A 72,089-nucleotide genomic window follows, 5' to 3' on the forward strand; every position below is an offset into this window, starting at 1 on the left:
AGATTTACTTCTTCAAATTAGTATGTTACCCAGGCGATGGCATTTCTTTTGAGAAATGAAATCGTGGCTCAAGGAGGCATTCTAATGTGGTATGAGGACCACAAATGAAATGAACTGTGGCTCCAGAAAGAACAAAGCATCTCACTTGTGCAAGCAGGGAATATGTGTTTTGAAAGAGTCATTATCAATTCAGAAAGTTGGATTTTCTACTTGAGCTCATCCCTTTCAAACGCCCAGTCGGGCGAGCAAAAGCAAAAGTACCACAAAGGATATCATAAGCATAAGAATCAATGGCAAAAACAACCACTTCAGACACAGGCAAAATCTAAGGGGAAGGAAGAAGCATGAATATTTCCAACTCAGGACTCCACACTTATTTTAATTTTCTTCCCTCAGAATGTCCACCAGAGCTTGCAACAGCCGGTCATCTCTGTGCTTATAAGGTTTCGTGTTATAGAAAACATCAACATAGTCGTTATATAGACTGTCCTCGGACTCTTTAAGCTGGGAAGGCTTGTTCAACTTTTCCAGGGCTTCATAGAAAGTTTCATAAGGGATGTTGAGCTTTGCACTTGGAGGCTTCTTTGGTGATTGCTTTGGGGGTGAGTTTTTGTTGAAAGCACTTTGAAGGAGTCTCAGCATCGCCTCGGATGGGGCTGCCTCTGCCAGCTCATTCCTCCTGTCCCCTGTACTGTCGCCACTAGGGCTCTTTGACACGACAGGGTTCTTTTTCGGGTTCTCTTGTGTGGGCTGCTCCTAAAACATAGAACGCCACCGACAAAAGGAAGAAGATTCATTATTTAGAACCTGGCAAGCCAGCTGCAACACATGTCCACTGCACACTTTTTAAGAAACCCTTTGAGAAGCAGAGACAGCATGAGGCTTAGAGACATACTAACTTGGGCTTCAGTCCTCATTTTTGCATTTACTCATGTTCTCCTGGCACCTGTTTAATTTCCCTGAACTTCACTTGTAAAATGAGAACAAGAGTCTTTCATTTCTGGTGGTTCTGAAGACTGAATGGGATCATGTGTATGTATTCATACCTTATTGGCCTGCTGTACTTGTCAGCCTTCTATAGTAGAATTCATTTTAGGGAATTTAATAATTTTGAATTCCTTAATTTTAATTTTAATTCTAATGAAAGAAAATATTTTTTCAATAATACAGTTTCATCCTATGGAAAGTAAACAGTTTACCATTCCCACTGTCTTTCCTCCCTGTGCATGTTTTGGGAAGAAATTGATATTAAAATATTTGATAACTCATACAGAAGACACCAGCAATGCTTCGTGTGAATGAAGTTTACTGGAGGCCCCTTGTTCTGTCATCAGCTACCCTTTCAGCCACTGAGTTTGTTTTGTTTTGTTCTGTTTTATTTCATTTAATTTTATTTCATTTTTTATTTTTTTTATTTTGAGGGGGGTGGTTACAGAGAGAGAGGGAGTGAGAGAATCCCAAGCAGGTTCCAAGGTGTTAGCACAGAGTCCAACGCAGGGCTCTATCCTACGAACCTTGGATCATGACCTGAGTGGAAAGCAAGAGTTGGATGGGCGGCTCAGTTTGTTACCCCATGTGACCCTCAGCCCCTGAGTTTTATAAAGGGGTCTTGGGAGAGACCAGGGTGATAAGCCACGTGGGGTGGAACTGGAGATATCAGAGAAGCAGCTCTTTGTCAACCAGTGTGGAAGTAACTCAACTTTTAACAACTGTAGGGTCTGATTCATACCCCTTAAGGAATCTTGGAGGGAGAAATACCCATAAAGTCAACTTGCCTCTGGGACTGTGAAGAAAAGGCCTCTGGGGTGGGGGCCCCCAGGGGGTGGGGGTAAGCTGCTTTGCAGAATGTAAATGGAACCAGAATCTGAGCTGAGGACTTCATACAACTAGTTTATAAGTTTCTTAAATAATTACATTTTTATATCTCCCAAAATACCCATCACTGAGCCAGACTTCATGAAAGGACATTCTGGAAATTCTGATTACCTACCTACTACATCTGAGGCACTGTGCTAGATGCTGGGGGATTAAGAGATAAACAAAATGTGGTGTCTGCCCACTGTCTGATAAGAGAGAAGCCAGCAGCCTCAGTAGGCTGAGTCTCAGTAGGAACAGGAATGACTGACTAGCTATCCTATGAAATTTTCTCAGAGAAATTGAGACTGGGATTCAGTGGCTTCCCTTAGAGCTGCCAAAAGTGTCAGTTAAGGAATTAGTAAAGAGAAGCCTACAGGATTTGGTCACTTGAGCCTTGGTTTTCTTTCTGGAAAATGGACATGTTAAATGTCTGTCTTCTCTAGGTTACAGGGATTATTGGTTAAATGAGACAATGTAAAAAATACTTGTAAAGTATGTGTGATACAGACATTAGGCATATGTGATCATGCATAAAGATAGCTCTTTTTTTAGGGGTGCCTAGGTGGCTCATTCAGTTAAGCGTCCAACATTGGCTCAAATCATGATCTTGCAGTTCGTGGGTTCCAGCCCTGCGTTGGGCTTTGTGCTGACAGCTCAGAGACTGGATCCTGCTTTGGATTCTGTGTCTCCCTCTATCTCTGCCCCTCCCCTGTTCATACTCACTCACTCAATGACTCTCTCTCTCTCTCTATCAAAAATAAATAAGCTTTAATTTTTTTTAATTTTTAAAAAGATAGCTCTCTTTATAATTTGATATGTCATACATTTTGATACATGTAAGTTGATATGTTATAAATTCTCACGTTAGAGAATTTCATACCTTTGAATTCATCAACTTTAATCTCTAAATTCTAGACAAAAGAATAAACTTAAATAATATGAGGGTTTTATTTAATGGCAAACAGTTTGGCACTCTCACTCCCTTTTCTCCCCACTCATGTTTGACTTTCTCTCTGTCTGAAAATTAGATATAGCTCTACTCACTACATTGTCTACTACAGTTCAAAGAAAGATGTGCCAAGAATGCTCAAGAGAACAGAGCCACACAGACCTCCCCCGGATCCACCATCTTCTCCACCCCTCTTCTGTCATTCTGAACGGTGTTGTAGGATGTGTACACACGAGGCTGTTTCATGTGTTCTGGATGAGAAGAGGTCCCATGAAAAATCAACTTCCAGTTGACAATTCTTCCTTCATTTTGCATTCTTCCAGACTACGGATAAGCATACACATAAGTTTAGGGTGTATTCTGAGAAATTTCAAACTCCTTAAAAGTATCTGTAAAATCTATTAAAAATTCTGTACATGCCATGTGTAGAGCACTATGTACAAAGAAGTAAATCATTGGATTCACTGTTGTCATGAAAATGGACAGTGTATAGGTTCGAGGATTTAAAGACTGATTATTTGCTTCATTTAATTAAAAAAGCAAAACTCTTTACATGAATGTTCTTTTCTATTCTGTTCTTGGAAAGTTGACTGTACTTTCCATAAATAGAATTATATTTAGTAATTATCAGCTTGTAGAAACATTCCAATGGAGAAAAAGCCTCTTTGGAGTATTATAAATAGACTTCAGTATTAATCAGCACTTAAAAACTGTAGATTTATGGGAAGAGTAATAATTTTCAGAGGCTCAACAGTTATGCCAAAAATAATGTGCTGAAATCTAAAAATATCTAAAAAGAATATGAAAGTGTAGGCTCAGATTTTACAGACTTGATATAAAATAGTCTTATCTTGGTAAACAGATTTTTCTTAGTTTTTTAAAGATGAAATTGAGTTAAAGAACAGAGGACAAGTTCAAGAATAGAACTACTTCCTAAGAACATTTTCTTGCTCTCCCTATGAGAGCAGGAATTTTTACAGATTCTGGTTCTAAATCATAATTTTTGCAGTCTGTAGGGGAAAGCTATTTTCAGAGAGAAAAATGTAACAATGACTATAGAATTTGTATTAATTTAATGGAAATCTTTAGGAATTTAAAATAATTTCTTTTAAAAGAGTTATCTAGACTTTGAAATCCAATGCTGCTGAACAGTTCTATCTTGGGAGAACTCAGACCTGAAACACTGTTTGTATATGTGCTCAACCTGTAGAAAATGCTGGAGAAATGATGCAACAGTAGATAATTCAGCTGTATTTAGCTTTTTGCTCAGACACTCCTTACTCTATTTTTGTTATCATGAGTTACAATTTTAGAAAGATATCAAAGAGTGTTAGTAAACAGAGTGAAAGAGAAGTGAGAAATGCTTTTCAGTTTGTTTCATAACTGAAGCAAAACAAAAAAAAAAATCATATTAAATAAGATTTCTTGTGTAACAAGTCAATAGCCACTATAGTAAGAAGTGGTAATAGTTTCTTCATGTGACCCCAGCAGAATGTCATAGCAAGGCTGGTATAGCATTTAACTGTCTTTGTAAATAGGGTAATTCTGGTGTCTGAGTAGGTCATATGGCTGGCGGCATTCTGACATTGGAACACTTGGATTTGGCACGTAGTCTGTAACATTATTAATACATCTTTTTTTTCTTTATTATGGTATGGCTTATTTAATTATTTATTTAGTCAGTCAGTCTGTAAAGCCAAGTGGGCAGGGATTGAAACATTACACCTTTTCCTTACTTTTACTAGAGAGTGACCTGAATGCCTTAGGACCTTGATTAATGATGATACCAATCTTAAAAGTACTTGAAAATGTTTAAAAGTGAGCCTTTTTTTCTATATCTTTTCATTCATACTTACCATATCCGTAATTCGCAAGGTCCAGGTGCCTATGGGATTCTCTCCCCATGTGTGAACAGACATGAAGTCCCAATTCTTGAAACCATTAGGAGATGTATCCCGTTCTCTTTCAGCCAACAGTACAGTGCTGGTGCCTATTTTCAAGAGACAAATACAAATTAATGAATGTTCTAAATGTACTGAGAGTAGGATACACTTTAGCAACTAATAAATGAAAATGAAAACTGGGAGAGAGTTGCCCTCCTAATTTTCCCTTTTTTGTATAAGATCAGGATAGAAACATTATAAAAAAAATGTTTTTACCCATAGAAATTAGCATATTGCCTGGCATATAATAAGTTCTCAGTAAATATTTTGGTAAAATAAAAATGAGTATATTGATTAAGTTTTTTTTTTTTTTTTGAATAAGGAGAACTCATAGAACTACATTTACAAACTATGGCTTCAGAGACCTAAAATACATTTTAGTGGAATTTTATTTTGAAATTTAAGAGGAAGTCTTGAAAATTTATTTGGTGCCTGTACCTATAATCTAGTGTAGGCATAAAAAAATAAAGCTATATTAATTTCATAATGTCTTGTCATCTAAAAACTAGTAGTGGGATTTAACTCTAAAATTTCAAATCCAAGTTCTCTGTAGATCTAGATGAAAGGCTCAAGTGATCTGTAGGGCCATCAATGAGAAAGCATTCCACTCATATTCAGGCCAACTCCAAGATAGCTAGAAAGCATGACTCCAAATCAACAGTGTCTATAGTCCAAACCTCTAAGAAGTTTATATCCTGGAAGGAGATGACAGAGGGAGCTCATCTTTCCTCATAACTCACCTATAGAAATTGAATTTAGTCTAGTGAATCCTACTAAAAAATGAAAGAGTATTAGGATAGCATTTCCTGGTTGGATTAAAGTTTATGGTTTACAACCTCTTCCCTATCCATGATCTCATCTGAGTTAGTACTTTCTCAGGAAAGGGCAATTGCCTATACATTCTATCATATGGCCTTTGCAATGCCATCATGGAATATTTCTTAGTCTTCTCAATATTCTGTCATGGGTCACAAGTCCTAGTTTTTTGGTTGATTCCTTATATGTGTCTGATATATTTGTCAGCTTTATTAATTATCAGAGTAACTTTCACTAATATGTTGCCTAAGAGAAATGAATGATAGATCAGTGACCTGGGAAAATGAGCACAGTTTGAAAATGTGTAACTCCATAAAGTTTTATTAATTGGTATTATTTGAATAGACCTCATTCTCTGCTTATCTAAGAACCAGTAGGAATGAGTTGGCAGAGTTCTGATGCCAAAAAAATTAAAAAATAAGCATATTTTCTTAAGTCCTGAAAACATCTATTGGGAAACTCAGCCCTATAAAAAATCATTGATTTAAAATCATTCAATATACTCTTTAAAATTTAACTAAATGATTTAGAATAAATTTTTGAAGTTTTTAAAAAGTTTACCAGCAGCAGAAGTGAGTGTAACATGAAGGTCTCCTCTTCGGGAATATTCAATAGTTGCTTCAAATTGCACATGTTCCAGGGACTTGATGGCATTTTCTTGTTCTTCACAAGCTCTTGTTGGAATTTCAATGATAACTTCTCCATTACCTTTCAGGGCTCTAAATACATTTTGAACAAAATCACTGGATAAAGTACATCTCTTCTTCTTTGTATTTTATGCAAATACATACACATCAGTCTTGACTAGATACTCAGCTAAGCTTGTTGTCTCTCCCTGTTATGAGTAGAACAAAATTCAGGAGTAGCTAGAAATAATGTGTAGAAAATGGTAAGGTTTTTACAGAAATGTAAAAAAATTCTACAATTTTTATGCATCATAAAAGACCACAAATAGCTAAAGTAACCCTGAGAAAGAACAAAGCTGAAGGCATTCCACTTCCTCATTTCAAAATATATTTCAAAACTATGGTAATTAAAATAGTATGGTACTGGCATAAAGACAGACATATAGACCAGTATAACAGAATAGAGAACTTAGAAATAAACCCAAGATTATATGGTCAACTGATCTTCAACAAGGATGCCAAGAATAGTCAATGGGGAAAGAGCAGTCTGTTCAGCAAAGTGTGCTGGGAGAACTGGATATCCATAGGCAAAGTAATAAAATTGGACCCATATCTAACATCATACACAAAAATCAACTCTAAATGGAGTAAACACCATAAGACGTAAGTCTGGAAGAAAACATAGGAAGAAACTTCATGACATTGGTCTTGGCAGTGATTTAATGGTTATGACAACTAAAGCACAGGCAACCAAAACAAAAGTAAGCAAGTGGGAATACATCAAGCTAAAAATCTTCCGCATAGCAAAGGGAACCATCAACGAAATGAAAATACAACCTAAAAAATGGGAGAAAATATTGCAAACCGTATATCTGATAAAGGGTTAACCTATAAAAATATAAGGAAACTCCTACAGCTCAATAACAAAAAAAATAATAATAATTAATAACCTGATTAAAAAGTGAGCCAAGTATTTATATAGATATTTTTCTAAAAAGACCTATAAATGACCAGCAGGCATATGAAAAAAATTTCACCTTTGCTAATCATCAGGAAAATGCAAATCCAGACACCTGTCAGGATGGCTGTTAACAAAAAAGCAAAAGACAACAAGTATTGAAGAAGGTGTAGGAGAAATGTGAACCCTTGCATAATTGGTGGGAATACAAATGGTGCAGTCACTATGGAAAACAGCATAAAGTTTTCTCAAAACATTAAAAATAGAACTATCAAATGATCCAGCAATCCCACTTCTGGATATTTATCCAAAATAACTGAAAACAGGATCTTGAAGAGATCTCATGTTCTTTTTAGCACTATTCCTAATAACCAAGATGTGGAAACAACCTAGATGTCTATCAACAGATGGAAGGTTAAATAAAATGTGGCAAAACACATATAATCTTTAAAAAGAAAAGATATTCTGCTATATGCAACAATATGGATAAGAACTGAAGATATTATGGTAAGCAAAATAAACAAGTCACAGAGAAATAAATACTGCATAAAATTCTACTTAAATGAAGTATCTAAAATAGTCAAATTCATAGATTCAAAAAGTGGAATTGTGGTTGCCTGGGGCTAGGGGAAAATGGAGTTGGTAATCAATGGGCATGTAAGTTACACAAGATGCCTAAGTTCTAGAGATCAGTTGTGCAACAATTGTACTTAGAATCAACAATAATGTATTGTATACTTAAAAGTTAAAGGGGGTAGGTCTCATGGTAAGAGTTCTTACTACAATAAAACAAAATAGAAAAGAAAAGAAAAAATTTGGTGAGGAACAGAGATACAAGAATATAGTGCTATTTGCTGTGGAATAGAATTTAGGCAGGTTTGCCTTGGACCCATCAAAAAGTGGTCCATTACTGAAATGGGCCCTCTTAAGAAATGATATTATCTCCATAATGAATGTTCCCCAAGGCTCGCACTCTCAGATTTTTTTCTGTGAGTGGGTCTTTTTTTTTTTTTTTTAGTTTTGAAATGTATGATTTACTTATTTTTTTAAGTTTATTTTTGAGAGAGAGAGCACGAGTGAGTGAAGGGCAGAGAGAGAGGGAAAGAGAGAGAATCCCACACAGGCTACACGGAGCCTGAAGCAGGGCTCAAGCTCACCCAGAAGTGGGGCTAGAACTCACCTGGTGTGGGACTCGAACTCACAGCCGGTGAGATCATGATCTGGGCTCAAGTCAGATGCTTAACTGACTGAGCTACCAAGCCACCCCAATGAGCAAATCTTTAATATAATCATGGTTTCCTTGAAAGAATCAACAAAATAGTTATACCAGATTCTGCTTCTCTGGCCAGAGCTGGTAGGCTGGATGTGTTCTTATGTAAAAGCAGCATGGTAAACGATCATTCATGGAAAAAAAAAATCATGAATCACATAGGACTATAGCGTGAAGAGAGGCTCTTCTGGAAATGGGTTTTGGATAATATTGGTTGGTAAGTATTACATATAATCAATTCTAAGATACATTTTTAAAAAATACTTTAACATCTTTGCCTTTGGGATTAATCTTAAAACTAATAGCTAGTAATAGTTTAATTGGCAATGAGTTTTCTTAGTGATATATAAAACAATGAATATAGATAGGCTAGGAAAGGAAAATGGAAATATGCTAAATTGACTTGCAGATTTCCGATCTTTCGATGATTCCCATGGGCCCACAGGGAACTATGGCAAATGCTCTCTCCATCTACTTCAGAGGGTAGGTGAGAAAAAAATTAGGCAGAGTGACAAACATCATAATTAAATAGTGCCATGGGCACACATTTGTTTAAAATTCCTGCAGATACTTACCTGGGCTCAAATTCATTGTCCTTTACAACACACTCTTTCTTCTCAGGCACACTGGTCCAGGTCCTGGGATCAGCTAAATCCACCAGAGCTTTGGCATTTAGCAACCCAAATCCAAATCGACTATTCACCATCAAGCCTGCTCCATTCTTTTTCCATCCAGGGTTATTGGCCAGTGGGTCATACTCAGAGGTCCAGACAACCAAGTGCTGCATGTCTCGCCATGTAAGATTTGGACTGGAGGGGAAATGACCCAAAATATTTTTCAGGGACAAAAAATGATGTATCCTTGAAAAAGTAAAACAAGTATCTTCTTGTTTTACTTGTAAGTAAAACAAGTAAAAAAAGTAAAAACAAGCATCTTCTATTTATAGATAATGAAGTCCTTTTTGCAACTATACTTTTATTGGTGTATTTCTTTTGGTGTATCTTTTCATTTGGAATTTAAAATACAGTACTGAAAGTTTCTCTCCATACCATATAAATTAAGCTCCTATTATAAGTAAAAATTGGGTTTCAATATGGTAGAAATATGTAATTTTGTCCCCGATTTTTACTGGAACAAAAATTTTAAATGACAAAACTTCCTTTGTGTCTCTGTTTTCTGCTGTCTATTCACAGCTTTGGCACTTTCCACATTATGCACTCACAGATGAGGCTTTGACTTCCTTCTTAGGAAGACTCAGATTTTAAAGACATAGCTTGGCTCCATAGTCTTAAATATCTTGCCTCTTTTCTTTATGTATCAATGTTAAGAATACACTTATCTTGATGAGCACTGAGTCGAATATGGGTTTGTTGATTCACTATATTTTACACCTGGAACTCATCTAACACTGTATGTTAACTACACTGGAATTAAAATTTAAAACAAATTGTCAAACTCTTAGCTACTTGACATCACTCTTGCAAGACACTATGCTGAATACTGTGGAGATATCAAAGGAGGTGATTCTTATCTTTACACAATCCAGCAAAAGAACAAAGCTTTTCTATAACTGTAATGTACCTGTTGAATACTTTATTCATGGCATCATATGTTATAGGAATTTAGAGAAGGAAGAGCTCTGGGGATGGAAAGATCTAGGAAAGCTTTGCTAGGAGGAAATATTTTATCTGAACTTTGAAGTTTGGGTAGAATGTCAAGAAGTGAAGAGATAGAAAAGGGATGAGGCAACAGAACAAAACCTACAAGGGTGAAAGTATAGGATGTGACCAGAATACAGTGAGGTGTTGGTTTTCTGGAGCAGGGAAGAGGTGATAGGGTACTGAGCTGGATGGTGAGGACCTTGGATGCCAGGAAAAGGAGCTTATGCTTTATCCCTTGGCAACCGGGAATCAAGGATTTTTGAGCAAGGAAACGGCATAATTAGAAGTCTTGATAAGATTAATTTATCAGCAATATAAAGTTACATCAGAGATACTTGGGATTTTTGGATCTATTATAATAAAGATGCAGCCTTCCCAGATCTTTCTATTTAAAATTTCAATTCTCCTCACATGCTCCTGAACTCCCTTATCCTTCTCTCCCCCCCCCCACAGTACTCTTCTAACATACTGTGTAATTCATTTGTTTTGTATATTATTAATGTCTGTCTCCCCTGCTATAGCTATGTAGGAAGGGTTGATATTTTTGTCTATCTAGTTCTCTGATGTATACCATTCAGAAGAATGCCAGGCACAGGCAATATTCTGAGTTAAATATTTGTTGGTTGGATGACTGAATGTGCCTAAGTATTAAGTAGCCCTAATAATTTTTAACCTTGTGGCATTTTGTCATTAGATTCTTTTAGGATCTGAAGCTTTTCCTTAGCTTTGAGACCTGCATTGTTTCTATCAAGCCAATCAAGCATTATTTAATAAATAAATACCCAAGAGTTTTGTCCTCAAGTTTTATATCTTAGCACTAGGTTCTGAAACAACCATCAAGGGAATCTGGCTTAATTTGCTCTTTTTCCTCAGAGCCCAAAATGTACTGGTTAAACAGTCCCCTGGTGACAAGAAAGAGGCAACACACATCCTTAAACACTGAAGAGTCTGGTTCTTGGTTAAAATTCCACATGTGATTTTCAGGTTTCTTTAGAGGCATGACAAAGGCTCTACCTGGCAGGCTCTATGAAGAAACTTCCCTCCCCACACCAGCCTAGATGTGGTCTCTAAAAGGAGTTGCCATCAAGGACTCAGGCCCCTACCTGGTTAGGTATATTTACTTTACCACCCCTTTTGCCTTCATTCATAGGTCTCCTTATCTGAGGCCAAGGATAGAGGTCTTCTTCAGACCTCTGGACTCTACCCAAGGCCTCCTTATGGGGAGAAAGGAGGACACCTTAAGATACTTCTGCCCATTCTGACTCAGTACCCAGTACCATACTCTCAGCCTTCATTCCTGCCCCACCTCCACCCCAGTCAATAAAACCAGCAGGGCCTTATGTTTGGGCTCCCTCAACAGTGACATGACTCCCCATGTCTGTGCTACTTTACCTGCCATTCAACTGGCACACTTTTCCATGGAGGAAAATGGAATAGGAGGAGTTAGCATTTTTTTTTTCTGATTTTAGACTCTTGTTTAAAACATTGTAGTAAGGAGTTAAAGGCTTAACTCTTTCATCTTGTATTTATTGCTTTAATCTGCTATTCTGACACCTGGCAGCTTAGTTCTCTCTCTCATCTCAGCTCCTGACAAACATAACACCTAACTCTAGTGAGTGACTGATGGAGTGCTTAGAAAGACTCCAGTTCATTGATTCTTATGGGCCCCAGACTGCTTGCATCATAGTTACCTGTTACACTTGTGAATAGTGAAAATTCCTGAATTCCACCTAAACCTATTGAATCAAAATATATGAGGGTAGGACATGATTTTGATATTTATATTTCAAAAAACTGTCTAGTTAATTCTATGTCATAGCTAAAATAATAGGAACTGGAAGAAAGCATACAAGCATATAACCAATTAAGACAATTGAAAGTCTTTTCAAATCATGGGGTTGGAATAGGGAGTAATAGAAAGCACATCAAACGATATTTTATACCAAAAAGACCTGTGCTGTCTCAAGCAAGTCACCTCATTTCCCTGAGCCTGAGGTGACTCATCTGTAAGATGAGAGGGTTGAGTATGATAATCTCCAGAATTCTTTCCTATTCATACCTCCTATCTGCCCAGTATCATAAATACCTTATTTAGGTAGTGTTTCCAAATTGGCCAACCCGCACTAAGGAATATTAATTGACTAATTAACTAATAAAAATTAATTATCTTAGCAGAAATGGCTATTTTCTCAGTATAGGAACCAATTCCGTTCTATTAAGCATTTTATTGAAATTCTTTCTTCCTTCCAGTTTTTTTTAAGCTTATATATTTATTTTGAGACAGAGAAACAGATAGACCAGGAGAGGGGCAGAGAGAGAGAGAGAGGAAGAAAATCCCAAACAGGCTCTGCATTGTCAGTGCAGAGCCAGACTCAGGGCTTGATCTCACAAACCATGAGATCATGACCTGAGCTGATATCAGAGTTGGATGCCCAACTGACTGAGACATCCAAGCACCCTCCTTCCAGTTTTTGAAAGGAAGTTTTAGGTAAAAGCTTCTAATCTTTGTGGTCAGTGGGAAACACATCAATTTCTCATTTGGACCATCAGTGCGAGCAGGTGTGTATATGGATGTTGGGGTGAGGAAGTCTACTAAGGAGATATAAGGCAGGGTTATGAAATCAAACATAAAGCATAGACTTTCTGTAGCAGATAATTTATTTTCTATTTAGGTGCAGGCTTTATTTTTAAAAAATTTTTAACCTAATCTTTGCAAAAGATTCAGGGGAACTTCACTGTCATGCAGTTAGGAAAATTAAGCTTGTTTTCCTAAAGGGTTATTCTCCATTTATGTGATCGCATTTCATAAATGAAAAGAAACTGCTAACAATAGTGCATCTCATTCCTGACAGCCTTCCTTTGTTAATTAGTGCTCAACAGCATCCATAATAATTAAATTTTTAAAAACTGGATTAGGTTGCTAATCAAGGATATGTTTATAGAAAATAAGGAGTATGGAATTAAACATTGAAATTAAGCATTGCTTCTAATTAGTGTAGGTAAAGTAATCTAGAGACAAAATTCTAAAGTGAAAAATCTTACAGGCTACTTGGTTCAGCCTTTAATCACATGTAAGTAAACCTAGATATTAAAGATTTTCTAACCTGGACACTTTCCAACATTTCACAACCCACTGAGTCAAGGATTTCTTTGATGTGTTTTAACCAAAAGTTCCATTGCAGCATCGAAATCGAATCCTATTTCCCTTTCTCTAGCCTTTAATGAAAACAGATTAGTTCATCTGGATGTTTAATACCTCCACAGGTATAAAGGGAGTCAGTGTTTTACTTCAGAATTTTTGTTCTTTATTAAAAATTATTCTGATTCCTCTGCTCTCTCCTCAGAATAACTGAGGCTATGCCAATTAAGTACCCTATTGAGCATCTTTACAACCATACCTAGATGAGATTGTAGGAAAATGCAATTGTAAAGTAACTCTTTACAGAAGTTGTTTCTTGAAATTTAGTTAAGGTACTCCCAGCACTAACACTAGCTGGGATCCTTGTTAAAAATGGGGATTCCCAGGCCAAATACCAGATATTTTTGAATCTGAGCACTGGCATTAGGACTTGGAAATCTGCCTATTAAATAAAGCCCAAAGGATTATGCTGCTGTTCAAGAAACACTCTTCTAGGAAAGAAAAATATTCCTCTACACATATTTGAGCCAATACCTATTCTTTCTCCTCCGTTCTCCTCTTCCCATTCCCTGGCATTCCAGCTATGTCATGTTTAATGTTTAATGTAGTATAATAGGTAATCCTCTTGTGACAAGGAGTCTTTTATGATAAACTCATGAGCACATGAGTTATGACAGTCCTTTATCAGCATCAATCTTCTTAACACCTCTTTCTTTGAGGGTCTGATGGACTGCCATCCAACATTTCCTTTCTCTTGCAGGCCTGTGGGAGGCAGTGTAGTATGTAGTAGCAGATAGCACAGGATTTGTGGTCAGACAGATCTGAATTTGAATCTGCTTTTGGGATCTTGGTTACATTTCTCAACCTCATTAAGCCTCAAGTTCTTCTTTTATAAAATGCAAGTAATAATTTCTTTTTCAGAAGGCTGTTGTAAGGGCTAGAATTAGTATTGTATACAAAGAGGTTAGCTCAGTGTCCAGCTCATAGTAAGAACCTGACAAATACTGAAGGTTATTATTCTTGATAAATTTAGCCCACAGTTGTTCTCCATAGTTGTTCTTTGAGGAGTGACCCTTGGTTAAATGATTTATCCCAATCTTGATTGTCTAGAGGCACTTTTAGAAATTCTGCCATTTAACAAAAACAGACACATAGACCAATGGAATAGAATAGAAACCCCAGAACTAGACCCACAAAAGTATGGCCACCTAATCTTTGACAAAGCAGGAAAGAACATCCAATGGAAAAAAGACAGTCTCTTTAACAAATGGTGCGGGGAGAACTGGACAGCAACATGCAGAAGGATGAAACTAGACCACTTTCTTACAGCATTCACAAAAACAAACTCAAAATGGATAAAGGACCTGAATGTGAGACAGGAAACCATCAAAACCCTAGAGGAGAAAGCAAGAGAGAAAGACCTCTCTGACCTCAGCCACAGCAATTTCTTACTCGACACATCTCCAAAGGCAAGGGAATTAAAAGCAAAAATGAACTATTGGGACCTCATGAAGATAAAAAGCTTCTGCACAGCAAAGGAAACAACCAACAAAACTAAAAGGCAACCAATGGAATGGGAAAAGATATTTGCAAATGACATATCAGTCAAAGGGCTAGTATCCAAAATCTATAAAGAGCTCAACAAACTCCACACCCGAGAAACAAATAATCCAGTGAAGAAATGGGCAGAAAACATGAATAGACACTTCTCTAAAGAAGACATCCAGATGGCCAACATGCACATGAAAAGATGCTCAATGTCACTTCTCATCAGGGTAATACAAATCAAAACCACACTCAGATACTACATCACGCAGGTCAGAGTGGCCAAAATGAACAAATCAGGAGACTATAGATGCTGGAGGGGATGTGGAGAAACGGGAACCCTCTTGCACTGTTGGTGGGAATGCAAACTGGTGCAGCCGCTCTGGAAAACAGTGTGGAGGTTCCTCAAAAAGTAAAAATAGGCATACCCTCTAACCCAGCAGTAGCACTGCTAGGAATTTACCCAAGGGATACGGGAGTACTGATGCATAGGGGCACTTGTACCCCAATGTTCATAGCAGCACTCTCAACAATAGCTAAATTATGGAAAGAGCCTAAATGTCCATCAACTGACGAATGGATAAAGAAATTGTGGTTTATATATACAATGGAATAGTACGTGGCAATGAGAAACAATGAAATATGGCCTTTTGTAGCAACGTGGATGGAACTGGAGAGTGTTATGCTAAGTGAAATAAGTCATACAGAGAAGGACAGATTCCATATGTTTTCACTCCTATGTGGATCCTGAGAAACTTAGCGGAAGGCCATAGGGGAGGGGAAGGAAAAAAAATGGTTAGAGAGGGAGGGAGCCAAAACATAAGAGACTCCTAAAAACTGAGAACAAACTGAGGGTTTATGGGGGGTGGGAGGGGTGGGTGGGTGATGGGTATTGAGGAGGGCACCTGTTGGGATGAGCACTGGGTGTTGTATGGAAACCAATTTGACAATAAATTTCATATTTAAAAAAAAAGAAATTCTGCCATTCAGAGTTTCTGAAATAATCATCTTGGTGTAGACAATTGAATAGAGTTCAGAAACCTGTCTATTTGAGAACAGATGTCTCACTAATTTCCATGTACTTTGTCAGGACGTATATAAAATGTAAGCTACAGTATGTCTATCTTATTGACGATTGAATCAAAATGAAAGGAATTAAATTCTTATTATATGCACCATGGATTCCTCGTATCTCTAATATTATGAATGGTGTGAGAAGCTCATGGAACCCACAAACCATTCCTTCAGAAAAGTGCCATACACATACTCATAAGCAATTCTGCATCTAGTTTCAATGAAGTTCATGAACTGCTGGTAACTCATTTATGTTATTTCATAGCAACCCATGAAGCTCCTGCTTTAAAAATATTCTATTAAAAATTAACTGAAGTTAATGAGGCTAGATCATTCTTAGATCATTTTCTTCTTGCACAGAAAAAAGTTTGAAATTTTAGAAATCAGAGGTTATAATTTTAATTTTCAGTTCTTACATGAAGTTAATATTACATCTGTTCATTGAGATAGGTGTTTCTACTATACTGGTCACTAGAGAAGGATGGGTTAGGCCTGGATACTTCTATTTACATGCATCTGATAAGTGTTGGGTAGAAAAGAATTAAAATTTTAAGGATAATTTTTTTATAGCTTCCTGGAACTAACATCTTACATTCTCAAATCACAACTATCATCAGCCTATTTCACCATCTGTGTGAAACAGCTTGCTTTCATTTGACCTTATTTTCTTCGACTCTGGATGTTCCACCACCAACTTCAGTAATTCATGTTAGATGATACCTTCAATTTTCAAAAAGGAAGAAATTTGGAAAAAAAAAAAAAGATCTAACCCTTCCCTTTTAGAGCTAGTAAATTGAACCCTCAACTGGAGATTAACTTGCCTAAGGTAGGGATATGCCTAGAACTTGAAGTCATGTGTTCCTTGAACTTTTGAGTGCTTAGATTATTTTTCCTTGAATTTGGGTTGGATCTGCTGATGCGAGTCTGACCTTGTGTTCATAGACTCTGCCTTCTGTCCATTCCTCTCCTGTTACAAGTGAACTCAGATTCTCAATGCAGCTCTTCTGCTGGGCCCCAGAGCTTCAAGTTTCCCTGTTTCTGACTGAGCCCCTAGATTTTCTCTTCCCTTACCAGACATCATCCCAGTCCCTCCAACTAGGTAAATTCTTGTGCAAAACTTCCTAGGCCTGTCTTGCTTAGCCACTGTGGCCATCTCATTGCTGAGATACCACGACGAAACCACAACTTCACAGGTGGCCCCAGGGCTCCTGGATCTACATTGGACTTTCCAGAACAAATACTTAGCAACTTCAGAGTTTTTCCAGCCATGGCACAGACCAAGGTGTTCTATTTTTCTGCTATTATGAACCTCATCTACTGAATATGATGTGAGGGGAATGCTTTGTTCTTTCTCTAGAGAATACAGATGTTCTTCTATGATAACCTTCTTATTAGGAAGGACAACAGTAACTTGCAAATTTAACCACCTCCTCTATCATGCAACCAGAGCACCTGACTTGATATTGAAAGTTTTCTAGCCACTAGAAAGCAGAAACAAGGACAGATAAAAAGCTGTAGATACACAGTGTGCAACAGTTAGATTTTTTCCTCTGTATTAAGAGTTGTACTATTGGGTAACCAATATGAGGAAAAAAATAATGCCAAAACCTTTTTTAACATCATACACTAAAATTCCAGGGGAATTTAGAATTTAGATATGGCAAAGGAATCATAATAAAAGACATATAAATAAATGTTAATCTAATTTGAGGTCGTAAATATTTTTCTGAACATGAAAGCAAAGGAAAAAGTCTTAAAGATACTGACAAATATAGGTGTATATATACTCATTTCATTGCAATAAAAATTACATATAAGTAAAATTAAAAGGTAAATGTCAAGCTAACCAAGCATTAATAGCTTTTCTAAACTAAGGTCATAAAACAAAATCAAGGTCATAAACAAGCAATCACAGGTGATAAATGGCCAAAGAATATAAGATATTGAGCTTCATCACTAGTGAAATAAAAGCATATAAAGTTGAGATACCATTTTGCCCTATTAAAATAGCAAACATTTTAAAAGATAATAAAAGTAACTTTGGTAAGGAAACTCGCACTTGGACACAGTATTGATGGTAATGTAAAATGATATGGTCTTTCTAGATAGTAACTTGTCAGTATGTAGCCAAATCATTAAAACACGCATGCCCTTTGACCCAGAAATTCCAATCAGGGGTGTTTATCCTGAGGAAATTATCAGAGATAACAACCAATATTTATGGACAAGAGTGTGTATCTAAACATGATTAGATGACTTTAATATAATTCGCATTTATATAATGGGATACTACAAACAGATAATTCTGTTTTTAATTTTCATGTTTCCTGATATGTTAGATCAGCTCTAGGATTGGTTTATATAATCTGAAAAAAGAGGGATGTTTTATAAGCTTATTGTTCCTAATACTGCCCACAGGAAATTATCTGGACAAAGTCTTTCCTGGTGGGGACAAACAGAAGTGAGAAGGCCTTGCAGCTAAGTGGGAGAAAAATTGGGAGGAAAGCATGAATTTTTAAAGGTCAAAGAACATTTATTTAGTCATGAGAAAGTGCTCTTAATATATTATAGGGTAGGGGCGCCTGGGTGGCTCAGTCGGTTAGGCGTCCGACTTCAGCTAAGGCCACGATCTCTCGGTCTGTGAGTTCGAGCCCCGCGTCGGGCTCTGGGCTGATGGCTCAGAGCCTGGAGCCTGCTTCCGATTCTGTGTCTCCCTCTCTCTCTGTCCCTCCCCCATTCATGCTCTGTGTCTCTCTGTCTCAAAAATAAATAAACGTTAAAAAAAATTAAAAAAAAATATAGGGTAGATTTTAAAAATTACAAAATTACGTGTATACTAAGTTCCCAATTTTGTAAGATAAGTGTGTGTGTGTGTTAAATCTACATGGAGATGTTAACAGGAAGAGGACTTATATTTTAATAGTTTTCTAAGTTTCCTACTGTAAGCATAATTGAGAAAGCAATATATGTTATTAAAAAGAAGGAGAGGCAATAAAGGTGATTAGAAGTTTTCTGGGCCTTACTTGGCTTCCAGCGCCAGAGCGAAGATGCCAGCAGCCAGGGGTGCTGAGGCTGAGGTGCCCGTGTGGGTCTCTGTGCAGTCATTGTGCAGGTCGGCACTGGTCTGGGTGGCATCCAGAAGGGAAGAAATGCAGGAGAGCATGTGAGTAGTGTTCTCCATCCCTGGGGGTTAACCATACCTAAGGCTGCATCTGCTACGATCAGGAAACTCAGCTGATTCGATTCCCTACTTCCTCTGTTAAACCATAGGCGGATGTTTGCCATCTGCTGATATTTTAGTTCACTCTCCTCTATATACAACTTGTGTATAATTCTGGCATCAAGATGCCTTTTCTGGGGATGAAGTACTCCCACTATGAATATTTTCTGAGATTCCCAAACGAAATACTGTCTGTAAAGAAGGGACAGTTTCAAAATCACTGTGAATCATGCTGGCCCATTAATCATGAGGTCCATTGTGTTTAGTCTGGCATATTTAGAAATTCTGCTTCATGCAAAATTCCCATTTGCCTTCAAATTGACATCTGACTGTCTCTTCAGCACGAGGATGTAGAGCCATTCTGATTTTGGCCACTTGAACTACTTGCACAAATTTGCTTAGTATGTATGTAGTGTGCACTCACTGTTGATATCATCTGATGGCCATGAGTTAGTGTCCATATTTGCACTATGATGAAAATGGTGTTTTTCAAATAAATGAAAGGTGTGTCAGATTCTGATCTGGTTACAAATTGTAAAACTGCTACTCAGTAGATGTGTCCCATGGGCACATGGTTTCCCCATCTGTAGAATGAGGTTGACATTTCCTGACTCATATTCTGAGGATGAAATGAGATCCTGTCTGTGAAAGCATTCTTACACAATATTACTGCACGTAAGGAATTACCCAGGCTAATTTTATCTTAATGAAGAGGTTGCCAAGACTGAAGGGAAGAAACCAAAAAGACTTCCAATCAGTCTGCCTTAAGGACCATAGCATTGCTGGTTTAGCAAGTAGTCGGGCCAAAGGATTACTAACAAGACACCCACCCAGGCTCCTGCACTATCGTTTTTAGCTAGAGATTTCAATGTGTGGGAGGGAGGTGTAAAAAAATAATTTGTTCTATTATCACCTCCTTTGGCTTCCCACTTTGAGTCGCTGAATTTCTCAAGTTATGGTGGCTCTGCTCCTTAGAGGGCTGCGGAAGCAAGGTTGTCCTTTTTCCCTATTGACGCAAGTAAGCCCCCAGAGATGACTGTGCTGAGGAAAAGGTTTGCGTAAGACAAAGGCTATGTTATTGCAACCATCTCAAATAGAATCCACCAGCTGTCTCTCCTATGGCAGATTTACCTAAGGAGAGAACTTTACAAAGATGGAAACTCTTCCTCCTACTTCACAGCATAATAGCTCAGATGAGGGACAGTCTATGAAATGGTGACTGAAATGTGTAACAGGCCACTTTCTGAAAAGCAACTTTAGATACCCCTAGGGACAACAATAGTCAGGGACTCTGAATATAAGTGGGATACATGTCTGCTATGCCTCTTTCAAAGGCTATGAAATATACCTGTCATAAAGATTTTCTGGGTAGAATATCACCATCTATTATTTGAGTAATTGAATATAAGGGCACGAGAGGGAGGCCAATGTTTCAAGTTGAGGCTAGAGGTTTACTGTCTAAACTAGAGTAAGTTGCAGAAGCAGGCAGAGTTCCAGAATAGTGATCCTGTATGGAAAAGAGAACTAGCAATTTTTTTTTACACCATTAATATGAATCTTACACACATTCCAGTGTCTAATTATCATGGGGTTCACCTACAATCTAATTGAATCATGACCTATTATTTCATAGAGATTAGAATTTAGATACTTTAGCTAGATGGTTCTTTCTGTATCAGGAGTTAAAACTTGGGACCATACAGTTTAAAATTAAAAGTACTTCCCTTTGTTTGCAAAGCCCCCGAATGGCCCTTCATCACTGTGCCCTTGAAGGGAAATCCAATAATTGTCCTTGGCAGTCTGACTCATGGAAGTGAAGGCACAGCCAAGTGTGGGCTGGAGATGCTCTCTGAGCATATAACCTTCCTGAGCTGTTTATTCAGATGCTGAGAAGTTCATCTCGGGGGAAATTTAGACCGTTATTTTCCTGCAGGTTATCCATTCATAGGAAACATAGCTATTGTATGTTCTGTATTTTTATCATCTGCTAAAGGGCATGTTAGACCATATCCCTGCTATTAAAGGATCAATAAGTACAAGGGTGGTGAAGCCCCTACAACCCTGTAATCTCCTTTAAGGCTGTTCTCAGGGAGGCATCACACAAGCAGAATAGATATTTTGATTCTTGGCTGTATGTAATGACAACTTAGTGGCTTCCCAGGGCTGGGTTTAAAGATGACAGAGAGGCAACATCATCTTGGCAGAGGCATCATTATCCTTGAGAGAGAAAACTCCCCAATAGATGCCAGCCTTTCAGGTGAGCAAAGTGTGAATCTCCCCAGCTGAGTCATCAAGCTTAAGCCAAGCAATTTTACCAAAGGTACTGACCAAAGGATCTTGTTGAATGCAAGCCCTGCTCCCCTACCTAAGCAGAGGAGTTAGACAAAAGCAACATACGATTCGCTGGTCGGTGTAATCGCCACTGCTGTATGAGGTGGCCAGGGTGGAGGAGCACTTCTCAGCATACCAGGGAGACAGGCCTTGCTGGGAGGCGCTGCTGATGGAGATGGTGTAGATGCTGTCTGTGTAGCCGTCACAATCACAGTTATCTCCCTGACGTCCCCCGTTCCCAGAAGCCCAGACGAAGATGGAGCCCTTTCCTTGTCTTCCCTAAAAGAAAAGGCAGACTATATCACATCTATCATCTGTTGGGATCACTGTCACATCCCCATAAAATCCCCAACAAATACATGCATGAAGTTCCCAGAGACATTTATTTGGAGTCTGTTTCAATGCCAGGTGCTCCAGCGTCCGTGCTGGAAATCTCACAAGACTTCATATTACAAGCCACTGGGCCATGGCTCTGCTAGTCCTCCTTCATCTGGGCCCTCTCTGGGATGAGTCAGTGAGTGCTTTTCTTTCTTTCTTTCTTTCTTTCTTTCTTTCTTTCTTTCTTTCTTTCTTTCTTTCTTTTCCTCATTGTAAGGATTCACAATCTGGCCTTTAGCACTCGCTTGTATTCTCTCACTCTTTCCTTGGCTTATGTTGCTGCGTTTGAATCTTTGAACTTCCTCTCTTTCTGCTTAAATCTTCTGGCTGACTGATAGAATGACAAAATCAGACATTATTCAGATCTGTTTTGCAGCTGCATTAAAAGGGACTCTTCAGTTGAAAGAAACTCGTCAAGGCTACTCTTTCTATGACTTCTCAATTTGTGCTCTCCAAAGTTTCTACTTTTGTTTTATCCTGTGCAGAACAAGGCCTTAGAATCCTGGTAAGAATGCGGTAAATGGAGCAACACAATCAAGGCACAAGTATGTACCAGGCACATACAAAAGAGGAAGTAGCATGTAGCTATATTTAAGGATGTGTCTCTAGAGATTTGAAAGAAGTCTGGGTAGTAGTTTACCTAGTGTAAAAATCTTAAAGCAGCAGAAAAATGAGAAAGGACATATTCATAGTATTTTTTAAGTAAATGCTCTAAGAGTAATGAATCTCTGTTGAATGTCAGACCCAATTAGGGAAAACTCCCTTAACCCTTAAGTTCCATCCCTCTGAAGAATGATTTGGCTCTCTAAATGCATTTCAAATTGTAAGCAACAATAAGAAATTCAAAGCCATTTCTTTTGATATAAACTAAGTGTTCTTCCCTTTCCTTCATATACAAATGGCCAGGTTTCATTTCAGGAGATCTATATTAAGTATCTCACCTGCTTAACACCAAATTCAAAAGCCTTCTGGGCTAGTCGGCCAGGCCCTTCCACAGTTTTCCCATCATCATTAGGGCCCCAACTGGCACTGTAAATATCCACATGTCCGGGATTGAATCCAATTGAACTGGCTTCAATAGCGTCAGTCACAATGCCATCCAGCATTCTTATGCCTAAACAGAAAGTCAAACAAAAAACACATAAGTGGATGTCAGCATGAACATGTAGAATGGCATAGTGATCTTAATATTCATTTTATAAAAGACTCGCAAAAGAGTTTAAAAGAAGGTAACCACTGCATGTCTCAGGTGCCCATGACCAGTCTGCTATGAGCACAGAAGGAAGATACAAGTCACAGTGTCCATAAACTTTGTTATCTTCCCTTTGGAAATAACTATATGCACTAAGCAGTGGCCATGATTGTTATTGATTACAAAATACCTCCCCTCCATTCACTACCTCAATAACCTGAAAATGACAGGATAGTTTTCAGAAGGAGCCAACAAACAGCCCTACCTTGACATATCTGTTCATGACTATACCACAAATAACTGTTGCCCATCCTGTGCTGTATGAAGGATTTTGTATGGAACCCTGTGCAGCTTGAAAAGATCTACCCACAATAGGAAACTAACAAATAGGGAAACAACTCTTGTTTCTAAGCACTGATTAAAAATAACCCAGAGGCCATTCTTTTATATGTTTGCTAAGAAATATTTTCAAGGAACATGCTTCCTTTTCTTCTAAATAATCTCAAGGATTAAATCATTGCCATGGATTTTGCTCCTAAGGGGGAATCATTTTTCATCAGGAGAAGGCAGACATGGTAGTTCTTTGTGCTTTCTAACAGGCTGTCACGCATTATCAGACTCATGTATTCAAGAGCCAGGAAGGCAAAAGCAATTGAGACAAATACGAGCAGCTACCTGGTTATTCCTGGCTTCAGGCTGATAATGTAGTTAACTGCACAGCCTTAGATTTGTACCCCATTATTCACTATGGAGCATAGGTAAAAGAATATGTAATTAACATAATTAGCTAAAGTCACATTGATTAAAACAAAGTTATTTGAAAATTTATTTTGGAAAAAGAAAAATCCCAGCTGTACTTACTAGCTTTGTGATCTTGTGCAAGCCACTCAACTTCTTGTGCCTCAGTTGTTTTTTTTTTTCAGTTTTAAAATGGGGATGATAACAGATAGCAGCTTACATGCACTGAGGATGTACTATACGCAGCTAACATTCTACAGGCCTTGAACATATGGACTCTCTTCTATCCTTTTGACAACCATTTAAGGTAGATGCTATAATTTTCCCAATTTTATAGGTTGACTGTAAGAGGCACAATGGCTTGCTCAGGATCATACAACTTGATATTGGGGAGCTGAGACCTGAATCCCAGAAATTTGGCACCTAAAATCAACCTGTTAACTAACAGAATATACAACCTACAATGTATTATAGGATCAGTGATGGACATACAGTAAGTCCCTAATAAATGAAAAGTATTATTAAAAAATGCATTTGGGACTAGATCACCAAAGGGTGGAATAACGAAAAAAAATCTCAGTAGACTTGCAATCGGAAGTCTTGTGTTATGGTTCTACACTGCCACAAATAGCTGTTACCTTGAGAAACTTGTTTCTGATTACTCCTCAATAAAATGAAGGGATCAGAAAATTCTCTCACAAACTATAGCTAGATAGTACATCATCTTAAAAAATGAATTCTTTCTCTAAGTGATTACCTAATTTGTGCCCCTGTCTTCATTTTCTTTAAATTAACATGGCACTTAAAAAGGAAAAAAAAATCCCATGGCATTTGACTATGCTAGTATCAAAGAAATCAGGAATGACACAAAGTTTAATAGTATGCTGTATTAGTGATTCATTATCCATGCCAGGATGTGTATTTATTTGATTTCTAAACAGGAAATCATAATCAAATTCAAGGCATCCTCAGGTCGAGTTTAAAGCAGTTTTACTATCATTGGCATGTTCTACAGTTGATCTTTTTTTTATAGCAGTTTTAGAAAACAAACTAAACTCTGGGGCGCCTGGGTGGCGCAGTCGGTTAAGCGTCCGACTTCAGCCAGGTCACGATCTCACGGTCCGGGAGTTCGAGCCCCGCGTCGGGCTCTGGGCTGATGGCTCAGAGCCTGGAGCCTGTTTCCGATTCTGTGTCTCCCTCTCTCTCTGCCCCTCCCCCGTTCATGCTCTGTCTCTCTCTGTCCCAAAAATAAAAATAAACATTGAAAAATAAATTTAAAAAAAAAAAGAAAACAAACTAAACTCAAAGTTTGTAACCTGCGAAAGACCAAGGTAAGGACAGTGAAAAGAGGAGAGAGAATGTGAGCCAGTGTAGGTCTACTGTCCACCCTTCTTCACAGGGATATGGACCTCACCAATGAGTTCTCTTGCCTTCTCACTGGGTTCAACCAACAGGCAGGAGAATGGGGGGTGGGAAGAGAATGGCAACTCATTCCCTGGGACACTCCTTGCCTAGAAGAAGCTCTGTTGTAACTCAGGGCTACAGCTCCTGTACAGTGGTTCTCTCCTATGGCCACAGCTTTCTCTCTACAGTTGCCACTGACCTCTCCTTTCCCATGCTCCTTTAGGCCCAAAGGTCATCACATCTGCTCTCATTTATTAGCCCTTGTTGGCTTCCCTTATCTCTTTTTTTTCAAGTTTTTATTTTAATTCCTATTAGTTATATTGTATAATATACACAATATAATATAATGTATATTGTAATATACAATATATTATTGTATATTAAGTGTATAATATAATAATGGCTTCCTTTAAGTCTTACAAATAATTCCTTTATTAAACTGCCCCGATGGAACTTACTGTATATTTCCCAATAGAGGCACTGACTGAAACAGCTAGGGACTCTAAATCCGTGCTGTCAAAGATAACCTTTGGCTTCTTCATAAAACAAGCACGTATTCATTTATGTTTTTAAGACTGTTATTTGCTATGAAATGAAGAACTACAGAATTGAGAGGCAGGGAAAGTCTTTTCCTAAATTTACCTCCTCCTTCTGTTCCTTTAGCACGTACTCAATAACAAACCCTTGTAAATTAGCACACAGAGAAAATTAGATTTGGTTCAAAAGCTTTTCAACATTTCCATTTTTCTCCCCACAAAGATGTACAGGCTGTATTCGGCTATCATTTTTTAGGAATCCAGATCCATTGATTTGTTTGCAAATCCTGCAGCACATTCTACATGGAATTCACTTCTTCTGGTTGTTGAAAGCCCCCCTTCCCACCTCATTTACACCAAGTGATGCAAGAGTCAAATTGAAGTGCAGAACTGTAGGAGCAACCCTCTGCTTTACCTCCGACTTTGGAATTGTATGCAACTCCGACCCCACACTTGTGATTATTTGCTTGCATGGCAATTTCTCCTGCACATCTGGTCCCATGTCTGAAGATTAAAAAATAGATATTATAAAACATAAGTGAGGGCAAACTGTTGTTTGCACACAAATCCATGGTACATGGTCATATTAACTTTTTTGTCAACATTTGTTGCTGGTCTCCTTCCCATCAGTATTTGTTGAAGTGCAGGTATCAGATGAAAGGGTACTGGAGTTGAAGTATGTGATTCAAATTCCAGCTTCTGCCACTGACTAGTGGTGTGACCTTAGGTAAGTCAATTGTCCTCAAGAGTATTGTTGCAAACATGTGAGATATTGCATGTATAGCACTTAGAATAGTGGCTGGTATAATATAAGAATTCAGGAAGTGTTAGCTATGGATACTATCGTGAGCAATTCTGACACTTTTAGAAATCATGGTTTCTATTCCATACTTTTTGGTGAAGTAGCTCCTCACTCCATCCCTAGTGACCTCCTTGGATTAGGTTATTCTGACCAGTCCTAGTAGGGTAAGTAGAACAGAATTCTCTTCTTAAGCCCTCTTCCCTTCCTCTAACCATATACTACCAAACTAAAGCAACTGAGGGTTTTCTGGTACCAAGAGGAGTTTGAGATTTTAATAGGACACTCCAGGCTAATTGGGAAACCAGGGTTCTCCTGTAACTCTGATTGGGGCTGGAAGCCTGAAGAAGACTGGTTTTGTAATCAGGCAAAGAGGGTAATTTATGATTTCAGAGTACTTGGAGGGAAATGTCAATCTCTAAAACAGAGCAGATTCTAGCATTAAAACATCAATTCTGAAAATGTGGGGATAATAATCGTCCTTTCCCACCATGACCCTGACCTCAGGAGGGTCAATAAGTCAAGAGAACTTTAATGTGAATTTATTTCACGACGTTACTGCATTTTGGAAGCAGTGTAAAGGCTGTTGATACTTTGGAGGAGCTAACAGAAAAGAGGGGAAAAGTTAGCTCTGAGTAACTCTGTCAACCAGCTACTTTTAGACACTATTATAGTAGACATCTATTTTGCTCAGCATGGAATATAAAAATTTGAAATTGACTATCCAAAATAATTTTCTTTCATGTATCTTTTATTCTAAAGTACCAAAGATCATTTCTTGGTCTCCTTTTACTAAATGATATTTCTGCTTCTTCATGTTAATACTGGATAGGAATCCTAAGTCAGAACAATATAATTATCTTTTTTTTTTTAATTTATTTATTTTTGAGACAGAGAGAGACAGAATGTGAGGTGGGAAGGCGCAGAGAGAGGGAGACGAGAGGTAGACACTGAATATAAAGCAAGCTCTAGGCTCTGAGCTGTCAGCACAGAGCCCAACTTGGGGCTCAAACTCACAAACTGTGAGATCATGACCTGAGCCAAAGTCCCACACTTAACCGACTGAGCCACCCCGGTGCCCCTGTAGTTATCTTTAATTCGAGGTCTTTCCTAATGTAGCAGATATCTGCCACTTTTTTTTTTTTTTCCTAGCATTTTGTCCTTTTTGGGAATGAGCTCTCCCTCACTCCTTTTGATTCTCTCATGAGGCTCCTCTTCCCAGACAGCTTTCAAGGATTGTTGTACATTCCAGGGAAGAGAATTCTAGTCTTTCTCTAAATTCTTCAGCTTTAAGTTCCATGTGAGCCATGTGGAGCTTGCCACCAGGCAAGATTTCTTTTACTTTTTGAGAATGAAGCTAATTGGAGGCAAGAGACTAAGAGATGGAGACAGTGATTGAAGTCCTGACAGCATATTATTTGAGCTCCCAGATCTTGGAATGCCTGAAGCTAGACCATCCCTTGAGTAATTTTTCTTTTAAATGTCCATTTTACTTAATCTTTGAGTTAAGATTCCCTCACTTGCAACTGAAAGTGTCCTGACCAACCACCCATGCTCTGAGAAATGTGTGCACACTGAACACATAAAAGGAAGCTTATGCTTTGATGGATTAACCCTCTTTGCTTTTGTAGGAGGAGAAACTGAGTTGTCACCTTCTGACAAGTGTGTTCCTAGAAGTCCACCACCTGTGTTTCCATTTACACAGAATGGGAACTAAGGCCAGGATAGCAAAGTCTCTCGCCTGAGCCAATAGAATCCAATTGTTGGCAAATATTCCCAGCACAGCACCTCTGTCCTAAAAATGATACACTGTGACACCACCTATTATTTCTCTCTCCTTGTGTACTGAACATTATTTTCTTGAAAGGTCCAGTAGGATCATGGTACAAAAAAGGGTAGATGTTTTTCCCTCCTCTTGCCCTCACTTCCCACCTCCACACTTTTAGAAAAAGGGAAGGCTTTATCAAAGTGGTACTATGTCATTCTTTGTAGACCTGCAGCTTTTTTTCTTTCCTTAAATTAGGCTCTGAGATAAAAGAACCCTTTATTATCTTAGAACAATGGTAGTAACTGGCATTTAAACAAATTGATTTTTAAAAAATTATTCCACAAGATAGTTTAAAGACTAATATTATACTGGTTAAAACATCCTTGTCACACATGTTATTTAACTAGAAAAATAATCTGTAATTGGTATTGAAATTTTGAATATAGATTCATGGCAGCTTAATAGTAAGAGTTACCTGTACTTTTGGGATTTTATTATTTAGTGATTCCTCTTTTGATTTGCAGAGGAGAATTCAAATGCAGCTTCTATTAATCTCATTTACATAGTAATAAAGAAGAGCAGCAACACAGATAGTTTAGAGAGATAATGCCCTTGGAATTGGGAGATAATAGGTCTCTAAATGATATAAAGTCCAAGGCAAAATGGAGCCATTCATTTTCTAAACCTAAGGGATTTATTTCTGACAACATGCTAGAAGGGTAACTCTATTTTTTATTATACCTCTTGATAAATGATAGGAATGCTACCTTTTTGGTTGATAGTCAAGAGGACCCTGAGAGATAGTTACTTATTGTGTCATTTTCAAAGAGCAGATCCTGAATTGGGTCAGAAAATTGACTTGTCTCTGCTTCTGCTCCTCTTGGATATTATTCTTGTCATGCTGATTTCTTACTGGAAGGGGGTCTTAGTTTCTAAATGAGAAAACTTCATCGTCATCATCATCATCAAAACAAACACAACTTTTTCTATGTACCAGATATTATACAAGCCAATTACCTATATAAACCCATTTAAACACCATAATAACCCAACAAAGTAGATACTATTATTATCCCTTTTTAATAGATGATAAAACTGAGGCACAAAAGAAGTTAAGTAATTTGTTCAAGGCCATCCAACTACTAAGTGGCAGATCTAATATTTAATCTAAATCCAGCTGCAAAGCCTATGCTCTTAACTGTTTGGCTATGTCACACTAACTCTGTGCTGTGTGGGAGGTCCATGGAGGCTATGCTCTAGAAACTCACAGGTTTTTAGGCATAAAATAATTACCATCATATGGGCAACTTCTTTGAAGGCTTTGGACCTCCATGAATTAGGGGAAATGTGGCTATTATAAATGCTGGATATGAGACTCCTCCTTTGTAGGGGAGGGGAAAGGGCAATCTGAGTCCCTCTTCTCATGAGTAGAGAAACTCTAGAGAATATCATTTCACCAAGTATTCAGCTATCATGCAGCCACTACACAATTTATCATCCATATTGGATCATGGGGCCAGACCTAGAGTATGCTGCCTAGGAAGAAGGCTGACACTTCCAGCTAACAGTCTCCTCAGCTGCACCCATATGGCTGAGAGAAGATTTCTCTTTTGGTCTTGACCAAGGGGGTGGAAGGAGAGTTGTCATTTTTACTTCATTCTAAGAAGGGTGCCCCTTTCTTCCAAGAAGCTATTGTTCATTTCCTCAGGAAGTTCCTTTCAGGAGAGTGGAGAGCAAGTGCATTATCACCCATTTGGGGAGATAAAAGTGCAAAATAGAGGCAGAGAGAGGTAAGTGATTTCCTAAAGGTCACTTTCTATACTGATAATTGGCAAAGCAATGACCACCAGCCAGGCTAATATTACAAGATCATGCTCCAAAAGAGCACATATTTCTCCTGGCCCTGTACTGTCCTGGCTCAGAAATATAGCTCCAAGTTTGTCTGGGGTCCCTGCCATAAGTTCCTGAGATATCTCACTTTCTTCCGAGGGCACCCATTGTGGTTCCTGTTGTATTGAGATGGGAATATTTTAACTTTTCAGCATTATTTGCAGTTAGCACCTTTAAGAAATAAACCCTGGAAGTAAATGGTACTGAAAGAAGCAATATCTTGGAACCTTCCCCAAGTTTCCCCTTTTCTCCAAGGAGGAAATATACACCCAGAAGTTGAGGCCAAGTCCATGAGCCTCAGCTCTCTTCCTGGTGTTTGTTGAACTTCTGGAAAGGGGATATAGTCCGAATAGTCCGAAAGAAAGAAAGCCATACAGAGAGAAAAAAGAACCACTTTATGTAGCATCTTTCCATCCCATTTGTAGCAACAAGCCCTGATTTTGCCTTGGCTTTGATCTATTTTGGTGCAAGTCTCTTCTCCGTGGAGCAAATGAAGAAGAAAGTGTGAAAGTTTTCCTGAAGTTATGAAGATAACATGTGCAAAGATGAGTTCTCACATGGCCATGGACATTTGAGGCCACGTGGCTAGAGGGTGTGGTTTTTTTGTAGCTAGGAAAGAAGGTTAGAAAGTCTCCTGGCTCTGGGTTTTATCTGGCCTCTTGCTTTGGCAGGTCTGGCTCTTGGACTCCCTCATCACATTGTGACTGCTACAGAGAATTATTTTAGGAGTAAGAAGGTAATTGTCTTTCTCTTCCCTTTAGCTTTAGAATCTGCAGCAGAAACTCTGGGAAAGGTTACTGACTAGTCCAATGCCCCAGAAAACATGTTGGATTTGAGAGCCAGGCCTCAGAGTGTATTTCTGTTGTCTGATATCTGGCTTTTGTTGTCTGATATGCTTTTCTGAAGGAACTGACGAGCATGGCTGTGGCCACTAAAAGAAGTCATGGGGAATTTTTATCTTTGTCTTCTATTTTTATTTTCACAACTAACATCAAACATGTTGCAAATAGTAAAGCATTCATTGATGGGGTTAGGGAGGGTAGGCTGGAGGATTTTACTCTTTATGACCCAAACATTCTTTCTAAAGCCATAACTATTCAGTGCCATTTGAGGGGAGCATTTTGCAACATAAGAAGAAAGTTTAATTGAACTATGGTCCTGTAAGCCAAAAGAAATATAAAAATAGAAGCATTGGTTTCTGTTTTAAAAGGAACAAAATATTATGATATGGATTGGTATGCATGAAAACTTTTCTGAGAGCTGAAATATGGTTCATATTTATTGTATAATTTTCTCAAATGAGATAAAAGCATTTTAAAGTACTTTTTCCCCCCTCTACCCCCCCCTCCCCCCGATCCACATTTACTCACTTGTTCTCATTTGTGGGATCATAACGGGGAAATGGATCATGGTCATTATCGTTAAAATCATAGCTAGCCTCTGGATCCTAAAGAGAATAAAAAATAATCCTGTAGCATCATTAAAAAAAGTTAACACCTCCCAAGCCCTCTACCCCTTCCACCCTGGCTGATAGCTCAAATTCTGCATTTCAGAATTTCTGACCCAGTTTCTGATCATTCATTATACCCATAAACTAGGCAGAGATGATATACACAGAAGAGTGAGCAAGCATACAATTAGCACTGAATGTCACCAAACCTGTAGCTCATTAAGCTCATAGTATATTACAACCGGAAGGAATCAGAGTTAACTTATTTCAACTGCCTCATTTTTTAAGTGAGAACACTGAGACCCAGAGAAGTTGAATGACAACTAAGCTATAGAGCTAGTTAGCAACACTTGGATACTCATCTTTCTTATGATTACAGGTACAAATAGGTGACCGTGGGGTGGAGCTCAGGTCCACAGTGATCTCTTCAGCCTTCCCAATTACACTAAGCATCTAACTTAAATAAAGTGTGCTTGAAATTTAAGGCATGCTTCTAGGTCCCACCTCCTTTTCCAATCAGATTGCTACACTTAAACTTCTCCCATATAGGAATTCTACCACTATAGCCTCTTCTCTACACTTTCCATATCTTTTAATAATTCCTACTTTCTAATATTTTTCTTCCTTTCTTTTCCTTTAATTTTCCTTTGCTCTTTAGCTGGAGAATTTTGAATGAATGGAAAGGGTGAGAGAAACACATGGGACAATTTTAAAGATGAAACACTGATCTAAAGACCTAAGATATCACTTAGAACTTAACAATTAAGTAATAGTTTTCATTTACTTATTTTCCATTTAAGATAAACTTTTCTCTTCTCTGAGAGCCATTTTTGCATTATTTGAATTTGCATGGAAGGAATCACATTCACATAATTGTACAATGTTAGAGATATTCACCTATAAAGGATGTGAGTGAGGAAGAAGACTGTGAAAAATGATCTAAGGCATTATTCTTTATTTGATTGCTTTAATGCCCTAGATACTGAGTGATATAGAGTCTGAATGGCTTTTAATAATTTAATTTGTATAGGTGCCTTCTCCCTCCCCAGCACACAAGCTTTTGTACAATCCTTGGCTCCACTGAATTCTTTAAGTGCCTACTCATACAAAAAAAAGTTCATATGTACTGGCAGGAGGGTGAGGGAAATAGCAAAACCTTGGCCCATAGTTCCTAGGGCCAGTATCCGAGAAGTCTTCCACTTGAGGAAAGGAAAGCCTTAACTATGTGTCTGTGTAGACAGCTCCCTAAGTTGCAGTCATGGGAGGGCCCAGACTCACATAATTGGCATAGATGTCTGTGTGATTCCACTCCAAACCATCATCCAGTACTGTGATAACAACTCCTTTGCCTGTGATGCCTTTTTGCCAAACAGGTATCACATGGAGATCCAGCTTGGGCAGGGATGCAGTCATCCTAGTATCTTGCTGGTAAAGAAAAACAAAGAATTGGTAAAATCATGATTTGCTTACTGCAAAATGAAAACTGAAGCTCTAGTCCGAAGACCCATCTTTCTTTTTCCTAGGGCCACTCTACTTTTAGAAAGAATGCAATTAGGTGAAATAAAAAAAATAAAGTTGATGGTAGGGCAAGTGAATCATAAGAGTGCTGTTCTTTTCCCAATTGTTCTAATGGAAAAATCATTCGAAAGGATGAATCACCCTGTGCCCCTTCTCACTGAGATACATGGCTTCTAAGAAGTTGATCCCTAAGTTTCATTCATTTATAATGATATGCTCAGGTTTTTTATCTACCAAAGTTTTATGTGATGTCCCATATTTCCATCTCTCCCCAAATCCTGAGCTTCCCTTGCCACACTGAACCTACTTTACATTGTTTGGTTGACAGTTATTCACGGATGTTTTAATAACTTTTCGGAAAGAAAAAGCAGAACCTGGAATGCCCAGGAGGCTGCTGTCTCACCAGGACTTGCAATTTAATTGCCTCTTTCCAAGTATGAGTGATTTAGAGGGTAAGTATCTATGAGAGGAGATGTGGAGTTTTCTTTTTTCAGAAAAATTTTCTGATAGTTACAGTGTATGGGACTATAAGGGAGAACAGCGGGACAGCAAGGGAATAGAGATATGAGCTTGGGAAAGCATATAAGGGAGATGTTTTAGAAAAGTGCCAGGTTTCTGGTGAAGGAGACAGTAAAAAATTTATAAATAATAACAGTCAAAAAATTTCTGAATGAATTGTGCCCTGGCTGATGCTCCTCAGAAAGAAGTAGGGGAAAACTCTTACTAGGCCAATACAAAGCTGAATCACAGGAGGTTGGAACTACAGATAGATTTTTGGACAAAGCCAGAGAAGAAGACCTCTGTGTCAATTGCAAGAACAATCATACGGTGTGGTCATTAAGAGTATGGCCTCTGGAGCCATGAATTATGGCCCCACCACTGGTAACCATATGATTTTGGCAAGTTACTCAACTTGCCCTTGTCTCTGTTTCTTCATATGCTAAATGGGTATAAGCATCGTATCTACAATATAATGTGAGAATTAAAGGAGTTAATTCATGTCAAACACTTAGGATAGTATTTGGCATAGTCAATACACAAATGTTAATGAGTTTCTTTCACTGCAATGAGCAAGTACTACCTAGGTTAAGAGAATGTCAAGAAGAATTGATCCCTTCTCCCATCTTTTATGTAAAAAGGATGTGTAACCTTAGCTTATGGTTGTCATGAAAACTTATATTTTATAATATTCTCAACAAAAGAACACTTCTATCAATATGTATGACTGCCGTAGAGTCTTAATATTAAAACAGAAGGGAGAATATTCTGCAGGTAAGAAAGAACACAAAATTTCTCTACTCAACACTCACATACCAATGAAGATTTGGTATCTTAAAAGCAAAACAGTTTATAAGTCTATACATCTGCATGTAGATGTCTTTTATCTCCTTGTATTCTTTCCTTTAGCTTAGCTCAGAAATTCTCACTTGTTAGCATGTAAGAATTGCCACTCAGGACCATATATAATGAATCATGTTCACTCTACCTTTTGGATGATTTAAAGGTTCTCAAGAGTAACTTTGACCAAACGTGATTTTTGCCACGATTACTGTTTTTGAACCCTTAACTTGGAAGACACAATTCTGCATTTACTCCAGATAAGCTTAAGAGAAGAAAGTAGCAACCTTTCTTCTCTTTCATAGCAGCTTTCAAAGATCATAGCTTTCATAGCAGCTAAATATCTGTGTTTCAGAAACTTTCACCTAGTAAAATGGGAGATCCAGATGATGGAAGTTCCCATCAGCCCTAATTTCCAGGTAACATAGCCTTCTGATGAATTCCCCATCATTAAAAAAATCTATTGTGCAGATTTAATAAAATAAGTATCCCAGGTCCTATACAGTTCTTTTTGGAAGTACTTACCAAGTACCACTGCTGATTCCACATCGGATCATTGAAGAGATTTAGTGCTGAGTCTCTTAGAACTGAACGCTTACTTCTCTCTTTTTCATATTGTTGTTCAGCCCATATCACCTACAAGGAGTTAAAATAAATATTCATAGCAAGAAAATCAGCACTCAGATACCCACCTTTGTGTAACCATCTTCCCTTTAACTAGTTACAGTACCCTCCCCATCAGAGGTGAGGCAGCTCTAAAATGTTTTCATTTGACTACAGATAACACTGGCAGCTCAGTGAGAAGACGGGATTGCCCACTGGGCAGTAGGAGATGAACATTTCCTCTATTACAGTAAACTGTACCTTTAGGGGGAGGAGAAGGAGTCAGTGAAGTGATGATTCCCTCAAATTATTTACGCTGTGATTCCAGTGGAAGTAAAAGTTCAGACTGCTTTCATCAGCAAATGGACCATAATACCCATTTTTTATTGAGGTCTCAGAGTTTTGTAGCTGAAAATTTGTCCATTTTCATGGAATGAGTCAACAGGCTAAGAGATTCCAGCGACTGCTGTTAAGGTGCTCTTACAGCTTAATTTCTCTTTCTTTACATGCAAAAGGTAGAAGTTGCAAATGTTATGCATGACAAGAAAGGTGCTTTGTCTTTGCAAATCTGAAACTCTGGCTCCCCTGTGCTTCTGCCTCCTGCTTAAGAGTATTTAAATATGAGAAACAGATCCAGGGTGATGAATGAGTACTACTGACCATGCACACTTACCATTAATTTAGTCTCATGTATTATGCATAGAGATTTGACAATACAAAAATTACCTTTCCCACATTTATGGCATAATCCTGTTATACTTGAGACCCTGAGGGAGAGGGACTGCCTTATGGTTATATTCATTATGAAGTAATACCATGCTCTTATTTCGCTGGGCAACATGACTGTTTACTACCCAAAACATTCTCTCTGTCATACACGTGATGATAGTCCAGTGTCTGGTGGGATGTTTTTAATGTGAGAACAATCTGACATGAGTCAGAATCAAAAATAAAAACTAAACCATAATTTGCAGCTAAAGAATAAAACTATCCACTAAGATTGTCCTGAATTTGTAATTAGAAAAATCTACTGCAAACCTATAATAAATATTGGGAGGTACTTGAAAGCTAGAAATTAGTCACTGTGATTTATTTTTAAAGAGTCTGTATGTTCAAGCTTAATTGTTTTGGTTTAAAATACCTCAATGCTTGGAATATACTGCCTGTCATCTGAGTTGGTCTTTGGAAGCTGGCTGCTAGGGAACAAGTACTAGTCTTTGATGAAGAGAGTCACTTACAGTTGGAAATTTCATTAAAAGACTTGTAACGATAGCCTATTGCTGCATTACAGAGGGCTAATTTGAAAGAATATTATCCTCCATCAAAAAGAAGGCAATAAAATGAAAATCAAAAGCAATTTTTTAAAAAAATGGAATATAAGAAGAGGTACTCTGCCATCTGATCAGATAAACATCCAATTGTTGGAAACAGTGTTATGATTAATGTCATTAACTCCAAATCCCATATTAATCTCTATAAGAACAGCACAAATGGAATAGAAGAAATTGGTGGTGTCTTTCTATTATGTACATAATAGGTAGCATGTACTTAATTATAAATAATCCTTTTGATATGGGAAGAGCATTAAAGATCATCTAGTCCAACTTTCCACTACTGGCTTCTATGGGTTCTAGGATTTTTCCTAAAATGAAGTTATTCTGTGGATAATTTTTCATAATATTATATACACTCCCTTTTTTATGAAGTTATATTGCAGACTAAATTCTTAGCTTTTCTTCATTATTCCTGAGATATTCCCCTCCAAATCAACTATTAAACAATATCTAAATAGCCCAATAGAACTGGGCTATCTGTTCACTTTAGTGAGACACTTGCAGTAATAATAACAGGTATGCTCCACTCTGTCCAATTTTCTTCTGTGAATATGAGAAGGGAGTTAGTTTGACTTCTTGTGCATTAATGTCAGGCATGCATTTAGGCAGACAAGGAAATCTCTTTCTTGCTATGCCCAAGGACTAAGCTTAGCCAGAGTCTTGGAAGTTGTCCTACTTTACAGAGCCCATACAATGAATCATCTGCTCTGGGATGGCAAAAGGAAGACTTAACTGGACAAGAACCCTTTCAAGTAATGTTGAGCCTTTGAATTGGTCTCACACATCTAGCCATTAACCTTAGTAAAGGCTAGCCTTAGGTGCATAGGAGCTGTGGGTCGCTATACAATGTACTCATACAGCATTCTTTGCCCAGGTGTGGTTGCTGGTAACCCAGGCCCAGTCATTCCCTGCCCTCATAATTTGTCTTTTTATTCTTCCTTTTAAAATTCTATCAGTTTCAGAACAAATAAAATAGCAAATTATCTCACAGGGTTTATAAATTCCATGTACTTTCAACAGTTCTATCACCTTTCTGTACTTATATTTTCTTTCTAGCAAGTTGAAAGGATGTATTCTATCTCTCACAAAGCTTCCGTAATTCTCTAGAGTGTCCTAGACAACAGATATCATAATAACAGAAAACAGGCCAGCCAGGTTACATTTCTACCAGTATGGCACATTCTTGAGAAAATGCAACACTGTATGCAAATTTCGATGCTCCTGATATAGTCAACATTTCTATTGATATGTTTGCTGACCTTGAAAACAGACTTCAAAAATCATTAGGTACATTAGGTATACATTCAAATCATCCTCACACTATTTACCTAGACTCATTCTAGACATTTCCTGCTCTTGCCTAATCATTGAATATACATACAAACCAGGATAAAAAGAAATCAAATGCTTTCAGTGAAACAATATAATACTTGTGGAAACATTTGGCTCATGAAGGCATGGATTTAAAGTGCCCTCATATAAATAAATGTTGAAAAAAAAAATTTTTAAAAAAAGGGGCGCCTGGGTGGCGCAGTCGGTTAAGCGTCCGACTTCAGCCAGGTCACGATCTTGCGGTCCGGGAGTTCGAGCCCCGCGTCGGGCTCTGGGCTGATGGCTCAGAGCCTGGAGCCTGTTTCCGATTCTGTGTCTCCCTCTCTCTCTGCCCCTCCCCCGTTCATGCTCTGTCTCTCTCTGTCCCAAAAATAAATAAATGTTGAAAAAAAAAAAATTTTAAAGTGCCCTCATAAACACTAGTTCTCCATATAATGAAATCAAAGACATGGCAGAATGTGTTTTCAGTTATTCTGAAATGTTATTAAAATCAACGATCATGTATTACATTTCTTTGGCATCCCCACATTGGATATCAAAGTGCTTGGTACATAATAGGCATATAATAACAGGTTGTTAATTGATTGTATTGGCAAACATTTTTATTAGAGCTGCCATCTAATTTTCACCATTCATTTTCATACTCTTAGACTAGATTTGTGAGTTAGTGTTTTAAACATATTATATATATTAAATGTAATTAAATTGAATAAATTAAAATAAATTAAAATTAAATATGATATAATATATTAATATATAAAATATGTATAGTACATAAATTTTATTTAACTCAGTCTATCCAATCCAGTTTTAATAATGTGCAATCATAACCCTATGGAAACAACAAGAAGCACTACAGATAAATATTTGTGATCACAATAAAAAATATTCATATTTGCAAAGTGCTTTTTGCTCTTGTCAGAAATCATTAAACAGGTAAGTCAGGTTATCAGTTTGAAGACAAATGCACAACACTTACACGATCATCATCAGATAATCTCTTAGTAATATGAAAAGCACTCCTTCGAGACCTTCGGGGATGGTTTTTATGTTTGAATAAGTAGTGATTTTCAAGTGATCCAATCTATGAAAGAAAAATAAAATAAAAATTCACTTTCCAAAATAAGTACATATGGGTTAGCTTGTAACCCAAGTAACTTAGAGACAGGCAATTTTTATTAAGCTCATTCAGTGTGCTTGAAGTTAACTTTTTTTTTTTTCTTTATGAGGAAAACACTGATAGAAGCCTTCCCTCTCTTGTCATTGTGTTGAGTGAGAGGAGCTCACAATATTATCGCTTGAGCTCATAGTATATTTGGGCACTGGTGATACTTCTTTTTCACAGATTTCAGAGGAACTACACTTGTTTTGGTGTGAGACAATATTGTGTAGATAGACATTTCTTTTAAAAAAAATACCCATTTTATCAAATTTATCCTGTCACAGAAGAATAATTTGTGGAAATCTGGTAAACCCTTTGAATACTATATATGGTCAGTGTTACATCCAGCTAAAATGATTTGTTGTTGTTGTAAAATACAGCTATTGAATCTATAGCCATAATTGTTATAAGCTACTAGTGGAGACTATTTGACTTTACACTAGTTCAAGGCTTTCCATATATGGAGTTGGGAAGAGGGAAGAGTAGCCATAAAAAAAGATCACCAATGCTTAGCTCTTTTTCTGCTATCAACTGGTTTTGCTTCTGGTCACCTCTTTAATTCTAGCTTTATCCTGAGACCTTCAGGAGCTTAGGATAGTGATGCTAAATTACTGTCAACAAAGGGAGAAATAAACAGAATCAAGAAAGCACTGTCTTTCACAAAGAATTATTTTTTTTTAAATGTTTGTTAGTAATACCATTTTATCTGGAAGTGACTAGAGAAAATATAGCATATGCAAATCATATGTCAATGTAGATTTTTCCCCCCTCTATTTCTTAAAGCTTCTTGTGACTATTCCATCCTTTCTTTGGAGATCCTACCAAGAATGCTGATTTGTTGTTGTTTGGTTTTGGGATTTATAATTTTGAAAGCAATTCCCATAATGAATGGTCCAGGTTAGGATGTATGTGTGGAGCTAACAGTGAGTAAAGAAAAAAGGGATTTTTTTTTTTTTTTTACTGTTACCCAATCTCTTTCCACATAGTTACCAGTGCTCTTTAACTGCCCAGAGGATATAGGATTAAGTCCCCAGCTACCCCCCATAGGATGCACAAGATTTCCATAATGTCCACAGTAACTACTAGTACAAGTCCACCTACTGCTTGCACTCTGTTTTAAGATGCCAACAATTCCCTGCTGTTTCTTCTAAGCTGCTTTATTTGTATCTTCTTGGTTTGCCACAATCTGGTTTCTATGCCTTGAGTGCCTCTCCAATCTCAACATGTTCTCCTGGCAATTTTTGAGTCTTCCTAAACTCTGTTCAAATATGTTTCCTCCACTGGGCAGTCATTTTTTCACTCCTCCCCAATTCCCTTCCATCTTCAATCCCTCCATCAACAAATGTTAAGAATCCAGGTGCAACTTCTCCATCAGTTACATGCAGTTCCAATTATTTGTTCCTAAACGGTCTCCTCTAGATTCTTGATTCTTTGAAAGTTTCTTTTCCTATTATTCCTCAGCCCCTAGCATGGAGCCTGGCACAGAACAGAGTCTGGGCAAAAGCAAAAAGTCTTGGTCTGCTACTAGGACATGGAGAAGTCAATCTGCGTATTGACTTTTCTGCTGGGCACTTTAAAGACAATTTAGCTCATAAAATTGGAGAATGAAGCCTCTGGCAAGGACAATCGTATTCCCCAGCAGATTTGATCTATGGATTCGCCAACGCCTACACCGATTACGATTACTCATCCGTGGCTTCAGCGGCCTCTCTAAAACCACCTCCAGAAAAAAAAAAAAAAAAAAAAAAAAAAAAAAAACGCGCCAAAATGTTTTACAACTCCCTCCTCCCCCGCTTTGAAAGCACACTTCCAAGGCAAGGGGAGAGGGCTTGATTCTAAGCCAAAGAAAATGAAAGCTTAGATTAGAAATCACGCTCCCTGGGATTCCCCGGAAATCCCACACCTAAACTGTCACTCTCATAATGCTTTACGCCCTACCCTTCCCCTCAGCTATCTATTAAACCAGCTGTCACTTGGACAGGCAAGTTTTTATCACAGGCTGAAATCCTCAGGGAAGCTATTAGGCATTTGGCTGAGGAACAAGAAAAAAGGATAACCTTTCCCCACAGTCATTTTGGCAGCTTGACCCTTCAGGGAGACTGACCCAGCAAAGTTGTGAAGCTCGGACTTTACAAGTTCCCGGTGAAGACTCGGACCTCCCAGTAGAGGCGCGGAGAGTTGGTCCCCTGTCTTTCACCTACCTCTTCTCCCACCGGCTCCCCAGGCTATTCCGCAGGCCCCCAGCCTCTAGGTCTCGAGTCTCTGCCGCAGGCGTTCTCCCAACTCCCTGAGCGTGCCTGAAAGGCTGCCGGCGGATATCACCAAGCTTGCTTGACCCCATGCATCAGGACTTGGATCTGATGCTGCCATATTGAAAAAAAGGAAACAGCCGGATCCTGACGCAGAGACCAGCTGAGTCCCAGGGGGCAAGAGCAGTAAGCCTCTCCCGGGGGCGCTTGGTCGGTAAGAGCCCGCGTGCATCTCAAGTTCGGTGAACAAGTGTGGAGGGATTTGTCTCCCAAACCACGCGGGAATGGATTTAAATGCCAAAGCGGACGGCAGCAAGAATAGGCTCTACCCAGCTGCAGCGGCTTCGTTCTGCCTGGCTGCTTCCAGCCCAAACAATAAATAATGCAAGCCTTCTTTCTCCAAGCGCGCCAGGGGCGAGAGCTGCAGAAGCTCCGGCTCTTTGCCAGTGGGTTCAGGAGAGTGCGACTTGGGGCTCCCACTTGGGAGATCGCGCTTCAGTCCCGCCAGTCCCCTTGGGCCCCAGAAAGTTTCTGGAAAGTGCAAACTCTTACCTGACCCAAAAGGTCATAGCCCAGCTCCTCGGCTATGGCTGAAGCTGCCTCCGGTCCCCCGGGGATCTCCGCTGCCCATTCATTCACAAACTGCCTCTTAGCTTTTACACTGTTCAATGCATACCAAGCGCAAAAGAGAGCGAAAGCAGTACACTGCAGAGTCCAGGCTCTTCGCTCCATGGCTCACACACTCGCTCTCACACAAGTCGAAGGAGACGAGGAAAAGAAGCAAGGCAAGAAGCAAGAAAGAAGAAAAGCCAGAAAGACTCGCCCTTTTCACCCTCGGACTCTAGACCACTTCTGGCTCTGGGTTGCTCTGCTAGGAGATAGGAGGCGCGCGAGTAGAGGCTGGGCGGTGGCGAGCGCTCTTTGGTCTCCCGGCTGAGTGGAGCCCCAGCCCTTCCTAGCCGGAATGGAAATGAGTGTTTACACGTCAAATCGACGAAAGCCATCTCTTGACGTCAGATCTACCTGGACTAAGATCTGGATGGTATTCCCGGCGGGGTGGAGAAGCGGCTAAAATAAGCAGCGAAGGATTAAGAAAAGGAAGGAACCGTTTGCTGGGATCAGTTAAGTCGGCTCCCTGACTGACTGTAAATTCTGTAGCTATGAGAAACACCTTCACTTCTCAAAGAGAAGTGCCCCCATTTAAATGTAACTACTAAGAACCAAAGGCTGGGAGTTAAGCACACTTTCCCTCCCTTCTGTCCGTTTTCTTTATATTTACTTAATTATCTCATGGGTTGGGAGGAGGGCAAGGGGTGGATTCTTATAATAGCCCTCTGGACATCAGCACTTGGTAGGAAGAACAGCAGTCTTAAATCTGAAATTGGACAGAGGCTGGTAGAGCAGAAAGGAGAAAAGCTCCTATTGCCCAGATTCTGATTTAAATTGCCTAAGAAAATGAGCATGTCTGGAAGACATTGTTAAAGCAATACTTTAAAAATATTTTTTTAAACCATTGAAACCACCTTAAAAAGCAAGTTTACTTCCTCCTCTCCTCTGTTTCTCAACTCAGTAAAACAATATCTAGAATTCTAGAATTCTATTCCAGATATTGCAAAGCCTAGCATCACCCTTTTTTTACTGTGCTTATCTGAAAATGATTAGTGATGTGATTTTTTAACAGAAAATTATTTCATTTATCCATCAACAAGGGGGTCTAGGAACCCAAAACCTGTTGTGTTAACTCAGGAAGAGAAAAAGCAGGTTTATTAACTCTGAACTTTCCTTTTTTCTTCAGTAGAGGTCTTCACTTTGGTGTTGAACTGAAGCTGTGCCATTATTTTTCCATAAAATGCACAGTGTCACTTTGTGGAAGAATGTTTTTTTCCTGGAAAGAGAAAAAGCAAAAGTCTAAATGACCCCCTCGCACCCCACCCCACCTCCTATCCCCCGGAAATGAATTCAGTCTACCGTAGCTGAGCCTATTTTGATACTGAGGGCTTGAGCTGGCTGGAAATGACCCGGTGTGTAGTATTCAGCACCAAGGAATGGACAGCGCCACACGCGTCTGTGGTCAGTGCTACCCTTCCTTTAGAGCTTCAAAAACTGCTGTCATTTTGCAACTAGCCAGGATCAAGCTATTTCTCATTTCATCTGTATCTTTCCCCTCTTTTAAATAGAACAATAGGAAATTGACTGCAGGGGGGAAGCGTGGTTAGGTTCATGATCGTGACTACTTGTGTCGAGCTCCGGGAAGCTTGTTGAACTCAACCCAAAAGTAAAATTGTGGAGGATTAAAAGTCTTGTCTGAGAAAGGTTTTTCTTCTCTTTTCTTCTATTTTTTTTCTTTTCCGTTCTTTCTTTTGTGTTTTGGGTTTTTTTTTGGTTTTTGGTTTTGTTTTTTGTTTGTTTTTTTTTTTTTTAGCTCCCAACCACCGGGGGGCGCAGCTTATTATGGAGAAAGAAGAAAAGGGATAAGATTGGAAAGAAGGCATAGGAGATTGAGGAAAAAGGATGTGAGAGATACTCTATACAGAAAGCAAATGAGACTTGGTGGAGGATGAGACTGAGTAGTGCTAATTCTTCATTTGCTCATGTTTGCAAAAATGTAGACTAGGTTGATAATTTCTTTAAACATAAAGCTTCTCAACAAAAATGCCAAATGCCAAGGTTAATAAGCCATGTGATCCAGTTAAGTGTACAATAATAATGTGTAACCCTCACACAAGATGTTGTGGAATGGGCTCAGATTAATAGCTCTTCTACCTGTTCTGTAAATTCACATGTGTGAGTGTTGATGGCTGGGTAAGCTTTCTTTTTTTTCCCCCTTCATATCTCAGCCTGAGTGGCCTCAAGCTCTCTAGGGTGTTTCATTTTCACAGCAGACAGATGCTAACTGTGTGCTAGTAAGGCAAAAGAAACCCCTGGAACATATTCAATAAAGGTAGGTATGGTTAGAACAGGAACATATTTGCCCCTTTCTTATTATTGATCTAGTAAATCAGAGTGTTGGCAGTGAGTGTCTAATTAATGAGGCATTTGTCTTAAATGGAGCACTGTACAGATCTGAAGTAAACATTTGATGATATACTTAATACGGTAAATTAAATTCTCACAGCAAAAACAGAATATCCCCATCCAAACACTCTCTCTCTCTCTCTCTCTCTCTCTCTCTCTCTCTCTCTCTATATATATATATATATATATATATAATCAGTAATTTATTTTGAAATTGTGTCACTTTATGGACCTTATTTGCCACAATTTCTGGGATGCAGAAGAAATGAATGTTTGCCAAAGCTAAACATGCAAATAGATGCAGAATTCATCTTTGTCATATCAAGTGCTAACCCAATTTGGCTATGTGCATCATGGTAATAACCTCCAGGTCTATCATTGTTGTCTTTTATACCATTAATTAAAAGACCAAATTATCTCCCTTAAGTTGGTTTTAATAGCATTTGATTCATCTTATTAATTTATGTAGGAAACAGGATAATTCAGAAACTAAAGAAAACTATGTGTCTATTATGAATTATCAAGTGAGTGTTACGCCTTTCATGACTGCTCCCAACTGCCTGCTGATATGGTTAATCATTTATTAACTTTTCTTGGACAGTAATAAAATCAAGGCTAGTATAAGCAGGAAGTAAAAATATACTCAGAACCATAGTCACCATATCTCTTCCGTCTTAGAGAACAAATTTTTAATGTGTTTTTTTTTTACTGTGAAATAAAATATGTACACTAAAGTACACAAAACAATGTGCTCTATGATTTATCAAAAGTGAACACTGTGTAACCATTCAGGTCAAGAAAAAGAACATTGCTAGCTCTTCAAAACAATATCGCAGTATTTTCAAGGGGCATAGAAGGAGTAAGGAAATAACTTAGGTTTAACATTTTTCCGTTGTTATGCAAACTTACTTGTTTCCTTTGAGTAACAGTAACTGTATATTAAGGTAAGTATGCAATTAATTTGTTTGCAATTAAAGTAGAAAATATTTGGTAACAGAACATATTGTGGAAGTAAATCTACCTATTGCAGTGTTTCCCGACATAGAAAATAGCAACATTTATATGGAGTACTGGGGTACACTAAAGAAATTTGGGGGCATATGTATGGGATACAGTAAAGAGATTCATTACATTGTCTTTATATGATGCAATTTTGATGAGAAAATAAATTAGAATATTTGAGGAAGGACATTAAAATTGAATGTAGATAAGTTTAAATTTAGAAATATAAATATACTTCCATTGATATTACTTTTTGTTTCAGTTTTTGTGCTTGAAAACTTATATATCATTTCTAACCAAAACATTTTAACAGTGATCTTTTCAAGTTTATATATAGCTGCTGTCTATAAAAAATTTTACTTGCACAAGTAGAGAATAAAAATTTTGAAGCAACTTTTATAGCTATTAAAATTTTTTCAACATTTTATTTATTTTTTTCAACACTTTATTTTAAATATAGCAACTCTTCCATTTATTTCTGTTCCAAATTTACCCTTGGAATTTCATGAGGGTGCTATAGATTGAAATTTTACCTTAATTTATATGTCAAGTATTGAAAAATTAATATTGAAGTTTTAAATTAGAAAATATATGTCCTTTAGAGATGTTACTATGCACCTACATTACGACAAATTGATAAAAGTATTTAACGTATGGGAAAACGCCTAAAGATACACCTAACAAGAACTCTTGACTTTCTTTCTCATTATCTGTCCTCCTGTGGCCAAATTTTGGTAGGTATGTTATGCTAATTAATCACTGCTTCAGCAAATCCACAGATCCCTTTTTCTTGATGAAAAAGGACATGCTTGCAGCAAGTTGCTAACATAGATATTAAGGTGATAGACTCATAGCTAGGTTGAGCTCACAGCCTTGAGACCAGACCAATGAGTGCTAATTATGATTGCCTAAATGCCAATCCAGTTGGGTCTTGTTCTCAGAAGCCCAGGATTGAGCTCTTTTCCCTGGCCTTCCCAAAAGTTGAGAAGACCAAATATCCTGAGGGACATCTGTAATGCCACCATTTGGAAAGTTCTGATCTATAGAAATGGAGGCAAGAAAATAATGGAGCAAAGACTGTACACTGGAAGGCTATGAGATGGATGAATAATTATGAAGGACTTTTGTTGAAGAAACTAGACAAACACTTAAAGTCTTGACTTTAATACAGAATTGAATTATTAACATTGAAGAAATAAGTGCTATTGATTCCAATTCTTAAAAATGATGGGTCATTTATAGTAAAAGTAGATAATTAAATACAGTCATATATGTGTTTATTAACAATTTTTCTTTCTTTAGAGTAGGTTCTTTTAAAATATGCATTTACTGAGTGAGTTTTGGAATATCCCTGGTTCCATTTCCAAACATGCTTTTGCTTCCTTTATGCTCTCAACCACTGAAACTTTCATATGGAAAGCCCAAGATAGAACTGCTTTCTAGGTTCCAGAAGTGTATTTTCTATGAGAATGGTAGTAGTGAAAAGTGATCTTAAAAGTTATCTAGTTCCTTGGTTCTCAGAGTGTGGTCCATATATTAGCATGATAGGCACTGCTTTGGAGCTTGTGAGAAATTCAGTTTCTCAGCCTCCATCCCAGAACTATTGAATGAGAATCTGAATTTTTAATAAGTCCCTGGTGGCTCACATGCAATTCAAGTTTGAAACGCATTGATCTAGTTAACCACCTTCCCACCCCAAATACATGATATTCCTTGGGAATATTCCTGTCAAGAGTTAGGTAACTCATGGTCTCCCAAAACAGTCCTTTGTTTAGTTTGGATTGGCTCAAATGGTTACAGAGTCCTTCCTCATAATGACATAAATCTTCTTGCATTACCTACTTCCAGTCAAGCATGCTAATTTTGCCCTATAGCACCACACTGATAAGTCTCAATCTCTTTCATATGTGACAGCTCTTCAGACTTTGAAGACAGATTATTATGTCTTGCCTAATATTTTTCTACTCTCAGTTAAACATCCTCAGTCTTTTTTTTTTTTAATGATTTTGCACCCTGGTTGGTCTTATCTGAATCTTTTTACATATACTTTTTAAAAATATGGCATGTAAAATGAAATGTAGTATTTTTGGCTAAACCTGTGCTGATTAGGGCAAGAATTTCACCTCTTTTTGGAAGCTATTCTTCTGCCACAATAGCCTAAAATTGAGTTAGCTTTATTTTTTTCTTATTGAACTTATAGTCCACTAGAATCTTTATTTGTTGTCACATGTGCTACTAAGTCACATTTTCCCCCAGACTGGTACAGTTTTTATGTTTTTGTTATCTGTGTGTTTGGAGGCAGGGGTCTAAGTATAAGACTAATTTCAGCCTCTCAAGATATTGTGAATCTTGACTTTACCATCCAGTTATTCTCTCCTAGCTTTATGCTATACGTAAATGTAGTCAGTTTTCTACTGGTATCTTCATTCAGGCTATTAATAAAAAGATTGCAAAGACAGGACAGAAGATAGAGCCACCAGAAACTTCCCTACAAGTTAATTGACTTAATAATTATTATACATTAGAAACAGTTACTAATTGGGGCAGCTAGGTGGCTCAATTGGTTAAGTGTCCAACTTTGGCTCAGGTCATGATCTCACGATTTGTGGGTTCGAGCCCCTCATCGGGCTCTGTGCTGACAGCTCGGAGCCTGGAGCTTGTTTCAGATTATGTGTCTCCCTCTCTCTCTCTTACCCTCCCCTGCTCACATTCTGTCTCTCAAAAATAAATAAACATTAAATTTTTTTTAAAAGAAAAAGTTAATAATTTATCTTACTGATGACTGTTCAAAAGGATAGCAGAAAGACCTTGCCACATGACATGCTGAAGTCCAGATATTTAGTGACTGTAGGACTAACTCTCATTGGCATTAGTATGACTTACTCTATGTAATGCTGGGTGCCAGTGATCAATATTTATATTGCGAGTAATAGAAACCAAAATTTTAATAATTTATTATGAAATTAATGGTAATCCACTGATCTAGTTCATGTAATTTGCTTTTTATTCTTGAAAGAGAATTTTTTTTATCATATCCAGTCTTTGAGTACTGATCCTTGTTCTGCTTTCTAATATTCCTCAGTGATCTCTGGCACTGGGTTCAGGTGCCTCCTTTTTAGAATGAATTCATTCTTGAATTGAAATTTACCCATATTACCTGTCTCCTCCTCTTGAATCAGCCCCAAGTGGTAATGGTATAAACAGTATCATCTGATACATATAATATTTTCATCTATCAAAACAAAAGTCATCTTGTATAAATCAAAATTACTTTGGTTTCAAAAGACCAAGAGGTGTATCATACTTGAATCTAGCTTAAGCAAGAAAAAAGAAATGTATTGGCTTATGTAATTGAAGCATGAAAAAACAGCTGGCCAAGGACATTGAACCCAGAGACTTAAATAGCATTAGTGAGTGTCTCCTTATCTTTCACTTTTCCATTCTCTCTCTCTCTCTCTCTGTTTCTCTCTCTCTCTCTCTCTCTCTCTCATGCTTTCCCTCTCCCTCTCTCTCCCTCCTCACTTTCTCAGTTGCTGTATCTTTGCAGCTTTCATTTCTAAGGCTCTTCTACTGGGTGAATATGTAACTATTGTCACTTCTGGGATCAGGAGCTATCCAGTTCATAATTCAAAGAGAAGAAGAGGATCTCTTTTCCATGCTCAATATGTAAATCCCAGAGAAGAACTCTAGGTTCTAGGCATGGTCAATATGTTCACTTTGGACCAATCACTTTAGCCAAGAAGTTTTAATATTGTGATTGGCCATATGTAGGTCATGTGGCCAAGCTCACTTTTGAAAGTTGGGAGGATGGCATTAGTTGCACTGAACTTGAAGATACATCATTATTTCACGGAATAATTCCCCAAAGAAGGGGCAGGGTGGAGGTCCCTATAATAATGGAATAAACGTGTTTAGAAACATGAACGACAATCACTATGCAAGTAAAGAACAGACAATGTAAATCCTTATTTTTCCATCCTGAATATTATCCCTTCTATAGTTCATGCATTTAAGCATCGTTCAAAAATTTTAAAGTAAATCACAATTTGAATTAATTTAGATAAAATAATATAAATATAACATAATAGACTTAAATTGTTTAAATTTATTTAAAGTAGACAGGGTTATGAAAAAATTTTTTTCTCACTTTTAATTTGACACAATTTTAGGTTTATAGAAAGTTGTAAAAATAGTACACATAGATCTTATATATCTTTTCTTAAGCTTCCTCAAAGGTTTCCATCTTACCTTTAGTACACTTAGCTAAACAAGGACATTAATATTGATAGAATACTATTAACTAATCTTTATCTTTCTTCAAGTTTTCTCATTATTAGATTGGAGTTATGCATTTTTTAGCAATAAGTGATGTTATGCTCATTCTCCCTGCCCTTTATCAGAAGGTATAGATATCCATATGGCTAATTACTAGTGATGCTACCTCTTTTTATTTTTTTAAAGCTTATTTATTTTGAGCGAGAGAGAAAGGGAGAGACAGTGTGAGTGAGGGGCAAAGAGAGGGAGAGAGAGAATCCCAAGCAGGCTCCCTGATGCCAGTGCAGAGCCCAACACAGGACTCAATCTCAGGAACCATGAGATCATGACCTGAGCCAAAATTAAGAGTTGGACACTTAACCAACTGAGCCACCCAGGTGCCCCATAGTGATGCTATCTCTGATTATTTGATCAAGATGGCATTGGCCAGGTTATTTTCCACTATAAAATTACTATTTGAAAAAGAATATTTCAGTGCAAAAATAGTTGGTGAAGTCATGATGAGAAGAACCACAGTATATGAATTTCCAAATTTATATTTTTTAGATAAAATGAATGTAATTTAACTTCCATAGATATTTGGGTTTATGACCCTAACTACTTATTATTCTACATGTCAGGAGATTGCTTTTCAATCTTGCTGATTGTATTTCTTGCCTGTCATATTTGGGATCAAGATTGGCCCACTCCTTTAACCACAATTAGAGACAATTGTTTGAGGGCTGCTTTTTCTGCCTATTTACAACAGCATCAGTGCAATCCTTCAAGACTGAAATTTGTTTAAACAATAAGCAGATTAATTCCAACATTCACTGGAGGGAGAGGAGAAGTAAAGTCGGGTTCACTCCATTGTTTTTATTCCTCAATGGCCTTGCTAGAAAGAAAGCCTAAAGATGAGCAATCCCACAGCTGGTGGGGGGAGTTCAGTTGCTTCCCACCCCAGCACAGACAACTAAGTTCCCAGCTGATCATATCTGCTCTCCCCTTCTGGGCCTCTTTGTGTACCACCTACCAGAAAGAGAAAACTAATTCCTGAATGCAGAATTGGTTAAAGAATTCTAAGTTAGTTTCTGATAAACTCAGGAGATGTCTCATAAAAATATGGAAAATATGAGTTTGAATTCCTTTGGAAGAGGAATCCCCACCATTCTTAAAGTGTAAATTTCTGCAGATATGTATGTTTACCTTCCACTTTTTCTTCTTATGGTTGAGTTCAGGTATCCTTAATTCTATCGAAAGTGGGAAAACAAAACACAGTGGAGGGAACCAAGTGTTTGAAGACAATATTCTCTTAAACCTGACTTACTCCATTCAGTTATTATATCTTTATATTTACTCTGAACATTTGTGTTTGCATCCCTTTTCCCAGAACCACCTGCAGACTCTTTCCTATACTGTTCGGTCTTGGCCCTGCTGTATACATAGCTCTTTAGACATAGCAAGAAAGAGGCAAAGACCAGTGGGTTCAATATATTAAGCAAACATGAATTAGCCAGGTCTGGGTTGTTAGTTCTCAGGGAGAAACTAACAGGTGGCAAGAGTTGGTTCCTAGCCCATGAACTTAGGAAAGGTGTATCTTGTGTGTGTGTGTTGGGTTGGGGGAGGGGTATGGTGTGAGGGATGTTAGCAAGGCAAAGAGGTCAATTTAAAGCTATTTATGTTCTTCTGACTCTCTAGTTCAGACTTCTGAGAGATTTAGGGTGGGCTCCATACCTGTGCATGAGGAAATGTGGTGGTTAGGCATTGGGAAAGCTGGTGAAGGGGGGGGGGGGGCGGTGGATAGGCATGAGAAATGCTTTGTAGGGTACAGTAATGGTGATCCACTTTATCTTTTTCCTGTGCTCTGTTGTGGGGCATAGCAGAAGCAGTGGCTTTAATTTTATTTGCAAGATTAGTTGAAAGTTGACTGAAAAATTGGCATCATTTGACAAACTGGGCCCCAACTCTAGATGAACACTATTTCAAAAAAAAAAAGCACAGAATTAAGAACAGATTCTGGACCCAGATTTACTGGGTTTGAATCCCAGTTTTGCCACTTAATAGCTGTGGATGTTTGCACATGTTTTTGACCTTTCGTTGCTTTAGTTTCCTCATTTATAAAATAGGGCTGTAATAGTAACTTTCTTGATGCAGTTATTATATATAACATTCCTATAATATTTTCTCTTGCAAATAAATAACAGTTATTTTTACTGAGAAAAAGAGCACCCTGAAAACACCTATTTGTAATATAAGTGTTTTTCAAATGGGGAGGAGGATGTGGGGTTGTGGAAGCACATTGAATAGGGAGGTGATTTCAGCTTAAAACTGCCTAGCTCTGGCAGTCACTTCTCACATCTCTCTCCTCTTTACCTGCTCACTAGTTTCCAATATGCTCCCCTTCCTCTTTTAGTTTTTTCTATCATAGTCTTGCATATTCTCAGTTGATTTTTCTCATAAGCCTGCCGAGAGAAGCAGGACAGATTTGATTAGCTCCAGTTCACTGAAATGCAAAAGAGTGAAGTAATTTACCCACAGCTCACAGCGCCAACTTCGGGTAACAGATCCTTCCTCTTGGAACATTTGGCATTTGATTTCATGGTGGAAGATAAACAGTGACTGAGTTAAAGGTAATGGAAGGACCTAGAGAGTTGCTCCTTCTAAACACATTCTCTAAAAATGGCACATTACAAAAAATAAGATACTATGTTGACTCAATATTGTCAAGTACCTGGAAATGTATTGTGTGACAGCATGAGTCAGTGTATCCAACAGCCAGCATCAAGAGCGGTCATCAGATTTTGAGGCACAAAAGGGGGAACCTTTTTAAAAACTGTACTTACCCCTTCACCTCATCCTCCTGATATTAGAGCCAGCCTGTGATTCTGTGTGATTGAATAGTAACACAATTACCTCATTTTTATTTCCTAACATCATGTGGGAAGGTCTAGATCTGGCTCACATGAGCCATGATTACAGAAGTATAACAGTAACAGGCATTTATATGGTACATTATACTTTTCACAAAGATTTCACATCTACTGGATTCTCACTCCATAATTTTCCCACTCTTATTTCACAGACAAATACTGGAAGTCTCAGGCAGGGAGGCCACCAGAGTTTACATAATTAACCTGACAGCTAAAGCTAGAGAAGTCAGGTCTATAGTGCTTCTATGTCTATTTGCATGGAATAGTTTGAGGTTTAATAGTTTGAGCAGCTGAGGGTGTGAGTCCTCTCTGTCCCTTACTAGCAATGTTAATTAGCATAATTCAGTTACCCTGAAGCTTCAGCATGCTCCTCTCTGCAATTGGGGAAATACTACTAACTACCGTTTATGAGAACTAAAAGTGGCTAGATCATGTAAATCACTAAGAACAGGGTTTGGCACACAGTAAGTGCTCAGTAGAGGCTAACTGTCATGATTACTGGTCTGTCTCCTTCTGTCACTTTATTGGCTTTGCATCAAAGAGAACTGCCCATTTTCTGAGATTAATCCCAGAAGCACTATGTCCCTGGATTTATATTATCTTAAAATATTATTGCCCTTTGTTGCTTTGGAAGATGAAGCTTAATAGCTTCCTTGGCATTAGTACCCAGTCTATTGTTGGCTAATAATTTTCAAACAGTTTATAATGCATTAAATTCACCTAGGCAGCGTGTTTAAAATGCAAATTCCTAAGCATCCCTCCTTCCATTATGATTTTGAGATACTGTGGAGCCTAGGAATCTGCAGACTTTTAACAAACGTATCCTGAAAGGTCATGAGACACATGTGAAAGACCCTTACCTGGAGTTGGCCCATACATACCCTCACAACCGACTCCTCCTTTTTTCTTTGTAATTGGCATGCCATCATAACCTCTTTTCTTTTTTTTTCTTTTCTTTTCTTCTCTTTGCTTCTCCTTCCTTCTTTGCTTCCTTTCTTCCTTCCTTCCTTCCTTTCTTCCATTCTTAGCATTTCAAATAGACTGCCTGAGGTTATTTTCCACTATTAGGATAGCTCTATTATTATCTCTTTAGAGAAAATGCCACTGAACCTGGGGGAAAAATACAGAGTAATTACTCAAAGAAAAAAATATATGTATAAATTCCCCGGAACCAATTAGAAAGACAATCATTAGGTTGAAGTGATCATTTGCTCACACATCACTATAGGGTTCTAACCCTACAATGAGGAAAATAGCCCATGTTTGTTTCCAGGACTTATTAATGTTAGACCCAAATTTGGTCTGCCCTGACAATGACTTTCAAAGTCTTCCCTGTAAAGATGCATAACTAGATGAAGATCATTATTCATACAACCCAACAGAAAACTTACATATATTAATCTTTTGCTTCAAGACAACCAGTGACTCCAAGAAAGACATTAGTTCCCACTTCCCACCCAAACCCCCACCTTATTGTAGCTAAGCGCTGGGAAACTAGTGGAGAGACAACTGCCAAATGTGAAACCACTTAAACTAACAAAGTATGATCACCTATTTGGGCGTTATATCTATAGTTTCAAAAAAAAATGTAGATACCTGGCAATAACTGGCTTTTGAAGAAATATAAATAGACAACCCAAAGCACAGGCTTCAAAGTGTTTTTTTAGCCTGAATTATAGATTTGATTATCAATGATGGTTGTCAATTCTTAATGCACATTAGTATCATTTGAGTAGCTTTTAAACAGCACTGATGCCACACCCTAAGATTAATATTCAATTGGTGTGGCACAGAGCATGCTAGGTGATTCTACTGAGCACCAAGGCATGACTGTGAATATATATAATCAGATTTACTTGAAAATTGCCTGCTCTCTGCACTCCTCTGCAAGGTTTAGACATTGATAAAAACTAGAAGTAAAATAAAGCAGAGAATTTTGAGAACATTTTAGTCTCAGTTCCTGCATATTTTAGGGAAAGTGAAATATTAGGTCTAGGATTTCTTCCTGGTTGTCTCAGTTCTCCATTTTATTTTGCTAGAATATACTCAATCTTGTCAAAATACTCTTAGCACCTAATAACACATAGAACCTCACAAATATTCCAAATTAATCTAAGCAATATGAGGAATGAAGGTAAAAAAATATGAAGTCAGTTGGTTAATAATTTCTCTTGGCTGAATCACAGTAGTCATAGGAGAAGTCACAGGAGTTGAGAGTTTATTCACCCCACCTCACCCTTTTTGGAGCTTGTAAAGATTAGCGAGGGAGATTTATATAAAGAAGGTATGTTTTGCCCTTGTCTGTATTTCTGGTTTTGTCCTTTTAAGTTCTCATCAAAACTAGGTGCATTGAGATCATGATTTGTCTGTAAGCCTTATATAACATATTTTTCATTGTTGTTGCCAGGCATAAAGTTTATTTAATTTAGAAAGACCTCTTGGGGTGCCTGGATGGCTCAGTGGATTGAGTGTCCAACTTCGGCTCAGGTCATGATCTCATGGTTCATGGGTTTGAGCCCCACATCGGGCTCTGTACTGACAGCTCAGAGTCTGAAGCCTGCTTCAGATTCTGTGTCTCCCTCTCTCTCTGCCCCTCCCCTGCTCATGCTCTGTCTCTCTCTTGCTCTCTCTCTCAGTAATAAACATGAAAAAAACAGAGAAAGATCTCTAATAGAGTTCTGGTACTTGCTTTTCCATATTTTTAAAGACCTTTTATAAACTACATTCTTTCCTGATTTTATCTCATGATGCAAAATCTGCTGGTTTATATAATTAACATTTTTTTCTTTCTATATTTTCACCAAATCATTATCTCTTATTTATATTCCTTTTTCTTTTTGCTGTCACTTCCGGGAAACTTTTCTTAATTTATATTCCCTTCCTCCCACTGACTTTTATTTTCATTTTTGCCATCATATTGTTTATTTCCAAGAGATCTTTTTTGTTTTAGGAATATTTGTTTTTATTTGTCCCTGTCATTCTCTTATGGTTCCAGTTTTCTTCATGTCTTTGGGAATATTCACACCAGGTTTTTGGGTGTTTTTTGTTTCTTTTTAAGTTTTCCTCTCTTTCTGCAGCCCACCAAGTTATTTTTTTTTCTTTTTGATTTCAGCTCCGTCTATCATTCCTCTGATCTCTGGTGATTCTTGGTTGCTCAACCTTGTTTAAGAATAAGGCAAGGAAAGGCTAATTACAAGTGATTATTTCAATAAGGACTGATGTTGGCAAGATTTGATGTAGGATGGTCTAGCCTAATACTTAAGTAGAGAAAATTTGAATGTCAGAATCTTTAAGTTTTTCCTCTTGGGTCAGTCAGATCCTACAGAGAACCCTTGCTAACCTTCAGTGTGGAGGGAAAGGTTTGCCTGTCAGGGGAAAAAGAACCCTGGAAAACTCAGCATTCATTATGCCTAACTTAGTTCCATATGAAACCTCCATTTTTAACTGTGCCTGTGTCCCTGGTGAATCTGTTTTACTCTTCATGGGGAAGAAACCTTCTGTCTTTGGCTAGGGTTGCAAATAAGGTTTCCTGGCAGTGAACCAGGGGTCTGGTTGCTTATAAAACAGACTTTCAAGTAATCCTTTTCATTTTAGCATCTCTTTTTGTTCCAGCTTCCAACTTAAGTTAAACTGTTATAGATGTAAGTTTTTATGTATAACCTATGTCACCACAAAGCAAAAACCTATAGTAAACACGCAAAATATAAGGAAAAAGGAACATAAATATACCATTAAAGAAAGTCATCAAAGCATAAAGGAAGACAACAAGAGAAAAAGAAAGAAACAGAGAGGAACTTCAAAAATAGCCAGTAAACAATTAACAAAATGGCAATAAGTACATATCTATCATAAATTGCTTTAAGTGTAAATGGGACTAAATTAGCCAATTTAAAGGTATACAGTGGCTGAATGGATTTTTTAAAAAGATCTATCTCTATGCTGCCTACAAAAGACTAACTTCAGATGTAAGGACACATACAGACTGAACGTAAAGGGAAGAAAAAAGATATTCCACGCAAGTGGAAACCAAAAGAAAGCTGAAGTAGCTATACTTACATCAGATAAAATAGACTTTAAAACAAAGACAGTAGTAAGAGACAAAGATGGGTGTTACATAATGATAAAGGGGTCAGTCCAACAGGAGGCTACAACATGTGTAAATATTCATGCATCCAACATAGGAACACCTAAATATATAAAGAAATATTAACAGATTTAGAGGGAGAAATAAAAACAGAATTACAATAATAGAGGATTTTAATATCCCACTGACATCAATAGATAGATTATCCAGACAGATAATCAACAAGGAAACATCAGCCTTAAATGACACTCTAGACCAGATGGACTTAATAGATATATGCAGAACATTACACCCAAAAGCAACAGAACATTCTTCTCAAGTGCACATGGAGCATTTTTCAGGATAGATCACAAAACAGGAAAGGGCACAAAACAAATCTTAATAATTTTAAGAGGATTGAAATCCTATCAAGCATCTTTTCTGACCATAATTGTATGAAATTAGAAATTAATTATATGAACAAAACTGGAAGATTCACAAATATGTGGAGATTAAACAGCATGTTACTAAAAAAAACAGTGGGTCAAAGAAGAAACCATAAGAGAAGTAAAAAATACCTTTATGGAAGTATAAAAATAGAAATAGAACATACGAAAATTTGTGCGATGCAGCAAAAGGTAGTTCTAAGGCACAAGTTTGTAGCAATAAAAGCCCACCTTAAGAAACAGTAAACATCTCAAAAAAAACAACTTAACTTTATACCTAAAGGAACAAGAAAAAGGAAAAAAAAAACAAAGTTCAAAATTAGTAGGGGGAAAGAAATAAATAAATCAGAGTAGAAACAAATGGAGACTAAAAAGTATAGAAGAAATCAATGCTAAGAGCTGGTTTGTTGAAAAGATAAATAAAATTGATAAATCTTTAATCAGATTCATCAAAAAAATGACTCCAATAGATAAATTCCTGAAAACATATACACTTCCAAGACTAAATCAATGAAATAGAAAATCTGAACAGACTGATTACTGATAAGGAGATTGAATCAGTAATCAAAGACCTCATAAGAAAAAAAGTCCAGGACCAGATGACTTCACTGGTGAATTCTATAACACATTCAAAGAATAATTAATTTCAATATTACTTGTATTCTTCCAAAAAAATAGAATTAGAATAGGAGGGAACTCTTTCAAACTCATTTTATGAGGACAGTATTATCTTGGTACCAAAACCAGACAAGGACATCATAAAAAAAGAAAATTACTGGTGAATATCCATGCTGAATAGATATAAAAATCCTCCACAAAATATTAGCAAACAAAATTTAATAATAAAATGATTATACATAATGATCAAGCAAGATTTATTCCAATGATGCAACTTTTGAAAATCAATGAGTTATACCATATTAATAACATCAAGGATAAACATCATATGATCATCTCAACATGCAGAAAAGGCATTTGACAAAATTCAGCATCCATTTATGATACAATCTCTCAACAAAGTGTGTATATAAAGAAGTCACCTCAACATAAAATTTTTAAAAAGCCATATATGACAAACCCACAGCTAACATCCTTCTTAGTGATGAAAAGCTGAAAGCATTTCCTCTAAGATCAGGAACACAAGAATAGCCACTCTCATCACTTTTATTCAACGTGGTATTTAAAGTCCTAGCCAGAGCAATTATGTGAGGAAAAAAAAATCTAGATGCAGAAAATAATAATAATAATAATAATAATAATAATAATAATTGCAATAGAAAATCCTAAGGACTCCATATAAAAACTCTTAGGACTAATAAATGAATTCAGTAAAGTTGATACCAAATCAATACACAAAAATCTGCTGCATTTCTGTAGACCAATAATAAACTATTGGAAGGAGAAATAAAGAAAACAATTCCACTTAATCTGCATCAAAAAGAATAAAATACTTGAGAATAAATTTAAGCAAGAAGGTGAAAGAACTGTCTATTGAAAACTACAAGACATCAATGAAAGAAACTGAAGAAGACCTAATACATGGAAAGATATTCCATGCTCATGGATTGAAAGAATCAATATAAAAATGAAAGAATCAATTGAAAGAATCAATGAATTGAAAGAATCAAAGAATTGAAAGAATCAATGAAATGTTCATACTATCCAAAGCAATCAACAGATTCAGTGCAATCCCTATCAAATTTCCAATGCAATTTTTCAAAGAAATTGAATAATCCTAAAATTTTTATGCAACAATAAAAAAATGCAAATAGTCATAGGAATCTTAAGAAAGAAAAAGTTGAAAACATCACACATCCTGATTTCACACTATATTACAAAGCTATAGTGGATAAAACAGTTTGGTATTGAAATAAAGCAGATTCTTTATACTGGATACTAATCCTTTATCCAGAGGGTTATTCATAGATTAATGAAACAGAATAGAGTACAGGAATAAACCCATACATACAGGGTCAATTAATTTACAACTCCGGATATAATTTACAACTCAAGAATATACAATGGAAGGATAGTCTCTTTAATAAATGGTGTTGGAAAAACTGAACAGCCACAAGCAAAAGAATGACACTTGGCCACTGTCTTATACCATACACAAAAATTAGTTCAGAATGGATTATAGAATTCTCCCTTCTGCCTATAAAGTTTTTTCATTCTGTACAGTTCCTAAGAACTCTTTTCTCTCTGTTAGATGGAATGCTACTCAATTCATGAATCATTGGATAAAGCCAATACAATCTTAAAAAAAAAAGGATTAAAGACTTGAAACCTGAAACCTTAAAATTTCTAGACAAAAACATAGGCAATAAGCTCATTGACATAGGTCTTGGTGAAGATTTTTTGAATCTGACACCAAAAACAAAAGCAACATAAACAAAAATAAACAAGCGAGACTGTGTCTTACTAAAAAGCTTGTGTATAACAAAGGAAACCATTAACAGAATGAAAAGGTAACCTACAGAATGGGAGAAGATATTTGCAAATCGTATATCATGAGCTAATATCCAAAATATATAAAGAACTAATTCAATAGCAAAAACAAACAGCACAACAACGAAAAACAATCTGATTTAAAAAATGGGCAAAAGATCTAAAAAGACACTTTTCCAACCTGTGTGAGTAGGTATCTCATCATGGTTTTGATTTGTATTTTGGTGATGATGAGTGATGTTGAGCATCTTTTCATGTGTCTGTTATCCATCTAGATGTCTTCTTTGGAAAAGTCTATTCATGTCTTCCTCCCATTTCTTAATTGTGCTAGTTTTTGGGTGTTGAGTTTGTGAGTTCTTTATACATTTTGGATGCTAACCCTTTATCCAATATGTTGTTTACAAATATCTTTTCCTATTCTGTAGGCTACCTTTCAATTTTGTTGATTGTTTCCTTCACTGTGCAGAAGTTTTTTAATCTTGATGAAATCCCAATAGTTCATGTTTGCTTTTGTTTCCCTTGCCTTCAGCAACATGTCTAGAAAGAAGTTGCTCTAGCCAAGGTCAAAGAGGTTGTTGCCTCTGTTTTCTTCTAGGATTCTGATGGTTCCCTGTCTCACATTTAGACCTTTCATCCCTTTTGAATTTATTTTTGTGTATAGTGTAAGAAAGTGGTCCTGTTTCATTCTTCTGCATGTCACTGTCCAGTTTTCCCAACACCATTTGTTGAAGAGACTTTTTTTCCGTTGGATAATCTATCCTTCTTTGTCAAAGATGACTTGAACATACAGAGGGAGGTCAGTGGCAGATGGGCTAGATGGGTGATGGGTGTTAAGGAGGGCACTTGTGATGAGCACTGGGTGTTGAATGTAAGTGATGAATCACTGAATTCTACTCCTGAAACCAATATTGCACTATATATTAACTAAAATTTAAATTTAAAAAAAATTAAAAAAGATTTTTCCAAAGAAGATATACAGATGGCCAACAGGTATATGAAGGTTGCTCAGCATCATTAATCATTAGGGAAATATAAATTAAAACTTCAATGAGAGATCACCTTACAGCTGTTAGGATGGCTATTATCAAACAGACAAGAAATAACAAGTGTTGGCAAGAACGTGGAAAAAAGGGAACCCTCATGCACTGTTCATTGGAATGTAAATAGGTGCAGCCACTATGGAAATTTCATTAAAAAATTAAATATGGAACCATATGATCTAGCATTTCCACTTCTGGATATTTATGCAAGGGAAATTAAAATGCTAACTTGAAAATATATATATATATATACACCCATGCTTGTTGTAGCATTATTTGCAGCAGCCGAGATATGGAAATAGTCTAAGTGCCCAACAGTGGATGAATGGATAAAGAAATTGTGGTATATATAAAATAGGATATTATTTAGCCATAAAAAGGAATTAAATCTTGCCATTTGTGACCACATGGATGGATCTTTAGGGCATTGTACTAAGAGAAAAAAAAATCAGAGAAAGACAAATACAGTATGACCTCTCTTATATGTGGAATCTAAAAACAAAGCAAACAGTAACAAAAAGCAAGTTCATAGATACAGAAAACAAATTGGTGGTTGGCAGAGGTAGGGGTGGAGGGTGAGAGAAGTGGGTGAGAGGGGTCAAAAGGTAAAAGGGAAAAATAAATAAATAAATTTGCTGCATTGCTGAGCAATAAAACAAAACAAAACAAAGAGCATCTGACACTGAATGTCATGTGTGAAAGCAATGGATTCTCAGTTGTGTAAGAACACATATATATCCATCTTGAATAAAAAGTGAGAAAAAGAGCCTGGCTTATCCACTATTGCGACTATATAAAACAAGTGTCGTCAAATAAACATGGAATAGTTACATTCACAACGATTGGATCAGAGATCTGAGGTGAATATGGAGGTGAAGCAAGTGGAACAATAAAGGTTCAGTCAATGTGTGGTTCCTTGAGTCTGAGGTAATTTCAGCACCCATGCTGGCTGCGTCTTCTCCCTGCAACCTGACTTGTCTGTTGGGCTCTTCATTTACATAGCTTTTCCCTTGTTAGCAGGAACTGTCTTTCTTTTAAAGTTGTTCTTTAAAAAAAAGTTCCATTTTCTTAGGTCTGCTAAACTATTTGCTTTTCTGCTTCCACAATTTTCTTGTTACTGCTTCTAATGCTGTTCTCACCATTTCGTGAGTTTATGCTGTAAAGAAATCCTTTCACTGTAGTTTTTGAGAAGTTTTGGGAGGAAGTAAGTGTAAGCACATATATTTAGTCATCTAAATTTTACTTGGGGGTATAATAGTCAAACAAGTAGGCACAGTCTAAATGACCCCCAATATTTGATTAAATAAACCATAGGCACTCATATAATATAAAACTTTTCAATCATTAAAAACTATGCAATTGAGTACTTACTGACATGAAAACATATTGGTTTCCATATGGAAAGTGACAGGTTAATAACATTAATAATAGTAGCTAACAAAGCACTTTCTCTTTCCTCACCATTCTGCTAAAATATTCTAATGGAGCTCTCCATGTAATCTCTCTCTTTCACACACAAAATTCTATAAGGAAGCTACTATTTTTATTCATTTATAGATGAGGAAACTGAGGCTCAGAGAGATTAAGAAATTTCCTCATGGTCACAATGTCTTTGGCACATATTTGAAGAGACTATAACTGAGTTCAAAAAATGACAGAAACAGGGCTTACAGGCACCAATGAGTTCTATTCACAAGCTTATATCAAGCATCAAAAAAATAGGAGAACAATATTGACAAGGATGCTTCTGATCAAACATAGCCTCTGGTGTTCTTCTCCTTCCCCCATTGACAAGGCAGTGGTCAGTGGCTTGAGAAGGTGAGAAATCTGACAAGTCCAAGAGGCTCAAGGCAAAGAGTAGTCAGGCTTGTTTTCTTTTCTACTTTTCAGGCTGTTTCATTGCCCAGAAACATATTATTCTATCATGTAGGGTGAAAATTCTACAATTTAGCAGTCCTAATTTCTGGTTTTGTCTAGGTTCTGGATCCAAAGATGTTTTTTGTGAAACACTTATGTGATTTACTTTACACCTAAATTATGGGAATCTTCTATTTATATGCATTTAGTGGCTCTCCATAAGCAGGTCTGGCCATAGCCTATTGTACAGAATTAATAAGCAAAGTTTATGGTCATTCTGGTGCATGTTGACTGAGTAACAGACCTAGACAGAGACCTGGACAGACCTGGATATTACCTGGAATAATGCCTGATTCCCATTTGAGAATTCAGGGTGGTAGCAACCTTGCATATGTGTTTCACAGGACAGTGGCAAGGGAGGAATAAAATAAAATGAACCAAGGCATTAGAAAACATGAGATACCTGTTTGAGTTTCTCTCAGATTTCCATTAATATGGTGACAGCTGAAAGTGTGCAGCCCAAGGGGGCTTGGAAGTGGCTGAAAACACCAGTGGACTCTAAGAAGCTGAGGGCCCCTGTCCTTTGAGATTCTAATTAAATGCTGTCCATTGTGTGGTGAGATCCCATACCCTTTCCAAGCTCTCCAAAAAATATTCAGCAGGAAGTGGAGCCCTGCTCTACTAGAGCAACACATTCCTACATCAGTGGTTTTCAAACATTTTAAGTGGTAGAGATGTTATTTTAGATGGCACTCTTACATCAAAAAAAAAAAAGATTAAAAAGGAACTGGGACCTTTCTGACTATGTAGAGATGAGGGACAAGGAATCAGCTCAGGGCATCTATCTCGAATATTTTCATGGGATCAGAGTGCCTTTATAGAGAAAGCCATTTTGAAAACTACTGCTCTACTTATTGCCACACTGGATGTGTTACAGAAAATATATTAACTGGTGTATGGGCTATAAATCTTAAAGTCGTCAGTTTAACTTCAAATGGAACAGGAAATTTGTGCACAAAATGTTTCTAATTATTTCCCTTGGGCTTTTGACTTTATCTAAGTCCTAGCTTTACTGGATTTAAAGGAGAAGTGAAAGCAAGTAACTAGATATTTTACTCTGGCCTATGCAGACCATCCTGCCACCTGTCTAAAAAGCAACTGGCTATATTTTACTCATTCATTCATTCATTCTTCAACGAATGTTTATTATGCTTTAATCAAGTGCCAAGAACTACTCTAGCTGGTATGGAAACTGTTTCCATGTCCTGTATTGACTGTTACATCTTTACATGAATTCTTGGAACCATAGATGCTTCTGCTTCTTGATGCCTTTTCAGAAGAGAATAAGCTATGAATGTTTGGATGTGTTTCTGTCAGTGCTCAAACTCTTGAAGTTCTTGATGGATTTGGTCCCATCCAGCAGGATCAACCCAGAAAGTCTCAATATCTAGAGCTTGCTCCAGTTATTACATTCACATGAAGGAGGACTCTGGTCTAAGACACAGGAACACAAAGATCATATCATTGATCAGAAACGGTAGGCCAGGAGAGACCTTCAAAAGCTTTCTATTTGTTGCTTATTTGGATCATATGCCACTTAAAAAAAAATGCAACTATTCCCCAGACCTAGACTCTTTAGATAAATTGTGAAGAAAAACAGTACCTTCAAAAATATCTCATGTCTTATTTGTATCAAGTTATATACATAGTTAGATCAACTACTTCTGCTTTGCTTATCATGAAAAGCAACAGTCCTTTTCCCTCCTCAGTCTATGTACCATTTCCATGTCCTCCAGGACAACCCTTTCTACTTTCTTAGCTTTTAGTATTTTACCTTCATTTTGTTTCCGTATCTCTAAATAATATTTTCTTTTTTATTAATGTTTTTTCAGTTTTAAGCATTATGTGGCCTAAAAACACCTAGCTCTCTAACCACCATTACACTCTAGCCATACACAGTAACTTCCGTCTTTTCATATAATTATGTAACAATCCTATCTAACATATACTCATGATTAGTTTGCATGGTTAGACTACATAAAGTTTATTTACCCCTGAGGCATATTATCCACTATGGTCTTTTCCTCCTTATACACTTTGTCATGTGTCTTCTTTGCCTAGTTTTCTGTATATTTATCAGCATTTCATCTCTAAGTTCTCCTCTTGCTATGTTCAAATACTCCATTGAATCCATCAATCTTATCTCCCTGGGGACATTCTCCCAGAGCCTTCTAGCCTCACCTGTCTGGACAGGATTTTGTCCTTCATACTTGGAGCACTTTTGGGTACCTTCATCATCATCACAGATTCTCTTCACCACCCTCTTGAGCTGGAACCACTTTTCTGGATCCTGTATCTTCTGCCCTCTTGGTATTTTCTCTTGTTTCTATAGAGCACTTTTTAAAGTAGAGTCTTTAGGGGCGCCTGGGTGGCGCAGTCGGTTAAGCGTCCGACTTCAGCCAGGTCACGATCTCGCGGTCCGGGAGTTCGAGCCCCGCGTCAGGCTCTGGGCTGATGGCTCAGAGCCTGGAGCCTGTTTCCGATTCTGTGTCTCCCTCTCTCTCTGCCCCTCCCCCGTTCATGCTCTGTCTCTCTCTGTCCCAAAAATAAATAAACGTTGAAAAAAAAATTAAAAAAAAAAAAAATAAATAAAGTAGAGTCTTTAAAAAGGGCACATATCTGAATATACCTTAAATCTACCCTCACATTTGGGAATTTAGTTCCATATAAAATTAACTTTAGGAAAAATAATTTTTCTTGGAATATTATAAACTGTTTCAATGTCTTTCAGCTGCCACAAGTCTTTCTGAGAAGTTCAAAGTTATCATGATTCCTATTTTCTTTATTTTCTTTCTGGAACCCTTATTATTATTATTTTAATTATCCCAAGTGTTCTAAAATTTCACTGTGATGTACCTCAGTGCAGGTCTATTTTCACTCATTGTGCCGGACATTTAGTATGTCTTTCAATCCGGAAACTCTTGTCCTTCAGGAAATCTGAAGGACAGACCAGAAACTCATTTCCTTGCCATTGATATTATTCGTTCTCTTTTCTGGAACTTCTTTTATTTAGATATCTGGACCTCCTGGATTGGTCATTTTTATGGGCAGGGGTTATTTCATATTCATATTTTTTTTTCTGCAAGAGATCAAATAGAAATAGCAACTTAGAACTGCTTTAAATTAAGTTCTTTTTAAAATGATTTAATCTTTATTTTTTATTAAAGTATTGTTAACATACAGGTTTATGTTAGTTTCAGGGGCACAATATGATTTGACAATTCTATACATTACTCGGGCTCATCACAAGTGTATTCTTAATCCCCTTTATCTATTTTTTCCATCCCTCCACCCACCTCATATTTATATTTTTATCTCTCTGAGTCCCAGATATTTTATCTTTAGCAGTTGCTCGGTCAATAATGTTGAATCAGACTAAATTGAGTGAGTTTATATTAAGAAAATTCTGTCCTCCTGGGATTCCCTCCTTCTATACCATCTCTACGTACTGACATTCTGTCCATTCTCTAAAATCTGACCTGTCTCCTTTCCTCTGATTCTTCCACTCTATCCCTGCAGTGCTCTAATGCATCTATCACCTGCCTCTTTGGCGTATATTTAACTGCTTATATGAATTCTATGTAATTTTAGATTGTAAACCCCTGGAAGGTAGGAAATTGGTCTTAAGCATCTTTGTGTACTACCTACCACCCACATATTACCTCCAATAATGTAAACCAGTGCCTACCACTACCCGGTTCTTAATAAATGTCTACTTGAATGAGTGAATAAATAAAAGAAAGTAAGGAAATCGACGTCTTCTTTGAAGTCGTGTCACAGAAACTCCAAGTAGCTAAGTTCATGTTCCAGTGAACAACATGACCCTCAATGGTATAATGGAAAAAAACAAACAAACAGGTATAAGCTGTTTATTTCATCTAAGGAAGGGTGAATGCAGAAAAATAGGACCATAAGGTATGATGAAAAATAGATCCTCAAAGACTGTTTCTGAATCTCAAAACACAGCAGAAACAGCTCTTTTAAAAAGCCAGCTGAATACTTTTTTTCTGTTAATTTTTGCTGCAATGTATATATATTAATCCAATTTTGAATCCGATTGGCATTGACTCAGTTATTAATTGTACTTAAGGAAAATTTATAGGCAATAAGATTAATAATTAGTTGACAAGATTATTTTCCAGGTTAACTTTATTTTGCCACTATTTGTATGTGGTGAAACTTACCAGAGTACTTCTAAAGAGGATTGTCAGTAAAGGAAACTGTGAATTTCATTTCTTTGTCAGGGAATAAAATTTCTTTATAAAATGAAGAATAGAACAATGTAAAAAGGAAAATGATCATGGGTATATCATAATAATGTATCAGTGTAGCTACAGGAGATATTTTGAACATCACCACAAAGCACTGTTGGGTGAGATCCAAGTGTGTGTTTTCTATTGACCATGACAGTCTGAGCAATGTTTAGCTGAGGTCTGCATGTGTAATTGTTTCCAAAGGGTACATGGGGTATGATTCATTGATCTTTCAGGTAGCCTGACTCAATAAAAAGTTTTGGCATATTGACATAATCAGAAGAAATGTTTTGGCATCAAGTAAAAACCTTGAATCTAAAAATAATTCTTCAATATGCAGAAATATCCTTGAAATAAGGATGAGCAAGTGGTGTTTCTATTGCTCCACAATAGAGCTGTATCTATGCTACAAAAGAAAAGAGAATTTCAGAAATTATTCAGATGAATCAAGACAAAAAACAAGCCAATACAAACTGGCCCTGGTTAGTTCTAATGAGTAGGTTTTTAAATCTGGAATGCCTGCATAATTTCCTCAACATTTTTCTCTAATCTGTATCCATACAAATAATTCTTTGACTTTGTCTAATTCTCCATATGCAATTTTTTTTTAATTTCTCAACTGTAATATGGCATAAGGCCTCAGGTAGCCTATTTATGTGTTGCCTTAAAAATAGCTCCAAATTACTGAGACCCTGCTATGTGATGGCCTTATTGTATACATAACCTCATTAATCCTGAGAATATTCCCAGGAGAAAGGTATTTATTAGACCCACATTACAGACAAGGAAACGAGAGTCAGAGAAATGAAATAACCTTGCCAAGGTCTGAATCTAGTGAGTTCCTAAGCTTAGATTTGAACCTAGATTTATTAAAGTTATTTCCTCTTTAAAAATGCTGTATTGCTACTTTTATGTCCTTATGTATAGCACGAAAGAGATGTTGGTCATTCACTGTTAGTAGACCCAATGCCATGAGTTTATTGTCTAGGAGTTCTGCCATCCCACTGTGCCTGAATCTTTGTAATCAAAAGAAACAATTTTGCAGATGTCCGCCAAAGGCAGGGATACAGTTGTGGTTGTAGACATCAAGTTGCCAATTATGAAGTGTCTGTGTTGAACTCAGCTCTGTGCTGAGCTTAATGGACCCACAAAACACTGGAAGATCCAGTCTCCTTCTTTGATAAACTAAACAGACATTGTTTCTATGAAAATTTTTCCTGGGGCCCCTGGGTGGCTCAGTCGGCTGAGCATCCAACTTCAGCTCAGGTCATGATCTCGCGGTTTGTGACTTTGAGCCCCGCGTCAGGCTCTGTGCTGACAGCTCAGAGCCTGGATAGAGCCTGTTTTGGATTCTGTGTCTCCCTCTCTCTCTGCCCCTCCCCTGCTCACACTCTGTCTCTCCCTGTCTCTCAAAAATAAGTAAACATAAAAATTTTTTTAAATTAAAATAAAAAGAAAATTTTTCCTACTTCTCAAGCATTTCACCAGTGGCCATTGAAATGATTTTAGGTGGTTACCCTGAATTAGGTAATACTGAATTTCAAAGAGAGATGTATTTCTTTTTCTATCTTTTAATAACCATCAAGAAGAATGGCTCAGTTTGGTGCTAGTATGCTTTTAAAATTCCTGCTAATCTCTTTTGTCAATGAAGTCAAAGTAGGTATTTGGCTCAGAGGCTTTGGCAAGCAAGAGACCATTTATTTTATTGGTATCCTCTATTTATGAAAACTGATGCTAACTTTCTGTTTATAAAGTGATATAAACTGCCCTTTCTAAATGAATTTAGGCTAAAAAGTGAGTCACTGAAATAAAGTTAATAAAAAAAATCTAATAATAGAGACATATGGCAACAATACATGTTAAGCAATAATACCAGGATATGGCAAGAAAGCTAACCCTGAAAAATCTAAAGAGAAGAGGCAGGGTCTTGGGCAGGTCATTTTGTAGCATGCCATGGACTAGGCTCTGCCTCAGCTCAATTTCAGGGAAAAACTGTCTGCAACTCCTTCTGTAAAGAATTACAGAAAATTCTGTAAAAAATGTCTGTAAAAAACAGAAGTGGAAAATTCCTTCTTATAGAAGAGAAGTTGTACATTTAACAAGTACTCATGGGGCGCCTGGGTGGCTCAGTCAGTTAAGCCTCTGACTTCAGCTCAGGTCATGATCTCACAGTTCGTGAGTTCGAGCCTCACGTCAAGATCTGTGCTGCCAGCTCAGAGCCTGGAGCCTGCTTCAGATTCTGTGTCTCCCTCTCTCTCTGCCTCTCCCCTGCTCATGCTCTGTCTCTCTCTCTGTCTCTCAAAAATAAATATATGTTATAAAAATAAAAGTACTCATTTGAGCCTCATTCTCAGTAATTAGGTGCTATCACAAATAGAGTGACCAGTAAGTCACTTTCATTGTAGGCAAACTATAAATAATCTCTGGAAATAAGATCAAGTTGTTTGTAAAAAGATACAGATAACAAACCTTCATATCATGGGTTCTAGCAATTAAAAGAGTTTCATTTGCAGAAATATAACCAGAATAAGCACGTAATATTATCTGCTACTTAGTTATGGCAAGTAAAGAGCATCTTGCCTTCTATACAAACCTTCTCCTTAGGATGCAAATACAGGCAACTTAATGATTGCCTTCCTGCCCAACATCAGCCAAGAATACATACTCCACATAAAGTAAACATCCCACATCCAAAGCTTAGTGATTTCATCCCATTATCTGGCTTTAAACATCCTCTATGTGCTAACACTCCTATGTCTGCTTTGTGAGGATGGGGTTTTTGTTTCTATGCTGAAACATGTGGTAAGTAGTCCTGCACATTTGCAGATTGAATTAATGAAGACTGCCATTTAAGCTCTGCATTTTATGTAATCATTCCAGAAAGAAATCCTTCTGTAATGTTTTTCACTGTTCCCCGCTTTCTCTATAGCATGGCTCAACATTAACCTCCATGTGTCAGAGGTGTTACTATGGAAAATAAATACAAAAAGAATAGTTATAAAGCACGCTGACCTCCTTGGATAATAGTGAGCCTCACAAAGCTGTTTCCCTGTACCGAATGGCCCCCGGTTGATAAACCTTCCAAATTCTTGCCACTACTTTTTCCATTTTCCTTTCTCTACCATTGTTGCAAGACTGTCAATTATCATTATTGTTCATTGTCAAAGTACCTGATTTTAGCAGCTTCCTTAAAAAATTCTGGGATGGCTGCTTCTATATCATCAGGCTTATTAGAATTCAGAGATATGTATATATACATACAAGTATATGTAAATGTATATATATATATATTTCCCCTGGTTGGAATTGAGTGCTCTTGAGAGGCAGAAGGAAGATTTCTTTTCTTTTTTTTAAAGTTTATTTATTTATGCTGAGAGAGAGCAAGAGAGAGCAGAGGAGGGGCAGAGGGAGAAAGTGACAGAATCCCAAGCAGGCTATGCTCTCTCAGTGAGAAGCCCTATTCAGGGCTTGAACTTGAACTCATGAACCATGAGATCATGATGTGGGTCAAAATTCAAGAGTAGGATGCTCAACCAACTGAGCCACCTGGGTGCCCTGGAACCTTTCCTATATGATGAGTGGGGTGCTACATGAGCTTAATACAGAGGCTTTGTGATATCCATTTTAGCTGCTGAGAGGCATTTTCTTTACCTTTGTATTCCAAGTGAGCAGTCTAGTAGAAGTTTCCAGATAAATAACCTCTAAATAAGTGGGGGTGCTGGTGTAAATAATAAATAAATACAGCCTAATAATATTTAAAATTCATTCATTTTTCACAATTTGAATTTAATCCTCAGTCAAGTTATTTTCTAAGGTAGAATCTCTTTTACCCAAATACATCATTTCAGGGATAATGGGGTCTTCATGTTCTAATCTCCATGAGTTCTGCTAATTCATTTCATTTTGTCATAGTTAATTCTTTCAATTAAAAGTTTTGATTCTTATTAAAATAAAAATCCATGTTCACCAAAAAAGGTAACATGTTAAATCCTATCAGTGAGTTTAGCCTAATCCAAAACATTCCAAATCCTTTCCTGAAAGCAAGGTTTGATCATTTTTATGGACCTATTACATGTCAAGTGGCCCTTCACATGGCGCTGAAAATAAAACAAAAACTCTTCCCATAACCCATGACATCCTGCAAGATTCAACTGGCTGCTTCTCTTCTAATCTTCTCATGCTCTCTCCTCTGGTTCAGAATCTCCCAGGCCTCTTGGCCTCCTTTTATTAGTGCCTCAAAAGAGCCAAATTCCTTTGCACCTCAGTCTTGATGTTCCCTTAGCTCATGGACAGCTGCTCCCTGGCTTTTCACATTACTAGGTTGTCACCTCTTCAGAGGAGCCTCTTTTGAATATCTTATTTAAATTGGATCTTCTTGGGGGCACGTGGGTGACTCAGTCAGTTAAGTGCCCAACTCTTGATTTGGGCTCAGGTCATGATCTCACTGTCATGAGACTGAGCCCTGCATCAGGCTCTGTGTTTAGCGTGGAGCCTGCTTGGGATTCTCTCTCTGCCCTTCCCCCACTTGCGTGTATGTGTGGGTGCATACATGCACACTCACTCTCTTGTAAATAAATAAATTAAATACATAAATACATATCTTCCTTCCATATATCCTCTCTTGTTGAAAATTCATTTTCTTCATAGCTCTTACCATAGTTGTAATTATTTATTTGTTGAGTTATTTTTTTTCCTCTCTTTTCCCTTATACTTAAAGTTCTGTGATAGCAAATTATCTATTTAGAGACCATCATAACTCCATTATTTGGCAAAGTAGGCTGTAAACAAATGTTAATGGATGAAAGGATGGGCCACTGGGCTCCTGAAGGCTGAGGAAAGGGAGGTTTTGTGGGGAAAACACTGAATATAGAGAAAGAGCTCACTCTGAAGATCCAGTTGACAATAAAAATTCCCTCTGGGTCCAAAATAGAGAGCTCAAATGAGTGAAGACAGCAGGAATATGATTACAGAAAGGAATTTCCCCTCATTCTAAGTGTTTGGAGGATACCATGAAGTAGTGAGAAAGCTGATGACTTGGAAAAAGATGACTTCATCTCACTAAAGATGATGGATGGGACTTAGCTAACCCAATATTTGCCATGAGAGTATAAGAGGCTAATAAAGCCAGAACTCGATTTTTTTCAAGAGAAGCTAGAAATATAACATTTCAAGTGAATTATATTCATGTTTTTAAGTTTATTTTGAAAGAGAGCGGGGCAGAGACAGAAGGAGAGAGAGAACCCCAAGCAGGCTCTGTGCTGCCAGCTTGGAGCTCAATGCTGGACTTGGTCCCATGACCATGAGATCATGACCTGAGCCAAAATCAAGAGTTGGATGGAAGCTTAGTCAACTGAGCCCCCCAGGCTCCCCTGGATTCTACCGAAATCAATGCTGGCAACTGAATCAGAAACTTTAAAACTTTATAGAGGCCAGTTTCTAGTGAGCTAAACATACCTGTTTGAACTGCTATTTTCACAAAAATTGTCATTCCCTTTGTAGGTTTCCTACAGGCAAAATCTCTTAAAAGTATGCAGTGATGCCTAATAACTCCCTAAAACTCACTGCCATCACTTGAAAATCTAAATGGTTTAAAATTCAACTTTTCCAGGGCGCCTGGGTGGCACAGTCGGTTAAGCGTCCG

At 37.4% G+C, this 72,089-nt stretch overlaps 1 protein-coding gene across 1 annotated transcript; it reads right to left on the reverse strand.

Moving 5' to 3' along the window:
- Positions 1-378: 378 nt before the first annotated feature.
- PCSK1 (proprotein convertase subtilisin/kexin type 1) lies at positions 379-41,172 on the reverse strand. Its single transcript, XM_047857247.1, is given in 14 exon segments — positions 379-756; positions 2,969-3,130; positions 4,663-4,796; positions 6,127-6,284; positions 8,995-9,228; positions 18,862-18,962; positions 21,456-21,668; positions 22,709-22,881; positions 26,053-26,141; positions 31,465-31,541; positions 32,823-32,969; positions 34,926-35,036; positions 38,649-38,826; positions 41,033-41,172. Coding segments are annotated over 14 exon segments (2,295 nt in total).
- Positions 41,173-72,089: the final 30,917 nt, after the last annotated feature.

The sequence above is a fragment of the Prionailurus viverrinus genome, chromosome A1, assembly GCF_022837055.1.
Source record: "Prionailurus viverrinus isolate Anna chromosome A1, UM_Priviv_1.0, whole genome shotgun sequence".
In the NCBI taxonomy this organism is placed as follows: domain Eukaryota; kingdom Metazoa; phylum Chordata; class Mammalia; order Carnivora; family Felidae; genus Prionailurus; species Prionailurus viverrinus.